We start from the raw sequence: 72,089 nt of genomic DNA, 5'->3' as shown, positions 1-72,089 counted from the left end.
ATCGAATATATGATCACTTGACGCAACTTGGCTGTGGAGGAAACGTTTTATATTATTCTTGTGCGTCTATTATGAAAAAGTTTTTTTTGGACAAAGACGTTGTTACAATCACTTGCCATTTTACCATATCATATTGTAAGCTATGTAGAAAGGTGTTTTTTGTATAGGTCAGGTACATTATTGCATATTTTATTTTAACTTTAAATAGTCCGTTGTATATGTTTACGTCCATACAGACGAGATAGAGTTAAATAATAGTGCATGTCCCTCCATGGAATTAGACAAGGCGATAGCAAAACCTACAACGTAGGGTGATAATTCAATAATAGATTGGGTTACAAACTTTAGTATATGTCTGTTTATCTGTATGTGTTCATATCAGCTGAATATCTCGAGAACGAGCTTCTTAATCATAAAGGATAAAGTTACAGGGATAATTCCTGGTAAGGACTTAACGTTGCATTTAACTTTATTCCTTACTTATTAATAGTGTTTGATGATAGACATTTGGCAGGATACCTTGCTAGTAATATCATCTGTAGACTTTATTTTTTGCAAGTAACGTCATTTGTACCTACACAAGAACGAGTACTATGATAATGAATGCTTTCAAGGATTTTGATGCAGTAACAAGGCTTATCAATCGATATGCTAGTAAGATTTATTTCTACCTGATTAAGGCTGTAAAATATTCTTTGATGAAATAATAACTGTATGAATATAGGAACTTGCAAGGATGAAATGAGATATACACTTTAAATTTCGAAATTAAATTCAAAAAAATCTGTTATGTCACCTGTGATTTTCTCACCTTATATACTTTATGATTTTGATCCTACCTTTTATCTTTGCATACTATTATTTATTATGAGTTTACTATATTATATAAAGCAAAGGTAATGTTGTAGATAATCTTAGTTAAATTATGAAGCTTAATATCAATAGTAATAGCTTTATATATATATATATATATATATATATATATATATATATAAAGGTATATAGCGCTTAACTCTGTAGAATATAATGCAAGAACGTAATAAATTTGGAACTAATCTGATACTTTGTGAAAATATGATATTTGTAAAGGACTATATGGGACATAAAGATGTAAGAATAGTAAATTAATAAAATCTTATACATATAATATTTGCACATTTATTTAATTTAACTACTAACTAAAAGGTTCTCTTAGATATAAAAAATCCCATTTCGTTCGTACATAGTAACATAGTAATATTTTTTAAGAGCCTTGGCAGAACATCACATTCATTTCCATTTATATTGAACGTTCACAGAAGGTGTGGAAACGCAAATCGTGAGCACATGTTTCAGTTCTCATCTCATCTTCCCTTTAGTGATTTTCAGCGTAGTGTTTGCAGTGATAAACTAGGTTTACTGGCTGACTCTCCACTTCAGTTATTTTGTCATTTCTAATTAAATAGCTTATTTAATTACTCGAGTAATTAATTAAGTTATTTAATTACTCGAGTTATATAATTAACTTCTGTTTTAAATAGAAGTTAATTAACTCGTAATATTTACTTTGCACAGTAAAATTAGTTTATATTAAACATTTTAGAAATATATTTTACGCAGTTTTTAATTGTTATGATCGGTCATAACGATTCACAATTACCTAAGCAACGAGATAACGGATTTATTTTCTATTGATACGAATATTATTTTTAAATACATTTACATGCAATATATTTTGGTGGAATTATTAGTAATAAACTAAAATAACATACAATCGTGTGTGTGTGTTTTTTTTTTGTAAGAATTTTGTTATACCACTTAAAGTAATCTGCAACATGTTTATTGAATTCACTAAAACTATATCAGAGTATTGGCAGTGAAAAATCGTGTTAAAATGATTATATTACACGGATACTGATGAAAATAAAGTTTAACAGTAAGACTAGTAGCAAAACTATAACTGCCATTATTGTAAGACGATGGCTTAGAGAAATTATAAGTTAATCGATAAGTAAATTAAAATAACATAAATAAAAATATGTACGAAAATGTACCAAAAACTGCATGCTTCTTATAAGGAAATGACAGTTCATGCAAAATCTTGTCAACACATTAGTTAGTTCTTGCATTAACGTGTGGGCAGATGCAAAAATGAAAATTTTCTCCTCCCCTCCAAGCATATACTCGCTAATATAAAATTTACAATTAGAATGATTTTACATAATTAGATGTCGAATACCTCTCTTACCCGTTAAACTGGTTCCGTGCCCGTCTCTATAATTAAAAATCCGCTGAGCCGTGATCACAACAAAGGGACATGTTTTCTTCCAAGTGTAAAAATAGTAGGTTTCGGAGAAAACGGAACTGGACAAACATCCATAGACTTTCTAACCATAATAATCCAGTTCACCTAAAGAAGAAGGTATTTAAATACAGTTCCAACTAATTAGTAAATATTTACTTATTAAATCTAGCAATAAGCAATATGCAAATTTCGATTATGTAATTATGCCACTATAATCAATAATATGCTATTATTTGAACATTAAGATTACACTTTTTTTAAGAACATAGTGTGGTCCCTTACCAAACATAATTACAATATAATTAAAATTTCCTCTTCAGGAGGGATGTAAGAAGAGTGCAAATAACTATATGAATATTTTAATATTTCCCCGAGGTTTTCACCTCGGATTGTTTATACCTGTATGTAAAAGCCGCGCAGGGTACACTTCAAAAGATATGTCAATAAATTGGGATTAAATGCAAATTTCAAAATATTAAAAAACTATTATACGAACAATACATAGGGCATACTGCAGTTGACGGTAGTTTGAATGTATTGGGTTCCTCTGGTGAAGTAGCCTTTACCAAACCTAAACGCAAATGAAACGTCTCAAGTCATAACATTACGGCCAAGTTGAGCCTCGGGCTGGTTGGTTTGTTCGCGTACTTTTCCTTGGCCAAGACATCTTCTTTGTTACCGGTTACGTCTGGCTGAAATCGACCGCTTTCTTCTTATTTCTGTTATTGAGTTCCAGTCATATATAGGTGGTTCCTGGCGCGAATCTTTAAGATATTTTTCTCACTTGCATAATGGCCTTAGGAATATATATATATATATATATATATATATATATATATATATATATATATATTTATTTATCTAGTTAATATTTGTCGTTTGTGGTAAATTTGTAACGTTTCAATATTATCTGCTGAGCTTATATAGTGATGGTTGTAATGGTACAGGAGCTCAACGAAATTAGACGGGTTATTTTGGAGGTTGAAAAATGTCAATAATAATACACTTGATTTGCCTTTTATGCACTATATAAAAACTAAATTTTCCAATAATATTCAACATTTTATTCAACACATACAAATGAGAAAAAACTTCATATCAATGTATGTCCTAAGATCGGTTTTCCGTATATCTGTCTGTATTTGTTTGTTCTAAAATCTTTATTTTTTGAACGAGTTTAAATAAAGTTATGAAACTTAATAATTGTAATACCATTTTGTAGATCTTTTTGCAGATAAACTATTAGTACAATCCTTTTAACAGTTTAAGAAAGTTTGAACTCAAAGTAAAACACGGTATAGTTATAAAAAATGCATAAAATGCAGACTATTTATTAATTTATCTAACAATTCCATTTGTATCGTTTTCAAAGAATTCAACGCATAAGCGAGAAGATCACTTTATAGGTGTGATTACACAACCTGGGGCCAACTAAGAATTGGTCTTTTGACAGGAATTAGCTATTTTAAATGGCTTATACAAATTTTGCAAGAAACCAAATATTTTGAAATTTGTCTGACAGTTCCAACGAAATCCGTCTGTGCATAAGCGAGCACGGCCACTTTCAAGATACGCTTGCACAAGGTTAGGAGCACCAAACATGACTCAGTTGAGGAGTATCGGTTGTTAGTTGCTAAATATATATTTTTTTTTCTTATGTATCAAATAAGATATTAATATATGTATATATCACTCTCCTAATGTTTTCAAAACGAACATAGAATTTTGAATTTAAATATATTAAATTTTAGTACAGTAATTAATTGCATGTACGGTTATTTGGTCCTGTGACATTTAAAAACACACCAAAAACATTTTACTTAATGTTTGACCTAATTATTCCCTATTGGTACTATAACGAGACTTCAATAAAGATGTTTTATTAACACACACATGTATAATTCATGCTGACCTAATAATAATAAAATTCCTTATGAGATCGGATATACAGATGCAGTAACTCACAAATAGTAAATCGTTATATCGCTTCCTGCTCCCTCTGGTATTGCGCTCAGCAACACTCCCAATTTCACAGATTTATTATTGTGTGATTTATCCTTTGGGATTTATTATTGTGCTTTACTTTCCGTGTGCGTCTTGTTGAATCAACCAATATAACCTGAAACTAACAACAACTATTCTCAAGTGTAACACTTATTGGCATAGTTATGTATGATATAATATAATAACGTTTAGCCTTGAGTAAAAACAACTTATTTCTTTATGTTCTAAACAATGGCTGGATTTAAACTGCAAACTGATTTTTAGTGTGTAAAACTCAGGAATTTGTGTAATAACTGATTTTATTCTCTTCCGTTAATCAGTGCTGTTGTATGATAATGGGGAAACCCTTGCTTTTTTGTGAACAAACGGGACTATTTTAAATTGTTTTAAACCCGGTTTAAGAACAGGAGGTGAGTACAACCACAATTTTGCGAAAAGGATGCGCTTGGGTGTTTATGCTGTTTTATCTTCGGATAAATGATGTAACAACTATCGTACATGATGTATTTTTTAACATCTACTTCTATTTTTAAATATTATGTTTACTATCTTTATTATGAATATAGATCGCATAGATTCGACATTGTAATGCATCCGAAAATGGGGGTAAATGTTCGTACGACATTATTTCTTTCCATACATTAATTATGGCTGAGAGTCATAAAATCCTATCACTCATAGGTCTGGAAAAACTGTACTCCTCTGTCTGGTTGTTTATGTTTCCATTGAAATTTAGGATGAAGCTTTATTTAAATATTTGCAGCACTGAATTAAATTATGTTGCATAACATGATTCAATTTTCCGGCTGGTAAATTCAAAATAAATTCATCTAAATTGAAAATTAATGTGTTATTTTATTATCTTGACATACTGAGTCGTAAACTTTCAGTTTGGTCTGCCATACACATAATTGTTTATATGGTTGTGAATGTGGGTAACATAAAGATCACTGTGTATCTTAGGAACTTGGAAATACATTTAGATAGAAATTTGAAATGTAAATTGGACCCACAAATTTGATGTAATCGGCTAAGAAGGATTAGTTACTCTTTAAATTATGAAAATGTACTCAAAAAGAAGTTTTCTATCAAAATATATTTATCTTGTTTTTAAAATTACTATTGTACAAATATTCATGCATCACGGCAGTGTATATAATACAGAGCAGTCCATGCATTAATGATCTTTAATATTAAGAGAGTGATTTATTGTAGTCATAAATGTTTTAAAAAGTATTTGTGTACAATTAATTATTTTCATATGTATGGTTTGTTAATGTTTATATATACATACTTAGTTAATTTCCTACAAAGGAAGCAAATATTTTAACTCGTTCTGCATAATATATTCAGTTTAAATGACCACACTTACTAAAGGGAAAATTGACACGAGCGCATTGGTGTTTGGGACCAATGCATTTAAATAATTAATTACAGTATTACGGCTATTAAATATTGTACGTCTAGAAAACCTAAATTTAAAAAGAAATAGACATAAGTAAATAAGTAGTAGAAATTACTATTTGATCTCTGTTATATGGCTATATTGATACTTCTAAAAATATTATGAAATGGATGTTGTACTGCATAAAGTTAAATGGTCATAATTTATTTATACCTTTGTTTTTTATTCATTTATTTGTTGTAAACTGTTATATTTTTAAACAAGTTGTTAGAGCCAATAAATGTTTATCTCATATATCTTATTAAATGTTACATATAGTTACATATTTATTGTCACGTGTATGTATTTTTAGTCATTTTAGTTTATAATTTTATAATATTTTACATACCTGTTAAACTGTGTAAGAAGTAAAATTTGGTCAAATGAACTTAAGTTTCAAATTGGTACGATTTGGTGATTTGCATCTTATTAGTTCCCTGTTCACATCTGTGAGGGATTTTACATAAGTAGTTCTTATAGTGAATTAGGATTTTCAGATATGAATTTGGCTGTTTATTATTGGTATCTTTCTTTTACATGGATTGTATATTTTTTATAGAAAATGGAAAATAAGAAGATTTGAATTCACGGTATAATTAACACAAGTTTTCAAGAGAGTAAATGCCGTTGCAAGTATAGTTCAGAGTAGCGATTTCCATTTTAAAATTATTTAAAAGTTGCTGGTAATTAACATTACTAAAAAGTCATGATAAAATATAAACATCAGGATATAAAGCGTTTAACAAATATATTTGGGTGAAACATAGTTTAAATACAGTTTGAACTTTGAGAATTTGTTATTAAGAACCGGTCATGACACAAGTGGTACAAAGAAGTTTTTACAAAGTTTCAATTTTTTAGTTCAGTTTTGTTTAGCTTCGTTTATAATAGTGAAAAGTAAATTTTATTTTGATTTAAATTACAGTAGTTTATTTTATCTACTAAATCTTTAATTTATTTCAGTTTTTAACTTAAATGTTTAGTTCGAATTTATTTTAGGAACAGGAAGTAACTTTCATTATTTTATTTCATTTTAATGAAGAAAATATTTTCTTGAGAAAACCTCTTTTTTAAGTGGCTGTATAAGCTTTTGGAAATTAAATTTACAAATCTGAAAAGTACAAGGATTGGTATTATAAGTCCAAATGAATAAAATGCGTATTATTAAACAGATTGTAAAGTGATTAGAGAAAATATTCTCCTGCCGATATACCCTATCGAATATAATTAATTAATTTTCAAATCAAATCGGTAAGTGTAGTTAACCAAACCTGAAAATTATGAAAAGGGATTTTGTGAAACTTGCGGATCCCTCTACATATAACACGCAATTTTTTGTAGTTTTTGAGACATAACTATTGATGTGAAGTAATATTTTTAAATAAATAAAACTTAACTTGCACTTGATAAACAATAAGCACTCTAATACACAGGAAGTATCTGTGTAATCAGGGTATAGCGAAAAAGATGAGGGCCGTCATCAAAAGAAGTTTACATTTTCTTTAGTTAGCTTGGAAAAATGAAACATGTTTTTCAACAGCAAATATCAAATAAAAAAGTTTGTTAAAACTATAAAATTGAGGTTATTGGAACTTTCCTTAATATAAAAACATCTTGCTATGTAAAACATATAATCTTATTAATCGATTTTTAAACCCTTATAAGATCTGAAAAATATATCAGTTATTTTCAAATATACAACAATAATCCTTATAGAGATTTAAAAAGAAGATAACAGAGATGTACCCACCAGGGTCTTCCTAACATCGTGACATTTTCCACGTGATAACTCTATTTTTATAAATGTCCTGGAAACTAAAACTTTGTACATAGGTTTATTTCGGTCAAACGAAGACAATAATGATGATGATAGAGAAAAGATTAAATTAAATTAAATAGACTACACTTATACTATCAACTAAATGATACACTCGGTTTACTGCTTGATTCTCCACCATAGATTATATTTCATTTCTAACTACATAACTAGAATTATTACGTGGGTTGGTTTTTCCATTTAGAGGTTTATGAACTCATCGACGCAGCTTTTTCTCATTCAGACCGGTCACGATGGTTTCAATAGCCTTAACAATGAATGTAATGAACTTGGTTTCTATTTTTGCTACTATTATTTCTAAACATTTCTACATACAATACCGTTTTTATGGAGTTTCTAAAATAATTATAATAACAATACATGTTTCATGTTTTTTTGCCGAGATTTAGCAAATTTTATTACTTTTAGGGTTATAAATATACCAGTTTTGAGTGTCCGGCTGATTATCTGTCTGTTTGTCCAAACGATATCTCGAAAATGAAGTGACCTATAGAATGGACATTTTCATGTAAATAGATTCATGATAATATTAGAAACACTGCGTTCGGTTTTGGTGCATCTCACTCCATAGAATTGGTAGAGCGTTAGCTAAATAAATATATTTTTAGATAAGTATTATGAGTATGGTAATGACAAATTTCAGAAATAAACATATTTCTTAGTACTAAATATGATAATTTAGCATCTGGGATATAAACAAGTAGATATTATTTCTACAATAAAAATGAAAATCAAGTGGCGTTTAAGGCAAAGTTTTAATTTAATAAGAAGATGCATTCTTGCATTGTAGTTAAATTGCAGTTTAACCACTTATTAAAAACTCAATGAAAAAATGTTTAATATAACATAAAGCTAGACAACTTAGATAAAGATTATCAGTAACCTTTAAAATTGTCTAAAAGCTTCACCTCTACATATACAAGAATGATTTATGTGGTCGTTAATATTCAAACATGGGATATAACTATGCGTCGAATGCAGCTATAGCGTATTACGATGACCAATGTTATCTATTTTACCCTCCAGGGGATGTAAACATTTTTTTTACGATAGTTTTCTATCTGATCGCAGAATCTGGAGACTTAAATGAGTATCAGACTTGTATTTTTGCATGCAGCTATAGTGAAGCTAATCAAGCGACATGTATTGCAGTGTACTTCTACCTAGTAATATGCTAGTTTGAAATAATTTATTGTAATTCTACTTGATTTACAAAAAAGAAGAAGTAAACAAAAGTAAAAATTTTCTAAAGACGACTTTACTACACGCGCTTGTCTATGCAAGCCCTGATAGTATGAAATAACATGACCCAATTGTATTTACTGTTTGGAATGGATTAGATTAATTATACCTTTACTTTATCCTCTTATGACGTCTCCAGCTATATAAAATTGAAATTTCGGGGTAACAACATAAATTATTTAAATATTAATATAATACATTATTCTACGTGTAGGTACGTGAAATACTATGGATAAAGCGTATCTTTAAATATTTTTACATTCTAAATACACAATTAAAATTATTGTTACATTAAAATAATAAATAAGTGTGGTCTGTAATGATGGACAATCGTAATACCTAACCGCAAATATCATAATTATGGAAGCTATTTCGTCTATGAGCGTACCTGTCTTTGAATATTTTATCTCTCCACGACACTAACCTAATAAACAGGTTAAACGCAGTAGATATTACCTGGTCTACATAGTTTATTATAAACTTCAACATAATACTGAATGCGACTGCAGGAAAAACTCAATCTTATCTTGACTCAGTGAGATGATGATGGCGATAATATCACCATGTCACCTTGAAGATGAAGGGACAAATATTTATTTCCTTCTTTAGATTAGTGTTAAGATTTGCTGCTCAAATAGAGATACGGAAGTGAACTGCAGCCGAGACCTTGAGTTGATATAGTATTATTTACAAACTTTTTCCCAGATGAGATCGTCTTTTATAAATGAATTTCTAGGAATTAACTATTAAGAAATTATAAGTAAATCATGTGTACAATCTTAACTAATGGAAATTGGCATGTGATATATATTATAACAATAACAATATCACAAATTAAATATATTGACAGTTCAAAAACTGCTCTGATAATGGATAAGGCATTGAAGGTATGTAACTATATATTCTCGTAGTTTTAGTCATTCTCTTAGCAGGTAGATAAAAGTAGGGGTACGCTACACCACATGTCACGTGTTAGGCTTCACTAAGGTAACAAACATTTCAGGTCTATAGCTCAATACATTATTGACAGATACCCATGGTTCGACATGCATCTTTACCTATGTCAGCTCTTATCTAATTACAAATTAAGTTTAATGCAAATTTCGAAGCGTACAAATGGAATCTTTCTGTAAATATTATGTTGCGTTTTACATTAACATTTTTTTGGTTTAGGATTCATATAGGTTTACCGTAAAAGTTTGCACACCACGTCCCCATAAACTGTTGTTGGATGTGTTACGTTAATTAGTTAATTAAAACCAAAATAAAGTTTCAAGCCAAATTTTAAGTCTATAGGTAAGTATTTTTAATATATATATATATATAAAGTGGACAGTCCACCAATTAGACAAACAGACAGACAAATCTTTCCGGGTCCACGAGTGATGTGCTTTGCTAATACTCGGCCCATAAATTTTGAGGGAATAATGAACCTATTTCTGAATGAAACTATATTGTAATAGAACATAGTCTCATAATTTTCCTAGCAAAGGCACTTAATTCGGAAATAATAAAGATAAAAGTTGGATTAAAATTCTATAGTATTTCAATAATGAGTCATTGGAATACCTAAAAAATTTGAAGGAAGTGTTCATAAATGTGTATTTGAAGTCATGTTATGTACCTCACCTATTTAATTCAATTGGTTGCTGTCACACTGATTCATGAGTAAAAATGATTTTTCACGTCTAAATTTAAACAAGGTAAAAGCTTTATATTTATCGTTCAATTTACCTCATGTTTACAGACTTGTTGATATGTTGTCACCATGGCTAATACCTACTCTTTGATTAAAGGTTGAATTAAAAGCGTGATGCTTAATGTTCAATTTATCTCGTGTTTGCAGAGTTGCTATCATGTTGTCACGGTGGCCAATATCTACTATTTTATTTTATTTAGTCATTGAAATATAAGATAGAAGTTAATTAAATTTTAATTCATAAAATTATCGATTGCCAAGATACCCAGAGTTGATTGAAATAAATACCAGTAACAACACCAAGAATAAAATTACTTTTGGAATGCTCAATTTATGTCTACCTTTGCTATGCTGGTTGTGGCCTGCATTAAAGATTGTCATATAAACATATTATAAATTTTTAATGTTTATTACTGCTAGCGGTTCTATTACTTATCTGTAGGAGTAAACTCGTTACGTTTAAACTCTACATTAGCTTCAGTCAATAGTTTTAAATGTCGAAGTATAGCACTTAAGGTTTGGATCAAATTGGTACATATCAATACTATACTTATGTATAATTATGATTTTCAAGGAGTAACATAGTTTCCTGTAACTGAAAGTTTTATAAAATAAATATAATAAAATAATATAATAAATATAAAATAACCACACCATTTCCTTTGTCAATAAAAAATATCCAATATTCTAAAATAGCCAAAACTTTAATTATGGCAAAGCTCTATTTACAGACAGGGAAAAAATGTTATTATTCCTATCAAACAAAATGTTAAAATTTATATACGACTTTACACACGCGCATAACATTATTGTGGAATGCTAGAGGCTTTAGCTGTGAGATAAGGTGTAAGACGAGGAAAATTGTGAGGCAGCTAAGGAAAATGAGCGCCCTCAGAAGTTATCTTTAACTGAATAATAAGATCTTTTTACGTCACACTGAAAATTTCTCCTCGGTATCTCCATCTGTAGTAAAGCAATTACGTACTACAACACCTATTGCAACATCTGACGCATTTTATTTTACACATGTAATAATTAAGCAAGTATGGGAGCAAGACTATACAAGAATACCTTTACAATATAAGTAGAATTTTTAATCTTCATGTACATTAAGGGGCCTTATTGCTTCGGGTATGAGGTGAGGTAGGTTAAGAAAGGGGCTCTGACTTGGGAACGCTGTGGCCTTTGCGGTTTTTGGCGTATTATTTAATTGTGTTTTTATTTAGTAAGTGTTCAAAATAATTACTGTGAGTGTAATATTCCGTAAGTGGACATTTTATATATGCATACAGATTTTCGTAAAGGAAATTATTTTAATAGGTTTAATTTTCCATTAAATACTGTACTATTTTTATACATTTGAATTATTGAAATTGAAAGATTAACTAAACCATTAACGTAAGATCGCAAGATTGATCCAATTCAAATAATACTTATTTCAATTAGAGTTTTCAATATATATATATATATATATATATATATATATATATATATATATATATATATACACTACTGCAACTATACTATATTCCTTTAAAAATTAAATCAATACCTAAAAATCTTGTTGTATTAGTTTTTATTGATAAATATTAAATTTTAAAAGGCATATAGTATAATTATAGTATAATAACCTTTCTTACTTTAAATCTGTGCCAAATGTAACAGGAAGTTTCCACGAATCACGAAGAAGATTTCAACGGAATTTTTATTTATTTTTATTTAGCTTCACTAGGGTAATAGTTGGATAGCTTTGAATCTATGTCAAATTTAACAGGAAGTTTTTACGAATCAAGAAGAAGATTTCAACGAAATGCTAATTCAGTTTTATTTAGCTTTACTTGTAATAGGGAAATAGTTTATTGGTTTAAATTTAATTTCCTTTTAGTTCTGTGAGAAAGTTGACTTAAGTTTGATTATAAATATTTTTAAGCAATAAATTTATTTCAAATTTGCTTTACGACCTTTCGTGGGAAATCATTTTATATGTCATGGGTTCCTGTAACCAATTAATTGGTGATTGAATCTAAATACTTTAAATACTGGATTACGATTGCTTTATCGAATGCCAATTTTAATTTTGAAGTTATAATGAAAAGTGTTGAAAAAAATATTTTTTAATTAATTTGAGAAAGTATTCTCCTGTCTATCTTCACCATTAGTCAACATTAAATAATTGTAAAACTGGAAACAGAAGTGCAGATCAACTAATAAAACTTTTTGTATTGAGAGAGTAATAACATTTTACTTTGGGGAAATAAAAAAAAATATTTGATAATCTCTCGTTACACTTATACAGATGTTAAAATATTAAGAAGATAAATATAAGAATATTTCATTGACTTACTAGCTATATAGGGAAATAAAACTACTTAAAGAAAACGCTGTAGAATAATCATAAAAAGATCAAATGCAACGAACAAGGTTGGAAAGATGTAATCTTAAATATTAAAGGTGTTTTTTTTCATGTAAGTACATAATGAGAGCGCAATTAGCTCATTAGTGGGGCCCAGATGCTACTTGAAGACAGTGAGGCAACAACAGTAAAATTCCTCCAGACCTTGTCATCCTTCTCACATATTCGCAGATTGTAAATTTTAAATTTCCCTGGAAAAACAAGTATCTGGGATGAATGCTAAGGGTAAGTGTGGGAGAAAATAAACTTTTGCATTTTGAGTAGTTTATCATGTTAAATTGAAGCTTAAACTAATAAATACTTTTGTACTGATAATTTGTTATTTAAAGAAGAAAATTATATTCAACTTAAACAATCAAAAAGGGAAGTTAGCATTACTTATATATTCTTACGTTAAATAAGAGTGAAAAATTAAAATAAACTAAACCTACGATTGAATGAAAAGATATAGGTGTAAACTAAACTTTTAAACTTAGCGTAAAAATTATAGCAATGATAAAATTAAAAACAAATAGCATTTTAATACATAATTTATTGAATAATATAAAATCTTTAAATTTAAAGATATACACTGAAAATAAAATTGATCACTCTTTGATATTTCGACCAAACAGTAATTGCCTTACTAGCTTGAAATATTAGACGTAATTTCTAATTTTGTATTAGTAAGACACGTATAATCATAAACGTACCGGAAACATTGCAACAGTGAATGAAGGAAGTATAGTTTACTCTTGACCGGGTAAGTCTGTGCACGTGACACAACCAAGACCCTGAACTGCAATGAAGTGCTGAAAGCCACGTGATGGGCGCGACTCTACCGAATGGTTTCTGGTCGTGGCATGGAGATGACCTAGGCCTGTCTACAGAATTGTACTCCCTTGGCAATCATAATACATTATTTCATTTTATATTACTCGGGGAAACCAGGTCTCGCCACCGTTTATTTATCCAACTCACTTATCTTTGTTGTTTATCGCACGTCTTCTTTCTTACGTTTAGCAACATGGAACCACATGATATTCGTCTATGCCTATGATATGACTATGATATTGTCTAATCAACTACACCTCGCAATTATAGGTACAGTTCTTATCTTCTTATTATATTGTGTATTTGTAAATATTATCTATGAATCTTCACGAACGCGTCAACAAATTTTAACTCATCTATAAATAGTCGAAAGTCTCATAGTCAATTTTAAGGTAAAGTTCATTATCACATATTATCATGCCAAGGAGATTGGAGTCCAACGATTAAGAAATACCATAGGCGATTTGTAGATAAATTGATAACAAAAATGTGATGTAATGGGCTTGTATATAGAGTCCTTACGTTTTGAAGAATTTGTAGAATGTTGTAGAATTTTGTACCGATCAGGGTTGTTCAATAAGTTTCTTTACACTCAATACTATTTTGGAGGAGGCATCTTTCACGATGATGATATGCAATTCTTTCTTTAAGTAAAGATTTTGAAGCAGAAGACAAAAGTTTACTGGCTTTCCTACTATGAAAAGGTGTGTTCAGAGTTAAACCTATAGGCATTAGGTTTTTAACCTTCATTTAAGCAAAAAAGTTAAATGATTAGTGTAGTTTTTTTAACTTACGTAAATGTAAGCTCTCAAGCTCTTTGATTTGTCTACTGGTTTCGGATTAGTACTGAGAATAAATTCTTTGATTGAAGGTTATTTTTGACGACGGAAGGATTGTGAAGGAATTAGGAGTTTTACGGACATTTTCCATCGTTCAGTGAAATAAGAAATCAGTAACACTACGTTTCGAGATCTGAAATCTGATTTCTTCTTCAAGTAAAAAACTAACCTAATACATAATTACAAACTATGTAAAATAAACAAATCATAACAAAGCGTTGTGACACGCTTATGTCAGGAATCAAAACGACCATGTTGTGTATCAACTTCATTAATATATATACAAAACATTCACTTAATAAAAAACTATACATACACAAACTATAACTATCATTCAAACCGAACTACAGAATACAGGCCACAATCGGTCTGCATTCTTTTACGAACCACCTACGACGTAACATATAGACGAATTTAATTTATCCAACATTCACTTTATAAACAGGAAAGCCTATAAGCAGGAAAAAATGCAGCAGGACAGCACATTAGAGCAAAACACTAAAAAGCAATGTCGTTATTTGAACAGAGTTCTGACGCCATCGTTATATTGTCAATATCTCCCACCACTCTACTACTCTAGAAAGTACACAGTTTTATGTGCAGAGCATATCCATAGAAAATATATTTGTCGTAGTGTATTTCTTGTGTATAAAGTTACTTATAAATATCATGTATGTGTTTAAAAACGCATTAAATTCTTTTATATATTAAGAAAACTACTTTTAGTGAATTATTAATAGTTCGTTGTTTAGAAATATAATATATAAGTTTTACTCGTACCCTAAAATATTTACAAATGCAATATTTTCCAGCATGTTAAATCATATAGGATGAAGAGTTAGAAGTATAAGTTATAGACATGTTTCTGCATTAGATTTGATTTGCAATAACTATTTACATTAACAGGAAATTAATGTACAGAATTAAATATTGCTCTTATAATTTCTATTATGTTACTAAACAAAAATAATTGTGTTTTTAATGTAAAAACAACAACTAAATCATATATTTCCGTAACGTAAAATTTATGATATATTTAGAGATTTGCTCACCAAAATGTGTAGCGTTGTGCTTCGGAACATACATTAAACATTACTAATGTTTGTCCTTAAATAGGTACAGGTATATCGCAAAAATCAGCAAAATTTCTAAAGAATATGTTTTTCTATACTTTGGTATATATATACTTAAGTATAATTTTCACTACGATCTAATATTTCCGAAATAATTATTTGATTTTCATTATCATCCAAAAATTAAATCAAGAAAAATGAAATGGGTATATAATGCGAGTAACTGAAATTATAAATAAAAATTCCGGAATAAGTTCCTGCTAAATATCTTGTAAACGCAGCCCCAGATTAATTTATCTTTTAACAGTCAATCAATGTTTACGACGTTATTTCGGCAACATTTTTATTGAATCCTTTTTACGTGCTTAATTTTGTAAGTGAATGTAATGTAACATCCAATGTAATTCAGTATATCGGATAATCATGATCAACAGATAGACTAATTTTGTAGCAGGATTAAATTAAAATACGAATTTGTTGGCTAGAAAAGATCTAATCAATTTATTTGATTCCTTTTTAGATCCCGTCAGGACAAGGCTTGTAGTGAACTGGAATAGGAATTAGTATTAGCCGTGCTGATATTCACTTAGAAATCCGATGAGCTTTAAATACTGCTATTAAATAATGCAGTAAGTTAAGCAATTTTAGGTTTAATTCATTAATAAATAAATTGGTAGTTCCTAGATTACTCAAACCAGTATGTTGCCATATATTTTAATCTTTTTGCAATGATTCTTTAGCAGTAGAATTATTTTAGCGGGTAAGAGCTAACATAGCTATTAATAGCAGAGTATGAAATAATTTTTTTATCCAATCCTATTTATATATCCTTTGCAGATAAAGAATGCAGTTTCACATAGTTTATATCTTCACTAAAACATTTAGCTATTTTCGAAGCATGGAACTAGCCATAAATAATTGTAGTTTTGCATTAGTACAATGAACACTCTTTAAAACTTTTACTATGATATAATTAAAATGAATAAATCATCAAACACATTTCACAGCAGATCAAACATAGTATTAAATCAGAACACCACACCATACATAAGAGTATAACAGCTTGGGTAGAGAGTAACTGGGTTCTTTGTTACATCTATGAAATGTGCATTTTTTCAATGTTACATGAGAAAGTTAAATATAAACTAAATTATACTAAATAAATAATTTTAGACACATTTTATGTAATATAATATAAAGTGATCTCTTCTACTGACAAACTAATTGTATTGTTTTGCAAAATACCTTTATGTACTCGTATAATGTGAGAACCAATCAGTTCTTTACTAAATACGTATAATTAGTTAATACTCCGAATAAAACGGAGTTTTTTGGAGCCTTAAACCAACCTTTACATAAAAGTCAATTTCATTTCAAATTCCATACTCTAAAAACGCATGATCACAAAATTTCCATTATTGAGCGGTTTTTTTTAAAGGAAACTAAACTAATATTTTATTTACCGTCTATAAGTTCATCCTCAACAAATAAGGATAATAAAGCGTAAGTAATACTAAAGATTATTTGTTTAAACTATTAGGGTTACCAATAAGTCCAGGAACTTGAAACTTTCAAAAGAAACGTCAATAATGATGAAAGTATACAGGAGTGTAGGAGGTTTGTCTTTGTAATGAATCTGTGGGGAGCTTCCTTGAAATCCCCTCTAATAAGTACCCTCCGTGATCTGAATTCACGCGTCAGGGTACTTATTTAACGCAGGGAATTGTTCAAGGTACTGAATTAGGAGCCAAAGAGGGTACTTATAAAGATCATAAACACACCCATGGGAGTAAGGTGGTCTTTCATCCAGGGATTGCTAATTCAGGCGCATAATCTGTATATATACAAAACCCAACGTTCTCTGAATATGTACAATAAACTTGTATTACTACATGTTTTGTTTAACACTCTAAACCGTACGTAAACACTTCTGGGGCTGAATGTGTGCTATGGCAATACGTGACTATCTAAATAATACTCTGTTAACAATCTCAGCTTCACAATATGGTACACTAGCAGTTACCCGTCGTTTCGCACGCAATTTTCTGTTGAAAAAGTAGACAATATATCTATGTATTCTTTTTCACTCAAAGCTATTCAAATCTTCTGATCCAATTTAGATTTAAGTTTAAAGAACAGAGGTTTGGGATCCTGAAGTCGTAAAGTGAAACAGTTTTTATAAGATTAGTATTTCCCTCCCACATTCCATGATATTTTATTGAATTTGTTCGATGGCTTCAGTAACAATATGAGTTATCCTTTTCATCCCAATGACGTAAGTGTGTCGTACAACTAAAAAATTGCTGCGGGCAATATGGGTCTATTCTGGTAGTTTAAATTCGCCTACAGTGTTTTGGCATAATAATTCGCCCGCCATTATCTTTTTATTTTCATTAGCAATGTAAACAGATGTTTCAGAAAGTTTGTTGAATTATAGCTGTCAACAGCTTTTTAGTGCCGGTTTAATTTGAAAAATGAAACATTATTACGTTTCGTTCTTATCATAACATTCGAATGTAAACAAACTAATTTTTCAATTTGAATTCGAGTTTATTTGGTGAACTGAATGTTTTATTGGTGGTAAAAATCACTCTAAATGTTAATTCAGACCAAAAGCTATAACTGTTCCAAATTTCAGCACAATCCGTATAGCAGTTTCTGCGAGATTCGAGGACAAACCACCAAACATCCAAATATCCAAACATTCAAACTTTTGCATTTATAATATTATTGGGATTGTAAGAATATATTGAAGAGTAATAAAGGCTCATGAGGTTTAAAATGAAAGAGATATCTGTTATTAATGTATTCATAATAACTGAATCTGACTTGAATTTTGTCAGATTTCACTTTGCAACTCAGGGAGTTTACAACTGTTATAAGATATCAGATAAGAAATGTGGTATGCCGGTCAGATGGCATCTTTGTGGTGTGTAAGCACCAGTAGTATTACGTGCCTTCTATTACTAAAGAACTCAGAATGACAAAAGCGTAAAATATTTAAGGTTACATAAAAAAGTAAGTTTCGGGCATTTAGAGATTATTCTAGGTAGGAGGTAATTTGAAATGAGACTATTTAAAGTAGTATAGTACTACGTTGGTTACTTTGGCCGTCAACTTAAAGCGGCAAGAAACGAAGTGGTTGTCAATTTCCTATCGGTGTGTCTGAAGAAGGAACAAAATCAAAGATTAATATAATATAACGAATAACTGATGTGTGGTGTTTGTTGCAAGGCTCATAGTGTATGAAGGTTTTACATCTAAATCAGTTTTCAGGACGAAGTACTCATGATTTCATGCAGTATAACTAAAGCTTTGGGGGAGTATGCGATGGCATGAATATGTTTCTTGGTTTGAGGTACACAAAAGCGGTGACATGCTAAATGTAGAACCCAACTTTGTCCGATTAATTGAGGAATTTCAAGCGATTTACAGGTGAATACTTTAGCTAAGGAGGGATGTGCGAACGTGATAAATGGGAAGTCTAACTTGTACAAGTAGATGATGGATGTAATGGAAACACTCAAAGTTGTAGTTATCTAGGAACTAAGTGTGGAAAGTCGGTCCATCCTAGTTGCTCAACTTGAGCCAAATGTGGGTCGAATAACAAGGAGCATTCTAGAGTTACTATGAAGTATTTTCAAGTCGTGAATTGTAACAGACCAAAGATTATCACTCATTTTAAAAAGTTAAAGCAGCATTTACTTTTAAAACTAAATTTATATTAATCTTCAAAGTCCAAAATGTTTACTTTATGGGTGGTGGCCGTGCAGATATTGTAACATATTTCCATATAAAAACATGAAGATAAATTTTATAACTATATAAAAACTTAAAAGTGTTATTCTAATGGTTTGAATAAGGATATCGTTGAAGCCCATACATTTTTATAACGCAATGAATACAACTACTCCTAACTAACCAATAAAACATCTCTTAGGATCACAAAAATAAATAAATAATACCCATACCGTTATAGTATTTTTATAATAAAATCATAGCTTTTTTGTAATCATCTATGTTTAATTTGTTTCAAAAAGATTGATATTTTTTACGAGAAATGCATTTTACGATCTTGGAGTGACAACTGTGTAATGATGTGTCAATGACTACTGTCAGTGTATGATACAGGTTTTGTATAGATATCTGCCCTATATTTGGTATAAAAATGCATTTAATACTCAAATATAACGGTATAGGTTGAAGCTAATGAAAACTGAACGTAATTGTAGGTTCTAAAAGACTCATATTTCAAGGAATGTACACACTAGGACTTTACATGCTAAGAATGTGTCATAAAAAGCTGTTTATCATTATTGTCTATAACGTAAAAGTTTCTACGTTTGATATTATCAATAAATCTTGTATACCTTTACTTGTCTAGGAAACTTTCTACAATTCTAATCCATAACCGTGAAAGAAAATCATCCACTAATGAATTAACTACTATCTAGAAGACAGTTTTATCGGTTAGTTCTCAAACTGTGCTTTATATCCCTTGAGCCATTACACTCCCGTAAATGTCTTGTTGGATACAGAACATTACACACTGCGAACTTTATATTGTTTTCAGTTCATGTAAATTTACTTTTGTATATTTTCAAGTAATAGGATATATTTTACAATCATGTTTGACCTTTGATGGTGGTTTCACCAAAGACTTAGTGTACACACGTAATATTTGTGTACGATTTAATTATTATACAATTTATTTTCCCAAAAAATAATACTAACTACATAACAGCAAAAATGATGAAATTTTTATGGTTTTATTAGGGACACATTATGGGTTTTATGCTTTAATTTAAATTTACTCTACCACTGAACTTATAAAAAGTTTCAACAGCTTCAGAGAAATTACTGTTTCATATCAAGAGAATTATATACATTTACTAAACTTGTGTACAGATATAGAATATATTTAAAACATAGAGTATAACGCCAAAAGAATATTTAAACCAAATAAAAGCCTCATTAGGCCATATGCATTTACTTTATTATTTTATATTATACGTCACATAAACAGTTATACATTCTTGTGCAAACTTTATTATGAACTCTTCAAAAATACAATTTATTTATAAATGAAATTAATTACTTTTACTATTAGAGTATATTATGAACAACAAGCATATGCTGATAAGTCGCAGAACAGCTATGCCAAGTACACATATTAGATGAGTCAAATTGGTTTATGGAAAATAGAAGTAATTTGGAAGAAGGCAACATATTTGATCTACAACCTTAAGTTTACAAAATATTCAAGCTCCATTTACACGAAAACTAATGTTTTCTTAAAAGTATGCAAATATATTTGTATATATATATATATTATATATATATATATATATATATATATATATATATATACATATATTTCTTTTATTTGAAGGGCAAATTCCCACAATTCTAGTGAACTCTCCGGTAGAATTGTCGGAATTTGCCCTTCAAAGAAAATTTAATATTAACATAGGTCAGGAATGGTTGTTTTACCATTGATCTGTCTGTGTGTCTTAGATATTCCTTGTAAGTTTACTTAAGAAACCAAATTGTTACACAACTTTTTTTTTCAAATTAAGATGAAAATTTATTTAAGGTTATCATATCACGTCTCAAGATAGTGGACAATAAATTTAAAGTTTTTACACTTATATATGCTATATTTGAAAAATTTAATATCTAATAAGTTTATAAAAATTATTTGGATCCGATAAATATTATTAAATTTGTCACAAAAAATTGCTAGAAAAATCTATTAGTATATAACTTATATACGCATTAAACCCTCTTAATATATGTTTAATGAATCCACAGGCGCGTGAAGAATCTAAATTTAACCATGCATAACAACAGTTAAAAACTTAAATCTATTATTTCACTATTATTTACTACTATTTGCATGTTTTAAATTTGGCATTATACATTAAGTGCGTAATTCTATTAGAATGATAAATTTAAATTTTACACAAACAAATTGATTCTTTTATTACCGTCAAGCTTTACTGACTTAAGTCAGTGGTAGAATTTTAACTTAATTTAACTTTAAAACATAATTAACAATAGCACTCATTTAACACCGAAAACTCTATCATTTGTCACAACTAAATTTGCTGAATAAAATCTGGTACGAAATACCAAATTTTTAAAAACCTATAACTTCAAAAAGGATAAAAATATATAAAGATAAAATAATTTAGTGATGCAATCATAACAAAGGCTAACAAGCAGAACACTGCAGTTGTCATTGACAAAACAGACTAGGATACAAAGATTTGAAGATTGCATGAACAATAATAATATAAAACTGTTAAATAACGATTACACCACAAAATTCGGTGAAAAAATTATTGGCACCTTTAAAAATTACACTAATAGCTTTAATCCTGAAGTGAGAAACTGGCTGAAAATTTAATCCCAATAACTAAAAGGCCCTTCAAAAACTTTATAAATATGATATAAATCCAACCTACCAGACCCCTAATAAATGCGATGGTATCACTATTAGAGTTCGTATACGAATCGGTAAATAGATTATAGATATTCCAGTTATCTAATAAAAATGTAAAATAATGGAATTGTCTCGTTAAAAATGGAACACTTGGATAACAAGAACTGTATACACGTTAAACATGAGTGTTTCTCTTGAGTACTATAACTTTAATAGTACTCACAAGTTATTTCATCTCGAAATATTTGTAACTATTCATTTCTAGGATATGTAATGTAGAGAGTAACTTACTCTTAGGTTCATACATACTCGACCAAAATTAACCTACTTCAAACATTTCGCAATTTAATTTCGAACAAATTTGAAAACCTATGACACTTTTAAAAACTGCTTTATCACAGTAAGAATTTTAAAACATAAAATGGGTTAATGGTCTCAATTGAGTACCTCTTAGGTTTACGTTAAAGAGGAATTTTTTTAAATTTTACAGAGTCTAAAAAATTCGCAACCTTACAGAATTTCCACAACTATTAGGAGCTGACACTTTAAATCCAAAAATATTTTGAAACTAATGCGTACATACGTTTTATACAAATTATGTAACAGTTGTGATTTAAACCTATTTATCCATGAGAATAATAACCGCAGGTAGTTTTTAGACTTATATTGCTTTTTTATTCATAATTTATGCCTCTAAAATTATAAAGTTCTTAAAATTTGACAAATATTCAACAAAAAATGTAGGACTATGTTTGTTTTAAAGGACCTCTTATTTTGTATACCTCCTATTGAGTTTTTATTTTAAATAATACTAGTTTAATGTGGTCAGCTCTAGTTTACCTCAAAGCCTGAGCAAACTTCATTTGGAAAAAAAAAATCTAGAATACTGTTTACAAGGAACTATTGAAAAAAGTCTATAAGACAATGCTAATATAAATATTGTTACAAATCCAATGTAGAATAATTAAAGAACTACACTAAGGAACACTTTAATATTAGACTACTAGATATTGTATAATAACGCAATGACATTTAACTACTTTTTAACATGGTTCTTTACAGAAGAAATATTCACAGCTTAAACGTGAATGGCGCGTAAACCCCTTATAATAATAACAATTATCCTTAGTCATTAGAATAGGACGTACAAAACACTAAACTCAATAGTTTGTAAGGAATTTCCCTATTATGCCGAGCTTATCTGTTCTAGCGTGGGACGAGTGTAATACTTACTTCTGGGAATCTTGTTAAACGAATAAAAATATACATCAGAAAGAATCTTTTTTACGCTTCCTTCTGCCTACTCCATTCCAACCAATTACATTTTAACACCCATATGTTGTTGACCTATGTAGTCCATGAATGTTCTAACCTTTTTTCTGCTAACGTGATGTCTTTAAATAAAAATAGTTTAAACTATTTGATATAGCTAGCAGAAGTCTAATCAATAGTTTTTTTTTATATATCCGCCTTTTTAATTCTAAAGACTACACCAGCTGTGTTCTAATCAGTTGGAACCATTAGGTCGGCGACTTTTCTCCTTCATAAGTGATTGTTTCGTCTATTCCTAGTATTAATGTATATAACGGACTGTAATTCAGAGGGTAATAAGTAATTCTAGTGAATCGTGTTAGTTAAGTCTTTGAATGGAATTAAAATTAATTAAAAGTGGTTAATACTATGTTAATTAAACGATCATTACCTTTTCGAGGTATTAAAAAATCTAGTTACAAGTATAGCCTACGCTAGTTTGTGATATCAGCTATAATTACATTAATAACACTTTGAACAAATGTAAATGTGAATTTACGATTAAAACTTTTTGTGGTCCACGAGTAAAATGAAAGAAATCTTATTAAGAAGTTACAATTCAAGTATCCCAGAAAACATCTCTAACAGGGTCATAATTCCACCAATGAAATGATAAAACTAAAGTTCATTATTGACTAAATGATTTTTTGTAAAAAATATTTTTTACTACTTAATATTAGCAGAATCACATATTAAGGTTTAGTAACATCTACTAATACATAACATAAGAGAATAACGAACAACGCCTGTCAATTCAGGACCCGATAACTCCTAAAGATAATTATTTCAAATCCCATCGTTGTGGCAAAAACATATTTTTTGCACCTGTCCATATTTAGAATTCATTATCAACCGGTCTATATTCTATGCTCACTTATGTTAGACTGATTTTAGTATGTAATTAGTGTCCATAAAAAAGTCTGACAATTATCCTTACGTGGTATCTTGTATTCTGTAACATATATTTGTCCATACCATGTATGAAATATAAATTATAAACCATTAATATAAGGAGATATTTATAACAATTTAATAGCAATGAGCCAGGACTGCAGAAACCGGTGCTCTGGAATTTTGTCCACATCATCGTAGTGCGCTCAACTGTGGACCAGATGAGATTATGAGAACACCTTAATCTTGATTACACACGATTCGTAGTCTAGGTGTCTCTTAAATCGAAATTATGCAGTCAGTTTTAGCTTCTTAATAACCGAAATATTTGGATCTCTTCAGACGTACAGACCAGATTCCAGGATTAAAACATGTGAAAGCGTCAGATTTCAGACGCTGGAACTAGAGCTAAACAAAAAATTGAGTTCTTCAAAATATTAAGTTTTCAATACTTTATTCTCCCTCCAGAATGCGCAATTATCTGTTGCTTCTTTGAATGGAACAACATAATTTAATTTGCGAAAGTAATAATAATAATAATAATAATAATAATCCTTTATTGCATAAAAACAATTTACAACAATTGCATTGCAAGCGTCAGTAATGGTACAAAAAAATACATCAGTTATTTGATGATTTGTCAACTAAAATTATTATTTAATGAAAGGCAATAATCAGAACCAGGGATTTTTCTCGTTGCTCTTAATTTTCAAAATTTTCATCCCAGCGGCCCATCATGAACTCATCAACAGAATAAAATGCCTTTGATACCAGGAGGTGTTTTAGACGAGCTTTGAATTTTTTTGGATCATCGAGTTGTTTGATAACTTCAGGGAGCCTATTGATTATTCTGACAACAACTTGTGACGGCAAGTGTTCAAAAGCAATTGTTCTGTGTTGGTCGATTCTAAAGTTGTCCCTGCCTCTAGTCTCGTACTGATGGACATCCCTACCCTGCAGCAACTCACATTTGAGTCTGAAGTACAGGGCGACATCGAGAATATAGAGGCAGGGTAAAGTCAGCAATCCAAGCTCCCTAAAGGAATCTTTACACGACTCTCTGGGGTTCAATTTTGAAAGAATTCTGACAGCTTTCTTTTGAGTTCTAAATACTCTTTCGAATTTGTACTTAGAACAGCTGCCCCACAGTCTCAAGCCGTAAGTCAAATGTGGATGTATCAGGCCAAAATATGCCGTTTTCAATACATCCAAAGAACAAAATTTTGCAAGATTGCGCAGGACAAAAATGCCCGAGGCAACCTTGGAGCAAACCTTTTCAATGTGATCGTCCCATGTCAGTCCTCGGTCAAGGTGCATTCCAAGGAACTTAATGGATTCAGCTTCATCAAGAAGAACATCGTCCACCATCACTGCAGGCCGTAGTTCTTGGTCTTGTTGCTGCCGGAGGCAAAAATTCATGACGTTTGATTTCGAGCTGTTTGTTTTCAGATTGAGTTTTGAGAAATGCTCGATGCATGAATTCAACTCAATAAATGCCTTCATTTCGAGATCGTGTTTTGATTTTGATCTGATGCAGAGAGTCGTGTCGTCAGCGTATTGAGTCACCTTTCCATTCTGGATTGATGACGTCAACCTATTGGCGTAAATTATGAAAAGGACTGGCCCTAATATTGATCCCTGAGGGACACCATAGGGCATTTTCACTTTGCTTGACATGGCATTCGCGATCTGTACGCACTGCTCTCTTCCTGAAGATAAGACGAGAGCCAGTCGTGCGGCAGACCCCGAATACCACTTGTCCACAACTGGTGCATCAGTTTTGCATGATGCACACAGTCAAAAGCTTTGGAAAGGTCGAGGAATATGCTTAGCACATGTTCTCTCCTTTCCAGGCCATCGACAACATTGTGAATGAGATCCGTTACAGCATCTATTGTCGATTTGTTTTTCCTGAACCCGAATTGTTCGGGACAAAGAATTTCGTAACGGTTCAAAAATTTTTCGAATTGTTTGAGAAATGCTTTTTCAAACATTTTGCTGAAAACAGGGAGGATGGAAATCGGACGATAATTGCTTGAGATGCAAGGATCGTCTTTCTTGAAAATTGGAATGACTTTGGCTGTTTTCAATGCAGAGGGGAAAACGCCTTGTGCAAAAGAGAGATTAATCAATTTTGTGATTGGTGTCAAAAAGTGCTTGAAGCACCTTTTGATTAACCATACAGACATTCCGTTGATGTCGCAAGACTTTTTTGGTCTCAGATCTTGCACGATACGGGCCACCTCAGCCTCACCTACAGGAAAAAGAACCATAGATGAGACCGGTCCCGTCAATGGCTCTTCGCGAGAGCTGTCCAAGATAAACGAGTTATCTGGTTCAGCTACGGTCGAGAAAAATGTGTTAAATTCACTTGCCACTTTAAAGGGATCGTCAATTGTGTCATTTATTGTTTTTAGTGTCGGAACCGAGAATTTGGAAAATTGTGGTTGATTTTTGCTGCTATTAATGATGTTCCACGCGCTTTTTGAAAAGTTTTCTGACTGTTGTAATTGGTCTTCGACGTCTCGTGCCTTGGCTTTCTTTATTTCTTTTCGATAATTTTGTTTGTAATTGCGAAAAAAGTTTTTGAACTCTTCATTTTCAGTCTTGACATATATCGAATGGTAAAACATGAGCCTTTCTCTTAGTTCAAGAATATCCTGGGTAATCCAGGTATTCTTGCCCTCTTTGATACGCTCTTTGAAATTTTTGAACGGGCAAGTGATGTTTAAAATGAAAATTACTTTGCCAAGAAACGCGTTGAAGGCGTCCTCTACTCGGTCAAAAGAATCCAAGAAAGACCATGATTCTTCTCGAGATATTTTTTGAAAAGATTTACATTTGCAGCTTTTAAATCTCGTTTTGTTTTCATGGCGGGAGGTTCAGATTTTTGTTTGGATTTTGTGAAAATGGCTTCCTGCGCGAAGTGGTCAGAGATGGCCGCGTCCAATACAGAGACCGAAACATCAGGAACATTTGTGATGACGTTGTCGATGGCTGTGCTCGATGTGGCGGTCACTCTTGTTGGTGAGTTCACGGACCAGTTTAAACCGAAAGAAGCAAGAATATCGCGAAACCGCTGGGTCAGGGGGTTGGTGCGATCCATCGCGTCGATATTGAAGTCACCAACGATAATGAACTTCAATGATTTTGAACTGAACAAATTTAGGAGGATTTCAAGGTTTTCAAAAAAGGTTGTGCTGCACCCATTTTGGGATCTGTATAAGCCAATTACTACAATTTTTCCAACGGAATTTTGATCAATTTTTATTCCAGCCACTTCAAAGTTAAGATCACAGCTATAATTCACCCTGAAGGGCTGGAAATTCAATTGAGGATTGACAAATATTGCCACACCACCCCCTTTGAAATTTGTTCGGTGAAAAGAGTTAGCCAATTCGTAATTGTTGATTCTGAACATAGCGACAGTGTCAGCCGTGAAGCCATGTTCAGAAACAACGAATATGTCGGGGTGCAGCTCTTCTGCCATGAGTGTCAGCTCGTCTATTTTATTTGTGGCAGACTGCGCATTCTGGTGCACCACTGAAAAAACAAGGGTTGAATTTTGAATTTTGTGAATTTGATTTTTGTGATTGATTTATTTGTGATTCCCTAGTTCTGATAAATAATTTATGTTATTTGCACAAGACTTGAGGATCGACAGTTTTTTTGTGGACTTTTCACCGGAGACGAGTTTGGCAGGCCGCTTTTAACCGCCTCCGCGAATGAGTCGAAGGGCAAGACGTGGGGCTGGGCTGCGGCTGTCAAGGTTGCAGGGTGGGTGGAGAGTGGTGGCGCAGATGCAGTCTTCTGAGGTCCGGTTGACGGCGTCTCAGTAGCGCTGGCTGCAGGCGGTTGGTATGATGGCGCTCTGAGGACAGAGGGGTTCATCCTCTGCAGACTATCCACCACCAGCTCCGCCAACAGGTGCTTACTACCAGACCGCAGGTGCATGCCGTGTTGTGTGAAAGCACCTCTGCCGATGCGATTGAAGTCCATCACCACTGGCCCCATGGTGCCTCTCGCACAGCTCTTCAATATAGTTGTTGATGAGAGCGGTCTCTTGATGGATTAGGTGAGTGGCTGGCAGATCGTGTCTATGGGGCAGGGTGGAGACGACAACGCTGGCGGTTCTCAGCTTTCTCGTGATACGCTGCTCGAGATGCTTGTAGATGTTGTATTGCTGGCCAGAGGCGACGTCGTTTGTCCCTGCTATGATGACGCAGCAGCTCCCGGGCGCAGGCGAGTCGTCGGCTACCGCCTCCAGCAGTTTACCCCCTGACTTACAGACGCCCTTTACTTTGGTCACCCGAGTGATTTTTCGCCTCACAAGATCAGCTAAGTCACGGGTATGGCTGTCGCCCTCGATGAGAATTGAAGAAAAAGGCAGTGGAGTTCTAGGTTTTCTTCTTCTGGTCGTTTTTTCCTTCTTCTGCTCGCCACTGGGAGTGTTGGGTATGACAGAGGGTTTTAGTTGACGTTTCGACTGTTGTGAGCCAGCCAAAGCCTGATACCTATTCTCCGTTTTGACTGGAAGGTGTTTTCGGCTGTGGTTTACCACTGTCCACTCGGGCGGCTGCCCTCTGTCACATCCGCATTTCTCCATCTTCTTCCCCCTCAAACATCGAATTTCCGCCTCAAGAACCTCAATTGTGATCCTGAGGCTAGCCACGAGGTCCTTGGTTTCGGTGCACCACTGGTCCCTGCAGTCGGCCGGCAGGTCACACTGCACGCCGCAGTCAGCCGCGGAAGCGCGATGAGGTGGGTCACACTGCACGCCGCAGTCCGCCACGGAAGCGCGCACGTATGAATCCACTCTCGACGTATTTGCCACGAAAACCTGATCTGTGTATTGCATTAGACGTGTATCCGACTCGATAGAGTGGTCCAATACACGTTTATATTTATCATTGAGCTGCAGTAGATGGTCTTTAAGCATTTGGTTTTCAGCAACCAAGTCGGCAGCCTCCGTTGCTGGCACGGACTGTGCAGCTTCAAGTGATCCGAGTGGAGTCGTGGTGCCTACGGACGTCGCGGGTGACACGGCAGGAGGCGTCATCGCGACAACCCAAGTCGGCACGCAGGCTGCACGCGTAGAAAGGTTCGGTTTTGCTCAACGACGCGCGAGTCACGGCAGACTGTGCCAACGAAGCAGCAGGGGTCGATGCGCAAGCGAGTGTCGCGGGAGATGCGGCAGGCCGGGTAGGAGTAGGCGAGAAGGAGAGCGTTCCCATGGTGACAAGGTGGGACCCTAGGTGCTTGCCGCTGGACGTCACCACTTGCGTAGCATTAGCGTTGGTCCTCACCTTAGCTCCACACTTCCCCCCGAAACATCGCCAAGCTCTGTCCCCGTTCTTCAAAACATGACTCTCTTTATATTTATGATTGTTGTAGAGGAGTAGAGGTTTGCCATTCTTCTAAGTGGTTTCAAAAAATTATAACCTATAGATTTTGGAGCGGTTAAAGGAGTAAAATTATCATAAACAGTATAAGCAGCGAAAAATGGCTTACGGAAGTAAGAAAAAGGGTAATTAAAATAAAGGCGTGATTATATTTATGTTACCTTATTTTTTACCTGATTTCCATACAAAAGGCACATGATTTATCTACCATGCGAAATAATTTCATCATTTTTACCTCATATAACTTAATTTAGATACTTCTGTGAGCCTATGATGTAATTATCCTTTAGGGATAATATCTACGAACCGTTCTCATAGTTAATTCCGTCCATCACATTAGATTGCATATATCTTGCAGTATCTTGTTACTGTGATTAGACACCTAACCCATATTAAACAATCTTATGAAATACCTTATAATTTTAAGGGATAGCATGTTGTGGACCATAGAAGCCTCGGGGGCCCTCAGTGCACCCAGAAAGTGTATTATGCGTAAAATATACAACTACAACCTACAAAAACCTAACCTACAAAACGCCAAAAATAAATCATCAGTTCTTAATGAGAAAATGCACTATCGTTATAAAAAAATTCCAAATTGATTTTGCAAATCGTACAACTAAGATATACCAGTTTCAGATTATTCTTACGTACAGACTCTCATGATAGGTTCACTACATCTGGTTCTTAAATACAGTTGCCGGTTATAAACAGGACCTAATTTCCCACGAGAATCAGCCTTATCACTCAGTATCTGTCTGTCCTCCTTGGCTGTTCCAAGGCTGCTTCTACAATAACACCTCAGCTTGCATCTAACAAGTCAAGATTACCCCAACGACAATCAGGTGGACAACAAGTCACAGCTTACACAAGGTTCCTCACTGATTAAGGTTTCCCCAACGCTCTGTGTGACACTGGAATAATCAAGTACTATTATATCTCTCTAACAAGGATCGAATAAACTGATCAAGTCAGTTAACCTTTAATTCTCCAATAAAATTACCTTATTCATATTGTAATCGAATTTTTACTTTATTCACGCTAATCATCGTATTTAAAACATAGTTATATGTAAAAGAGTGTTGGTATTCCTTTTTATAAATTAAGAGTCAGTTAATAAAAAACAGCTATATTTAAACAATTATATATATTTCGTGACAACTGAATTATTACTGATTTAATCTCATGAGTTATGTATGTATTAAATAGCTTTACAACAGTTTGAGATACAAAATCATGATTAAAATAAACTTTTATAAAAATTTTATAATATGTACTTCCAGTTTTATAACAGTTATTTTTTCCAGATATTTTAGATTTTTTGTGTGAACTCCTGTTATAACGAAACAAGATAGCGCACTAAGCTGGCGAATGAAATTTGTCAAGACAATTATAAAAGCAATTTTTTCAAGTACAAACTTTTTCAGCTTCATTCTTTAGTTCGTTGTGATAGTAGATTCTTTTGGTATTTACATGTAATTAGTAATAAATGTATGAATGTCGATTTCAATCAAATGAGTTACTTAGTTTACTTTTTATAGTTTCTTACCAACCTCATGCTAAGGCAAATAACGCGTCCAAGATATTTATAGGGAAAATGTCCCAATTTCCCACTGATTTGGGCTTTTTCGTACGTTATCGTTTCCAAAAGAGACCCGTTCGAAGTGGGGTGTGTTTTTGGCTTTGAGTGTCATGTTCGGTGAAGTGATACAGAGCATTTTGGTAAGTACCACGTAAATAAGTATGTGAATATAGCTTTAAAAAAATTATTAATAGATTATATTTTTTAAACTACTACTATTGTATATTGAAAGCCCAGTACCATTTCTTGATTGTAATAAATATAAGACAGATTATAATATGTATATATTAATATAGTAATAATTTATTGTATTAGGTGGCACTGCATTTATTAAATAACCAATACCATACATGACTTAAAGTAACAGCATCTAAATTTATACAAACCCCTAGTTAATGCCATATAGATATTTTTCAGGGCTATTAAATATAATATATATTATTTGTACCTGTTTGATTTTATTATTACGAAATTACTTTGCAACTAGAATTCGATCAACATATAACCATGCAGAATTGATGAAAAATTGTAGATAATTGGCGATTAAACTAGGTTAGATATTAGTTTAGATAAGTAGAGGAACTATTACATATTACCGTAATACGGGTAATGTATGCGCTGGAAGGTGGATAATGATAATCAATATAACTATACAGATATTCTTAACTGGTGACATGGTATACATTACCCTCGGCTATGTGTTTTGAGGCAATACAACATTTAGGTGTTAACGTTTACATGACGTATATTTTACCAACGAATCTCTCAAGATTTATTGTTATATATTGACAAATAAAATAACAATATAATATCAGAATACAAAACTATAATTACTTCATCAGATATCTGTTTTAATGCGTTTGCGAAATAAATACTCTTTCAGCAGATAATTTAGTGATATATTTGTGTGTCAAAACAATATTAATTGAAAATAAAATTTCACTTGGGCAGTTTGGGTTGGAAATATACACGTCGTTAATAGGATTATATTTAAGTTGTTAAAAGTAGGGTTCGTAACTACAACATGTGGAATATTTAGACTTACCAACCGACTCTATAGAGCCTCTGCAGCTATAGTAATCATCTCCTTTTTCAAGGTTCAATAAAAAATTTCGATGTTAAATAAATACTTATAAAACTCAAATGAACATACACTGCACCATTTAGAGTGTATGGCTAGAAAATAAATGTACTGGCCTAGAAATTCCAAATTTAAAAAAAATCTGCTTTAGTAATGACTACATACATAAAAAGGTTTATGATCATTCCATTTGCAGGATTATCGTAGAAACACCAACTTTAGGTTGTCTAATAATAATCAGCTGCAATGGGAATACGCATGAATGCATAGTGTGCAGATCAAAAATATAAATGGTTAAATACAGGATGTGATCAGAGACTCGCTAGTTCTTCATTTTATTAGAATATAGAGAATGTTGTAGTCTATCTGTGTCTCCATTATCATACCATGTCTGACATCTGTGTCTCGATCATAAGTCAGAGAATACGGTTCCGGTTTTAATGATTTTTATTCCATCTTGATCTTAGTGGATTCATTGTTTTGACAGGTCGATTAATAAAATTAAAATATGTGTTTCGGCAAGCCAACCCTTATCCGTCACTTTCAAAAGAATCGAAAAGATTTACTCCCCATCCTCTCAAAGATTTACGCAACATTCAAGAAAGCAACGTAACTGTAACACAACTCTCCTAATGGATCTCAATAGCTACTAACACTTGCGTGAATAAAATATATATACCCCTTTTATGTGCTGAAAAAAGGCCTGATGATATGAATTATTATGCCCATTGGCATAATTTCTATGGATTGAAAGACGGTTGACTGAATTGAGTAACACGATTTATAATGAAACCATCGTAGTACTGAAAAGATTTAAATAAATATTAATAAATTATATACAATATTTCCTCCATGATCTAAGTAGTAACAACATCAATTCCCGTTAGATAAAAGGAAATTACCTTGGACGCTAGAATATAACAATGGCAACTGTATTTAAAAGGAAGGCTACATCCCGCGTTCTAGTGTGAATGTGCTGTTATAGAATACATAAAAGGCAAAGACGATACTCAACCATACCATTTAGTACATACATTTCCACATAATCTAGCCCCTCTATTTCAGCTCAATCCCAGACTTCTCCTAAACTGATTTGAAAACGCATGAACCTTTAAATTTCTAATGTTCCTATTGGTTTTATCAGTTATCTTTATAATTAAAACACTAGATTCCATCCAGGTTCTTCTATCAGGGCCAAAGCATAAGTAGTGCAATATTGCCTTTTGCTTACAATTTTGGTATCTTGGTGCATGGGACTCTGGCACTCATCGAAACTTAGGAAAGATGTCGTGGGCGGAATATCTGGTAATCGACTAGAATTATATAAGTTGACAAGGGATATCAATTATATGTTCTTCCATGTACTCTCTGAAATCTCTGCAACCATAACTGCCACCACATCGTGTTTGGGTAAGGATGTGCCTTAATGAATGTTCGACAAGAAGCAGAAGATTGGATATTAAAACAAAAAGAAATTATAACCGCATTTTAATCGTTTTACAACAATAAAATATTGCATACCAAATTGTCAATGTGTAAAGAATTACCGATTCTCTTTCGCTCTAATAAATCTGTACTAATTGTATTCAATTTCACATTATTTTTAGTTTATAAATTATCTATGTATTCATAGTTTTAGTATCACTTTTCAATATCCATAGCTTTATTTGTAGTAGGAAATATATCAAACGTAAACATATCACACGCTTCTCAAATTTTCATGCCGAATTTTTAGCATGGGTATATGCCATATCTACCCTTAAAACGTATAAGGAGCAATAGCGATAATAGATGTATCTGGTTAGTGGTTAAACATGATAAACCCTCACAATATCAGTAGATTCTAACTACTCCTAGAGAACATAATACCAGCTGTAGAACCTCTCTTCTTTAGTTATCTAGGAATTGTATACCTGTTTGTTCTGATAACGACGTCAGATATATACAGAATATACGAATTTTAACCAATAATTGTTTTACTTCCAATGCGGTTGTAAACACAAGTGGTAAATATATATATATATATATATATATATATATATATATATATATATATATATATAATACTTTCAAGTATTGCACTATGTATTAGCCATTTAATATGTAACTCATAGAAGTTAAGAGATATTAAGTTCCTTTGAGAAACTACTAAGTAATACAAAGAGTTGTTAATGTAATACTAAGTACTGTTAAAATAGCTTGGTGCTAAGTTGGTGTGTAGGTTGAAGGAAACGTGGCTGCGATATGTTTCCAGAATGGTTGCAGTTGCGCCTTTGTTGGGAAGTTGAGGCCAAAAATAAACTAATACAAGTAACGATCAACTCTGGGACAATGGAATTCAATCAGACTGATGTCCAGTAACGCAATAAAGTTTTTAATCTAGTGCTTTATTGCTTTGGATATTTGGTCGGTGTTACCTCACTTGTTAGGCTTCATATCAGTATATATAATAAACATTATTTGCAATTTTATAAATGGTTTAGTTTATTGTATCTTACTGTAATATACAGCGTGTTTTTTTTATTTATTTTTTTTTTCAAGGTTTTTAATTGTTACTTTATTAGAAAATGTTTTAAACTCCAAAAGCTACCCAAAATATTTTAGGATCTAATTGTCCAAAGAATAACTAAGTCATTTCAGTTTCCAGTAGATTCGACATTCAAAAATAATTTTCATTTTGAATATTGTATAATGTTTAAACTTACTACAAGGAAATTCAACCGTAAAGGTGGCAATATAATTTTGGGTTTTTCTAAAAGGTCACAATGAAATGCTTATTAAAGTTTGTAAAATTTTGTCCCATTGTTACGAAAAATTATAAAAAAAACTCCTTTTTATAAACAATAAGATTAATGTATAATGTAAGTATTAAACTAATACGTGCATGTGACTATGAAATAACCAATGCTATCAACAGAAGCCAGCCTTGAGCCCTAATGCATTTATTCGGAGTGAGGCTGCAACTGATACTGTCACAATACTGAGTTTATAATGAGATATTTTTAGAGTTACGTCACATACTTCATAACACTGGCATCGTACATCAAGAAAACAATCAGGCAGAAGAGGGTTCTTTAAAATAAATTATACAAAACGTACACATTTCGGAGTAATTAGTTATAACACATCATTTGTGCATACATTCTACACAATCGTAAGTATGAACCTAATTTGTTAGTTTGAATAGACAAAAACCCCTCTATATAGTTTTATAATTGAATTTTTTTTTTTTAATAGCTCATTTGGATTAGATAAATATAAGCCATTTCTTTACGTTAGTCCATAACAAAATAGTTTTTTTAATTATACGTATAGATGTTATCTATGTTTATGTTACGTTATTGAGAGCACTCTGTTATTACAAAGTTAAAATGATTATAAATAAACTTTTGGTTAGATTTAGCGGGAAATCCTCATAAATATTTCTCCGCAGTTGCCGTTGTTTGACCGCTACACATTTGAAATTAGTCGTTCTGGTTCATAATGTTTCATTTATAAAATATGTTTGTGATTATTCAATGATTTACGTAACAAAATTATCGGAAATTGTAAACTTTTAATGCTTTCGGTTAATTTTTACATTCTCTTAAAATCTTTGTGAAATGGCCATAAATGTATTGTTAGTACGAAAAAGTCCTCAGAACAAAAGTGGTGTATATATATACGTTTCTTGACTTCATTACTACACTATGTGGATTTTACTTAACATTTGGAGGTTTGGTGGATCTCGTAAATTTCAGCTTTCCTCCTAAACTAACAAATAGAAATATAAGGAGTTTAATTTTATTTTGTCTTCTACATAGTTTAGTGGAGGGGAAATATAACAGACCTAAGGTCATTAGATAGTAAAAGTTCCAAAACGTCACCGTTTATCAGTAGACTGATGTACTTACCATCTGAGGTAAATTACTTTAATATATTTTCCTCCTCTCATGTAACAGTCTGAACTCAATCACACAGAACAAATGGCGCTTTAACACTGATTGAGACACCGGCATTCAGCTAATTGGCGTGTGACATCATTATCCTATTTAATGAGATGGATAGTTCTTTGATACTATCCAATCCCGAGTGTGTAGCTTTGATTAAAAGTTAAACTGTTACTGCAGAGTATCGACAGAGAAATGGCGTCACAATTGCATTAATCTTATAAATATTTAGTCTTTATTATTATTTTTTACAAGCAAACATATTGATATAATTTTTACTTATTAAAGGGAAGATTTCTTTTGGCGGGCTATGGACGTATGTTTTGCATGGGAAACATTTTCGTTTCGTATCACGCATATTTATGTATACCACATGCTTTTAAAGGGAAATCAAAGCTTCACCAAAACGTAAACAACCTGTTATATAAACATCTGATCCAAATAACAACATTTTATATTATTTAAAATTCTGTTAGGACAGATTATAAATTAAATATGAACCCCAATGATATACATTATATATGACAAAGAAAATAACGAAACGCTTCTTTAATCTAGTAGTATTATACAATGATTTGTATCCTAACTGATCGATCATCTCTTATTATTATTGACGAAAATTTTCGAAACATCGCATCGTCTAGATCTTTCCCTGCTTCTGCAAACTTTCCCTGATTATGCAATTTTTGTGATTAGATTACTTTGGGCTCTAATTTAAAAGCTGCCAAATTTATAAAATCATTCATACTCTGATTTTAGTAGCTTCGTTGACTTTTAAACTTTAAAAACCTTACAAAGTCCAATAATCTATAGAAAAATATTAAAGTATTAGGTAAAATAGTCGTTTAAATAAATATACAAACTAATAATTTATTTATTCATGAATCCATTAACCTACTGTATCATGTACTAGCAGTATTTAAAGCTCCGATTCTACAATGATTTCCAGCGCGGTTAGTATCAATTCCTATTCCAGTTTACTATAATATTCATCCTAACGATATTTAAAAATAAAATGGATTAAAATTAAATTGATTGGATATTTTTTAGCTAACAAATCCGTAGTGTAATTGAATCCTATAAGAAAATGAGTCTTTTTTTTCATTAAATTCATTTTCAAATAAATGCCCAAAAATGTTTTTATTAGATTAAAGTATTACTATATATTGGCGTTTTTTTGTAATATAAATAAAATGTTTAATAATATTATACAAATCTGTGCTGCATACTAAATGCATTTATCATGCATTTTGTAACATGTATAAGATACACATTTTGTATATAAATATAAATTGTTTAGAATAGTATATCATAAGCATACGACATCGATTTCGAGGGCAAGATAGCCCTGCCTTCTGAACTGAAGCTTTCTAGACTAATAACTAAGTGTAAGTCTAATAAAAATAAAGTGCTAACATAGCCGAATTAGTATTATACTCTCATTACATAGTAAAAAATGATTTATTTTATACTGTTTTTATATCCTGATACGCGTTTTATAATTAATACGCACTCTATTTAAGAATTCACTATGCGTTAATTGGTCAGTCTAAACAATGACGTATTCAAGTTTTATTATTTATAGATTCTTATAGTATTAAATGTTGTGTCCTAAAAGTGATGAATACCATTCAGAGGAAGGAAACAATAGTCCAATTTAAATGCAATAAATTCTTATTTCTAAGACAAAAAATATTTTTAAAGTAATACGTCATTCTTACCTAAACCCTTGATTATATATCCTAAATAAGGCCTAAACACTAATAAATAACTTAATAAAAATTTAATAAATTTATAAAAATTTATTATTTATTTTTATGTAATAAAAAACTCTAAACTTGGAACTAAAATGTATTTTCTGAGGCCTGCAAAGGAGTTTGATTTCATATTTATCTTAAAAAAGACTTATAAATGCATCTTTCAGCACACATCATATGTCGATAAATAATAGTGCTCAAGACACCGGCACATTGTAATCTATAATTTGTAATAATATAACAAACTATGGAAAGTTTTTTCATAAATAATATGGAAACTGAATTTAACTTTCATAACTAAACTATATAGCTTACGGAGCGTTTATTATGGTAACTCAGAGCAATATAAATAAACATGTTAGTTACTGACATAGTTCAATCGGTAACCCCTGCCATGACCTTTCGTACACAATAAACTAATTAAGTAACCACCTGCACATGGCTTATACACCGAAACACACGTTTATGCATTACTTGCATAATTTGCTTATATTGCATATTTATAAAAGAAAACTATTACATTTACTAACGTAATCCAAAGAAATTTAAGAAGTACCTACTTTTCAAAGGTCCATGGTGAAACCAGCAATATTTTTATTATGATTTACAAATAATAAACTAAAATTATTATAGTTTTAATTTCAGTAATGTATTGACTCCATCTATTTGAACTGGGAATTTAATGTATTCAATATAAAATTTGAAACCTACTAAATAAATATCATTGATTTATCCTTGTAAAAATGCCCACCTAAAACCAAGATTTAACAGTTGGTAATGCATAATAATGCAGGTGTATTGTCCTTAACTGGAGATAGTTACATTTAATTGCTTATACAACTCTACTAACAAATGTAATATTGTTTGGTGTATCTCAGCGGTCTCATCACGTATTCCTTAATGTGTTTAGTTATCTCCAAAAGTTGGCCAGATGTTAGTCAACAGTTGTTAAACAGCATAACGCAATACTACTTCTCTTATTATCCTAGGAACTGTTTTAAAACTAGGTGATGTAGTTAGAGGATCACATTATCTTTAATAAAAAAGGAATTATAATTTTTTATTGTATAAAAACTTTTAACAATAATTGCATGTTGTTAAATAATTTAAAACTGGGAATAATATAACTTATCACTTATACTATTTTCGACATAAATTGATACAACTGAGTATCGAAGGAACCAACACAATGTAATAAATGAGGTATTGAAAAGAATGAAAAAGAAAAGGATATAACAGCCCTTTTTTGATCTTAACATCAACAGAGTTCTTCCATGAGGAACAGAGAGGGATCTACATAAAAAGCTTCAGGTATATAAAACCTTTCAATAAATGTTCTCACACATATGGACCGACGACGGACGGAACAAACTGACCGTTGATCTTAAAATTAATAAGGTTAAAGAATATATTTCTTTCTTGGAGCAAAAGAGGATGTGGATAGCAAGTTTCAAGTACATAGTAGTGCATTTCTATCGAATTATCTCACAGACAGGCGGACTGTTCAAATCAATAAAGTTCTTACTTTAACCGCAAGGTGGATCAAGTTTCTAACCTCATTTTTAGTTTTATCGTACACATGATCAGGGCACATGGGAGACGGTCTACCTTATTCCCCTTCGACCTCGAAATAAAGAGCTGTCTTTCTTTTGTATAAAGTGGCTTATGTAAAAGTTTCAAGTCTTAAGAACCTTTCTATCAAGAGTTATCACACAGAGGACGTACATGTGTACGATTTAAAGGAGCTCAAATTGGATAAATTATATCAATTAATTACTTTTTTCTTTTTTGTTCCTGTTCATTTATTATGGTATAAATAAACTTTATGAATATTAAATTAATAATAGAGAGAGCTTTTAAATTAAAATAAACTTCAGGTATTATACATTAGTGAATTTTTTCATTAGTTTCAGCTTGCTTTGTGTTACAATTTCCGGGTGCTTATCTAAAGCAAATGTTATGTGTTTCACTGCTCATGAGATTTATCTCAAATATAAATACTGTTATCCCTATGAGCCCTCACTTACTACATAAATTAGTCGTCTGAGGTGATCATAAATGTTACTACTCTAAGCTATCACTATATTAAAAGCATGAGTTTATTAAAACTGACTTTTGCCTAACGCACAATGTACCTTGTTTAATATTTCATTTTACGGCATTAAGATGCACAGCTTTTAATTTTTTATTTATTTTTCTTTAACCTATAGATTACAGAATCAATGAAAAAGAAGCTAATTTTCATGCAATAAGACATTCACAAAAACTGTGTATAGATTCTTGGAATTTTACTGAGTAATACTGAAATTCCAATTGTAGCATTTTGGGTACACCTGAGATGAACACTGCTGGCAAGTGAATGTATTATTGCAGACGAAGTTACCTTTAACTTTAGAATGTTAAAATATGATCTATTAAATAATTTTATATAATTAGATGACTATCAATTCATTTAAATAAATAATTAAAATTACACCCATAATGTAATTTTAAACGTTTTGGCAATATATATCTCTCTTGATCCATACAAGATTTTCAATACGGTTTTTACCTAACCTTAAAATTTTATAAGTTTATAAGGTAATGTAATATTACTAAGATATTTCGTTCTTAAAACCACGTTTGTGTCAGGTTTTACTGTATAATAAACTAATTTAAGGCTATTCTAAAATGTTAGTAATTAGAATTGGTTAGAAAGAATAAGTAAGCCACTTGTAAGTGTTTACCAATCCTATAATACAATACATCGGTTGATATAAAATCCTAAAATGCTACAGAGGAATATCTGTTATTTTTTACACTAAAAGGTAAGTCTATATATTACCATTTCAGCTCCTTACTTTGGTTACGTCAGCGTTGACCACACGTTAATGAACAAAAATAAAATCCAGTTTACTCCAATTGGATTTGGTTGAACATGCTGTGCTGAACTCAGTGGTACAGTTAGGAACAAACCTGTATACATACATCAGTCCTTTGTACTCGTTAACTAGTTTAAGGCGCGTCGCAATTGTGATGTCCTTAGTGACAAATATTTATGAAATTTAATATTGGTAGGTTTGTTACGAAGTCGGGTTCTAACTAGTATTATTAAAAACGTATTTTATCGCAGATTTCACACTGTGGTGGCTTTGTATAAAATTTGCAACATTGTTCCGTTTTTCATAATATTAAGAATACGGTTTTTAAGCAAATATTAATAATTGGTTACTTGTGTTGTTTTGTATACAATTTAAAAAGTTACATATTCTGCCGGTATAAAGATATATCTGGTATTATTTCTGATTTTTCGGAGGTCACTGCATTCAAATATACCTCTGACGGCTAAGTATCATGGTGTGTCGTCAATCGGCGAAGCGACATTTCGACTATTTTGTTGAGTATTTTTCTCAGGATTGTGGCGTTACTTGGGCCGATCACTTCGTGCATTCTCGCTGTCCCCCTCATAATGGTTAACTGCATCGGATACTTCCTGAGGTGTGTGATGTTAACCCTCTCTCCCTCGGTTAAACGCAGTAACTGTTGTCTGCTTTCATCCATTTACGCTGCCATGTGACTCTGTACTAATCGATTTGTTATTTATTCGCAAGTGCCCTTTCAATGTAAAGAACCTGTGACAATTTCTTTGTGTAGAGGTGAACCAAATTTGTTTTTCATGAGCAATTTATTTATAATTATAATATTTATTTGGTCCCTCATTGCGTTTAGGGCTGGAGATATTTAGGTATTACACTGTCATTATTCTGACTTAACCAGTAATTTAGTAGTAGTGTTTCTTCACTGTTGGCTGAGTGTTAGCCAAGCTTATGACTCGAGGGACCAGAAAAAGTTTACTTATGATATGATGCCAGTTTGCAAATTATCTCAATAACAAAATGATCTGTAAAAAAATTACATGATACTTCATTTTTATAAAGGCAACATCGGGTTTGACGATGGTGCTTGTCATTTCATTGGGTTTAGCTGAGCGTAAGCTAACGTTTTGACATTGGACTTCCACATAACCGTGATGGTAACAAGGAAATAGTAAATTAAATAAATGTATAAACATGCAGAGCATGGTCATGTGACATTTCAACATGTGACGCAATAACAATGTATATTAACTAACAGAATGAAATGCGGTATAAATTTGTTTTACACATTATATCTAATCTCAGAAAAGTCTTTTATGGAAAATTTTGTCCTACGTATTCCTAAATGTGTATAATTTCTGACTAAATCCGAAATATATATTCTATTTTAAATAACATATCATTTTAATTAATCCTGTGCTAGGCCTAATGCTTATACAGTTGGACATTTTTTATTGACTGAAAATATTTAAAAAATATTATACATGATTGTATTTCAGAAATATTTGTTGGTTATCAGTTACGAATAATAAATTAGTACTTGTTACAGAGGGCTTGATATGTCATTTAAAACCGCAGTCATATGCAATTTTAACTCAAGATCATATGCATAATTTAAAAAATATGTTTTGTAATGCAGAAGCTGTAACTAAAATGAAGCTGGTGTAACATGAGAGATGCACTCTTTAGATTGAGATGAAAGCTTTAATCCAATAAGCCATTAGACGTTAAACAACGAGCACGATCTTGCACTATCTTTCGATCGCGTACCATTGAGTAGCAGATAATATCACTCGCTCAGCTTTCATTGGACGCTGTTTTAGCTATTTTAAGACGTATATAGTGAGTGCAAGAAGTTGAAACATACATTTAGTGTGAATTATTAAAATCAATATTCCTTTATTCATTATAGTAAATAGGTATTCACTTATTAAAATTGGTACATTATATATGTTACATTTATTTATCGTTCATATAAGTAAACTTGATATGGACTTATTCAATCTTTTAACTACATAGTAAATACTTGTGAAGTTGTTACAGTCTGACATAAGTTGTGGACTAGTTATTCAACCTATGTATATAATTATATGAAAAATATAAAACTAAAATATTGAATATTGACGTTATATCCAAACGCATGTCTACACTCGTAAATTTACTGCTTAAAATGGGATTGATTAATTAAGTAAATTTACTATATCAAAGTATTTCACTTGTAAGTACAGTTAACAGACCATGGCGCGTACTCTATGGGGGGGGTGGGGGGGGGGGGGGGTGGGGGGGGGGGGGGGTGGGGGGGGGGGGGGGTGGGGGGGGGGGGGGGTGGGGGGGGGGGGGGGTGGGGGGGGGGAAGATATGTTTTAATAATTTAAACCTACCTTAAATCAAAAAGCAATACAATGTGTATAGTTCCACGTGAATTTCTTGAAGTATCTTCGTCAAATAGACTGTATGCTCATACATTTTTGTTGAAATTAGCAAGTTATAGTGCCCGTGTAAATAAATGTTAAAAATATGTTTCATTAACTTTAAATACGCCCCCCATCTGTAAATATTATACATACAAATTTTTATATTGTGTATATATTTCCACATAACTCATGAACCAAAATTTTCGTTGGTATTTGAAAAATTTAAAAATAAAAGTGTATTTTTGGGAAATAAGCACTATAAAGCAAGATAGTTTTTTAGGTAGCTGAGTATCTTTTAGTTAGATAGTGAGTTTGGAAGATTTGCATTAAATTGGAAGTGACGCAAGGTCAGGGGTAAAAACAGTACTGTCCGCATTTCCAAATTTTCCTGTAAAAAAAAACAACGTAAATCATTTCTACTGATCTATGTAGAAACTGCAAAACTCATGTCATCAAATGGTTTAACTTACTTTAATTTGCTCGCCAGTGAGTTTAAATGGGAAAATCTCTTCACATGCAGTAAATTAAATCATTTTCAAAAATCGGTTTAAGAACGTGTAACACGGTTAAATATCAAAATGATTAGGATACAGTTTGAAACCAAAATTAAAATTTTGTTACAAAATTTAGCAATTTAACCCCGGGTAAACAATAGCTTGCATGCAATCCGAGATAATGGTATAGTTTTTCATTTCATTTTTTATCGGCGGAATCTATTTATAACGTTTACAAAAATAATGCCTAAGTAATATGAAACGGAGTTTTAAAGTATAATAAGGGTAAATTTATTTGATTCCTATGAAGTAATTTGATATCAAGATTTTAAATAAAATCGGTAATTATGCAAATTAAACCGATGTTAATGCAACTATTATTGTTAGAAATCTCAAACCAACCAAATTAAATAATAATTGTTCCGAACAACAGTTTTATAAACACCCAGGTCAGTGAGAACAGTAACAGAGAAGGATAATTTAAAATCAAAGTTTCTACAACTATTAAAAAGTATCTTTTGTTTAATATGATATGCAATGTAAATATTGGAATATCTCTTACACTTTGTATAATAAGGTTTGATTACTGATGATGAAATATTCTCAATCAGAACCGTTCTCTAATTAGTAAGTTTGTTAATTTTAATATTAATTCATGTGATCGCATATTTTTATCAGCAGTATATTAATTTGGAATCAAGTTGATTGTTGATCCATTGAATGTATTAAAGAAACGGAAAACATATATTGGAAAATAAAATTGCTTTATACATGTGTGCCAGCGAATGACTAAGTGAGCATTCCGCCAACACATAACATACATATTAAAAAACAAACAATGCAGTACTTCACATCTTAACTACATACTACACTGTTTTGGAGAATGTTTCTGGTATAAGGTAAAGAATGGCATTACCAAATACTGCATGGTTATTTATACTTTCTGAAAACTCAATTAGTATTTTTGTTTCCTAGGAGTGTATTTTAGCTACATAAAAAATATAAACAAAGATTAATGATAGTCCTCAACCTATATGATCACAACAGGCACCAAACACCCAAAAGCTTTCCTCAAACTGTCCTCTACATCACTTCCAACTCAGTGCGTCATTTTTGCCAGCAACTCCTTGTTTTCCACATCACCTGACATCCTCCGCTCCAGTGGTAACCGCCGTGTGTTGTAACTGCAGATACACACATTCATGGTTGAAATGAAGTTGCCACCCTTAGGAAAACCGCATTATGTGTCTTAACTTCTCGATATCAAAAAAAGTTTAAAACGACACACCCGTGTCCTATGCTTTCTACAGATAAATGTAATGTATATCATGAAGAACATTGACTCTTATGAGGAAATGTTAAAATGGCGTTTGCAATCCCTAAAAGGACCGTATTTTTATTTTTAAACTAGCCTAACTTTTACAGCGATCATACTGTAAACAGAAAAATAAATTCATTTGACTTAGTATCAACCTCTCAAGTCGGCTGAAAAAGTAGTGCTATTAAAAGACTTTTTGTATTTTAATCATCCATGTAGGAATATGGATGATCTAGGAAGAAAGGCGAAATTTACACATGCTCTAAAATACCGGCACCGGCAAACGCCATGTTAAAATGGCGTTTGCAATCCCTAAAAGGACTGTATTTTTGTTTTTAAACTAGTTTTACAGCGATAAAATTGTAAAATACTTCTGAATCATACTGTAAACAGAAAAATAAATTCATTTGACATAGTATCAACCTCTTAAGTTGGCTGAAAAAGTAGTGCCATTAAAACACTTTTTGTATTTTAATCATCCATATTCCTAGAAAGGTTAAATTTACACATGCTCTAAACTACCGGCACCGGAAATCCATTAGACAAGATGTAGATCGCTATGGAGTAGACCGTTTTCGACTGAACATGACTTTTAGAAGTAGAGGCTTTTAGCCAAAGTAGTCATTTCAGACTTATATAAAGTGAATTGAATTGAGCTGTTTTTATTCTAGAATTCATACATTGCAGAGCGGAAACCATTATCACTATAGTATATTACTGTTAAATAGATAGATTAAAAGTGATTGAAAAATATATTTAAATATCACATATAACGTTTTCTTAACACTGCATAATGTTAAACATTTAAATTAATTAAGTTTTAAAATAAACCTGAAAAGTTTAAAAATTAACAAAACTTATTACTGTGCAAAAAGACAAACGCTAATACGGCACTGGAATGGCCAAAAGTAGACGCTTTTTGAGAAAATAAGAATTTCAGACTATGTACGTATATATTCTTTACCAGGCTGCTATTTAAAACGTTTCAAAGAGACCGGAAAACTTAAGACCAGAAGTACATATGACTGAGTGTGGACGCGTTTAGTACGAAGTTTACTTACTAGTCCGACGTTTGTATTTTTTTTATTGAGACATAACTACGACGATGTTATGACACTGGGACTTTTTAGGCTGGAAAAATAATGAAAAGGAAGGAGGTTGGTACTTTGTGACTAAAGTAAACATCCCAGATCAAGTTTGTACATACATATTTTATCGTGGTAACCATATACATTCTACTATGAAATGTTAAATGTAAGTGATTTTAACCAGACATTTTTCTTCACACACTGGACCAGAAATAAGAGTCAGAATCCATTTTTGTCATCACTGCATTGTAAATTAATACTCTCTGCGAATTTATGGCCTGGCATACATGGAAAAAGGATGTTACTGCTACGTACTTGTTATTCAATATGTTATCGCGTGATCTATAGATACATTAATAATTATAATTAAATAAGTTCACAGTCACCTACAAACATTACTAATACTTGCCTATCTCCACTAAGTTCCGGTAAGATAGATTATCATTTCGCTCCTTGTAGGATATGTTTATTACTACTAAGATTAAACTTACTAGAAAATCTTAATAATTACGTTAGATGTAAGTTCGTAAACATATAAACGCCCTGAGATATAAAAACATTATTCTACGTTATTGTACGCGATGGAATAGACAATGATTTATTAAAATAATTAACAATTGCTCTATCGAAGACGGAGCCAGCAACACATACATTCGACAATTTATGTCAAAACGGACGTGGAAACGGGACATTTTATTGCCGACTTCCATTTGAAGAATTGTAAATGTAAAAATTTGTTTTGATCACCACACCGACCTCATATTTTCCTTATGATGTAGTTTAGAGTGATGTTTATCAAACTTTTATTTAGATGTGAATACAATCATGAACTATTTAGTATTGTACAGAATATTTTTTTTGATGTTATTTATTTCCATAGACATAAATGGTGAATTAAACAAACGTTTTTCAATATTAAAAGTTAAATTTCATGAATAACTTTTTAACTGTAATATTTAATATGAAATTTTAACAGGTTACTACAAGAAGGCACGTTAGTTACGATGTTCACGTTCAGCACAGAATATGCTGAATAAGTTCTACGTTGAAACTGTTTTATTTTTAATTTCATTTGATATCTCAAGAAGAATATTATACGAAACAATCACGATTTAAAAGCTGTAAAGATGGTTATGAATCCATATTTTATGTTATTATAATTATAATATCAAGGCTATTGCTAAGATTAAGTGCCCCCACCCCCCCCCCCCCCGGTCGTCTCACAACATGTGCAACGAAACTTCCCAGTATTGCGCAATAGGAAATTTGGTTTTGCATACATTTATCAGTAAGGAGACGAGGAATGTAGGTAAGAACAAGATCACTAACCTCTGTTTTTTGTTATCAATCAATCAATCAATCAATCCAATTCATTTATTGTTTTTCCCAAAACATAAACTATGCATAGGCATTCGTCAAGAAAATTATAATATCCTATACTTAAAGTACAGATTACTGACAGATCAAACACAACAAGACCAAATCAATATAACAGGCGTGATCTACAATTTATTTTATTCATCAAACGTATTACCGGACACCGGTAATATTCTCTCCGAAATAAGAAATTTTTTCTAAGACCGATTTTGAAATTTCCTTATCGTCCCACATAAATTTTCAAGCAGGATGGCAAAGAGTTAAAAAGGCGGTTGCAGGAGTAAAGACTTTGTTTTTCAAAAAAGAGTTTTTATGGCAGGGATAATGGATTAGGTTGTTTCATTTTCTTAAGGGAGTTAATTATGGGCTGGATTAACGTTGACTGAAAAAAGGTGGGGATACTTTTTGTAAAAAAGGAAATGGGGGGGACACCAAATGAAAGGAATATAAATGGTTGGGAACGTTAAGGATATTTATTACTAGCGAAAAGTAACCCTCTACAAGACTGGGAACGACTCAACTTGAAAATAATCCGGTATAGCTCCATTTTCTGGAGACGAAAAACATAATTGAGTTTTCTTACTCTCGTATCCCCATATAGAAGAACTCCCATTAGCAGAAGGTAAGGATTAAAAACAGCCATAGTAAGTAAGCAAAAGAATTTCCTCACTAGCAAAACAGGATAGGTCTATACATCAAAAATATGCAGCTGCTTAGGTTTTTTCCGTGACTTTATTCAATGTGACTAAAAAAGTTTTTTAGGCTGATTCATCCAAAACAATTCCAATATAATTAAACATACAAAGAAGGACAGACCATTTCTGACTCTCCAATCATATTGTTTTGAGATTCAATCAAGCGTTTTTAGCAGACTTTCTAATTCCAAAATCCAAGAAATATTGGTTTTAGATGTAGTTTACAAACAGAGAGTTTTTCCACCCAACCACTGCAGCAAATTAACTGGCCCCTGAACAAAGGTTTGGGAATTTCAAGCTCGGCTCGATTGCAACCTAAGAGATGACCAAAGAGGTAATCATCAGCAAAACAAAAACCAAACTTGGAACCTTTCACGCTTTCGATGGATGTCATTTATGAATAGTAAAAATAATAAAGGACCAAGTACGGAGCCTTGGGGAACTCCAGTGCGTACTTCTCTCGGCTCTCTCAGAAAATTGTTTTTCTTAAGCACCCTGTGATCATCAATAAAGGAATTTCCAACAATCTGTCTACGGTTTCAGGAGAATAAGGAAAGCAATCCAATCAAAAGCTTTTCCCTCTAATACCCAATGTTTTCAAGTTTTCCCTGAGCAACAAACCCGTGAATCCACAACGTCGACAAAAGCCTTCCGTAAGATCCAAAAATAGGCCAACAACACGTGATTCCTGTTATTCCAAATGGAGTTTGATACCTCCAGTTAGAAGACTAAAAATTGCATTGACTGTAGACAACCCCTCACGAAAGCCATATTGATGGTCCATGTAAAAATTCCATTGACAGAACCATGGTAATTGGAAAGTCTGGTCAGTCACATAGCCTTTCAAGAACTTTTGAAAATGATAGAGGAAAGGATCGAAATGGGGCGGTAATTGCTAAGTTCATTTGGACTTCCTTTTTTCTTAAATATAGGTTTTTACAATTGAGAGCTTCAAGTGTGATGGGAACTTCCCCAGATTTCAAATGACGATGTTCTCGCAATCTGTGCAAGGAGGATTCAGCCAATATATCTATACAGACTCCAACAAAAAATCCTGGATGAACACTCCAATCAAATCCCTGCTGAAAATTGCTTGTTTTCAAGGACTATTTACGACTGAGATAGATTTTCATTCTTATCAGTTGGAGCAAAAAAATTATAGAGGGAAAAACTCATTACTTGATGAAGACAATGATCTACGGAGGTAAACAAATGAAGAAATTACCTCATCGAATCTCTCAAAACTCTGGCTATATTTCTGGCAAATATGGATGTTGAATTTCTCTGAAATCCATCCTAGGATTGTTCATATCAGATCGCCCATTCTCGTCATTAGAGCCGTAATATGTGTGAAGGCATTAGCTTTCTTATCAGGACATGAGATCCTTAAACCACATTCCAAGCAGCTCGCTGTTTATTTCTGAATCTGGCCCCGCTGATGTAGGTCAATTACTTTTTGTCGCTTTGGCGGAATGGATGCGATTCCTAAACTCCATTTCTTGGTTTGTAATAAAAGAAATATACTCATCAACAAGGATGTGAAGAGTCCAAGTATGCCTTAGACATAGCGAGTAGAGAAACATAAAAGGCGATTTAGTTAAGTTTTTTTAGATCTTCATCCAAAGGAATCCTCATCTGAGTGCCCCATGTAACCGAACTTAGTTCTTTTTTTGTAGGAAAAACACAATCAATATAAAATGTACAAAATTTGCAGAAGGAAATGAGTCAAACATTTCATCAACATCAGCAGGCTCCCAAAAAGCATCATGCCATGATTCACCCCTCCAGAAGACTCCTCAAGACTCGGAATGCCGGTCCGGGGTGAAGCACGCGCTTGGAATGTAAAACTTTAATAATATTGTCGGGGTTGTAGGGAACAAATTGAGGCAATGGTCCTCCAATTTGCGCATGATGATCGGAAATTCCAGTAATTAGGAACCTGAGGTGAAAACATAATTCTTCTGGAATTATTGCTTAAATATGTTTGTCAATGAGTGACACTGGAACCATTAAATATTTCCTTCGAGTGGAGTGAAAGTGTCTATTGTGCTCACCAAGCCGAACGAATTACATCAGATTCGATAAAAATTTTAGCATGACTGACTAATGGTGGGATAAAAATCTATATTGAAATCACCAGAACAAAACCAATCCATCTCGTTCAAGATGGGATTACAGGTTTTCCAAGCAATGGCTGAATCGATAGAAAAAAAATCATATACTTTCAGAAATGCTCTGATTAGGTGGTCTATAGAAAAAAACCCCACATTATAAAAATAATAATATTTTGCCTTCATTTTACTCAACTCTGATACACCCACACAACTCAGCAAACAGCCCTCAATCGAGAACTCAGACATATCAAATTTTTCATAAAACTTAAGTAGTTTCCTTAACTAAAAAATACAAAACTTCCTTCCTCTTTTTAATGATAGATACGACCAGTACCCCCCGAAGCAATACAGTAGCCAGGTCATGCTGAAAGAGTCTAGGTCCGCTTTATTAAAAAAATGCTCAGAGATACAAAAGCAAATCTGGGGAGTACAAGATCAAGTAAATACTTCAATTTGAGGGCATTTTTGCCTTGGCAACCCTGCACATTCTGATGGATAACTCCGGGCGAAGACTTCGTAATAGAGGCCTGGCACCACCAAAGAACAATAACCATTCATTAAAAACACTAATCCACTCTCGGCAAACAGTCCCTCATATAAAACAGTCATTCTTAAGGAGGATAGGTGTCTTTCGGCACTTGTATCCCCCCCCCCGGGACATAACTGGGAGTGATTTCGGACATATAGTTATATGAGAGTTATATGAGTTTATAAGTAAGAAGTAAAATATAAAAGTATTTAGGGAATCCAAAATAGACTAATTACTTAATGACGTACTGGGTATCAATGATGGCTATAATAGTTGATGGTCAATTGGAGAAAATTGGATATCTATTTTGTTGAAAATTATTCGTTGATATAGTCAACATTTTTAAATTTGGTAATGACACATTTTTAAAATGTTGCTTCTAATGGGAAGCAAAAGTATCCCTCGCACCGACGAAAATCGTTGAATTGGAGGTTTATGATAGAAGCCAATTTCAGTGTGCTTATGAATTAAATGTTCTTCTGTTGAACATATATTGAATAATGAATTATGGTTTTTTGAATAAACATTGTGTTACAGGATTTTAAAGTTTAACGTCGAGTTTAAATTAAGAATATAGCTCCTTTACAGAGTTTATTTGAAAATATTGAGTTACTTAATTCAAAATCAAAATGTAATTCCTTTTTAAGAAGAGTCAATGAAAACTATAAAAAATGGTTCTATATCCAAACTTCACAGAGCCACGTGGATATAAATGACGTCAGAGAGTTTCATTTTCTTTTTTACTTTCACACAGAAACTACAATTTTTCTATTGGACCTGTATCTTCATATTAATGATGGGAATATCATCACTGCGTTATTCAGTTATTCCTTTATACCATGTTAATCTTCGTTTTTAAATGACAGAATTTGTATATTCTTTCATGGGTGGCTGTGTAAAATGTAATACTGTATGAGTAGGGACAATAAGTTATAAACAAAGTATTGTGGAATTATCAAATAGTTCAAAACAATGTTACATATTGTTTAGTGTTGAGATAAAGTTGACATTAAAAAGCAAACACAGAAATACTTATAGTATTTATGATTGTTAATTATTTCTAAAATAACTGTCAAAATATTATACATGTAGCTATAGTATTTTATAATATTACCTTATACTTTCTAACTCTATGACCTAGTTTTTATGTTTATCATTAAAAAAGTTTATATATATCTTTTATATTTGACTAATATTAACCAGCAAAAAAAACGTTACTCCTTGTGAAATTCTATTTATGATAGTAATTCTTTCAGGATTATATTTGAATTATACACTTTGTTCAAGGTTTTAAAAACAATTATACCCATTTATAAACAAATATTTGTTATCATTAAATTTACCACGTTATATTAGGGGTGTCAATGGGAAACGTGTTGTGTCTCGACACAAGTATTTGTTCTTGTCTGTAGATCATAAATAGATATTTTTTTAAACGTGATGTTTGAAATCTAAGACTTTAATATATCGATTAATGTAGACCATTTTGCAGTAACTTGGAGGAAATTAGGGCTTTACAAATATTACACACAAAAACGTGTGTTATTTAGAAAGATTTAATAAAAAGATACCACAAACGTAAATCTTGTAATACTCTGAATTGACTCATTAAACTTAGTCCTATTTTCAAGTTCTATTTTTACGTGAGTTTAAATATTTGCTATTTTCAATAAATAGGGTTATATAGTATTTTGACACTATTTGGATACTAAAAAACGGCTTATGTTAACGAATAATCCTTTTTAGTTTGTTAGGTTTGGTGACTTATTCATATCACATACGTTAGATTAAATCTTCTGTAAGCGAAAATCTAGTATTTATTTTTTGTATAAATTATGTATGCAATTTAGTATTAAAATTTAAATTATTTTTATATAAATAGCTTTTGAAAGAAAAATGTATAAAACTTGAGTGAATATAGTATCTATAATACATTTTATAAACATGATATTTTAACAAATCTGACTGAGGGAGATACCTTAAGCATGGCAGGAAGTCGTTAGTTTGGGGGGGGGGGGGGGTGGGGGGGGGGGGGGGTGGGGGGGGGGGGGGGTGGGGGGGGGGGGGGGTGGGGGGGGGGGGGGGTGGGGGGGGGGGGGGGTGGGTTTTCCTCAATGTTTCCAGCCCCTGGTTCCACCAACATGCTTTTTCCTTGAGTGTTTTTCTATCACGGGGCAGGCTTTGTGGTACGATTATTTCATGGCGTTTTGCAAAGAGTTCGCCATGTCCTCGACCCCTTGCCTCTGATACCCATTTTCCCTTGCTAGATTGCTTTTTAGCTCTGCACTGAAAGCTACCCAATCTGTTTTCTTTGGGTTTCTATACGTTTCATTTATTTTGTACGACCTCATGTCAAAGGTGATATACCTATGATCTGAAGCAGATGCTTCATCTGCCACACTCCAGTTTAAAACTTTAGTTGCAATATAGTTGCTAGCCAGAGTTATATCTAAGACCTCTTCTCTTACCCCTGTACCTCTTCTTTTGTACATAAGTTGGTTTACGGCCTTGATCCATAATAACTAAGTTAGATTCTACTATAAAATTCAAGAGGCACTCTCCCAGATTGTTGATGTTGCTGCTCCCCCAAGCGGTGTGGTGGGCATTCGCATCACAACCGACAATCAGGTGCCTCCGCGTAAGGGTTCCGAAACTCCACAATCCGCCTCATCTCCGCAGTTGGCGGAGGTTCTGGAGAAATCGAATGGGAGGTAAACCGCTGCAAACAGGATTCTGATGTTGCTATCACCTGTCTGCAAGTGAACCTCTATCACGGCTGTGTCTCTAGAACACATTTGTGCCATTTTTAGTGATTTTATTTTGTTACTGACATATATACATGCTCTAGGGTTGTTACTGCCAGAATCGTATATCAAATTTACCTTTAGCGGTGCTCCATCCGCATCACACGGACTGCCAACGGTCCATGGTTCTTGGATCAGGAAACCACGCCTATGTCGTCAGCCAGGATCTTCTGGCAGAGTTTTTTGCCGTAGCTGCTCTGCTGTGGTGTCGGTTTATCTGGAATCACGGCTGTCATCCTCTATTGGTCGTTACCTCCCTGCGAGGTGGTACGGAATGAGTTTTCCCTTGCTCTGGGGCCCCGACACCAACCAAGTTCCCTTTTGAGGAACCAGCTTCGTTGTGTGGTTTTATCAGAGCTCGGTTTTCCTCTTTCCCACCTCTTATTTTTTGGCTCTTCCGGCCGAACTTCGCCTTCTGACAAGATAAGTCTCTCTTCCTCCATTGGGGGTCATCTCAGACACTCTTAATTGCTCAATCGGTAGCTTTTCTGGTCGAGTTTCGCTTACCCCTTGTGTTTCAGTTTTGTTTTTATTTTCTTTTTCGTTCTCTATTCTGTTCCCACGAGAACCGGGTGTTTGCAGTCCATCTTTCCAGTGACCCGATTAGGAAGATAAGGGTAATTACGAACTGGGGTGTCCCCTGGTTCCCAGAAGGCTCCGTTGAAGACACTGAATATACCCCCAGTGCCACGAGACTCTTAGCACGGGTCGCATAGCACCTTAGTCTGGGGTTGTTGGTTAAAGTAGAGGTGGGAACATCAGGAAAGGAAGGGATAGGTAACTGCTCCTCAATTTCAGGGCCAAAACCAAGAGGGGGGAAAGGTTTTATACCCTTGTCACTGGATTATAGTGATAAGGGAAGGTGGCTTCCTCCCCTTGCCCGTGCAGCACAAGACGAGGATGGTACATCACCCACGATCCCATCTGGGACAGTGGCTGATGCCGATGAGGATGCCAGTCCGCCACGGGTGTTTGCATTAAGCTTACTGAATCGTCCAAAATTGACTTCAATGAGTATAAAATTAATTAATAAGTTGTAGAGATGACGTGTAGAAGTCAACCCTATGTAATATGCTCATAGAAATATGATAACAATAAATGGGAACATAATTGAATTACACCTTTAAGTCGATTCTAATTTCGTATTCGCTTTTCGAATATTAAATAGCTAATTACGAGTATATCACCGTAATAATAGGAACAACATGAATTGTGGTTGTTATTCAAGAAAATAGAATAATAAGCATTAACCAACAAGCGTTTTAAAATTCTTTCATAATGATATTTGTAAAAACACATTTACTAATTATTAACTATTTCTTAAAATTCCTTATAAAAATCTAAAACTGAGTAGTATTATAAGCCATGGAGGAATTATTAAAATGTGTTTAGACTCTTTGTGGCGGATCTGAGATGAAGATATATAGGCCGGATGATCGTGGCGGTCGGCTAGGCTACTCTTTGAATCGTGACACAATAGGGCGACAATAGTTACAGATTTAGTTAGATAAGCTTCATGTTGTACTTTTAAGATTATTTTTTTGTTTAAGAGTTTAAAACGTAAGAAAAGGACCATATAGTCCTATTTTTTGCCTCAATAAAGGAATGTTTTCTATTCTATTTCTAAACTGTGTTCTTGAAAGCTAAAGACTAAAGATACCATTAAAGATTGTTTTATCTATCATGAACAAAACATGTGTTTGACCATATCATTTTGCGGAAAAGCTGGATGTAAATACAACGTTTACAATCTTATAAAAAGGTATGTAATAAAAGTGCCGAACAAATAGATTTATTTACGAAAACTGCGAAACGTTATAGTTTTACAACTATGGTCCTGCGTTTTTAATCGATCTTGTACAAAAACATGGCATTTGCAAAGTAGTTTTTTAATTCGAGTTTTATATTCAAGCATTTCAAAAATAACTAATAAACATTTTATATCAAAGATATTGTTTATGTGTAATATTTTACGTTTCATAAAAATGATTGATGTAATTTTTTTAATGAAATGGACAAATGATAGATTTACGAGTAACCTATATTTACCAAAACTCCAGTAATTTAAGTTTTTCTCGTGTAATGACAGAAACTGGAGTTATTATTAATTAAATCTTAACAGTCCAATTGCTTGTTCTAAAGGTTAGTCGGTCGGAAACGAATTGAGTTATTCCAAAAAGTTCACGTGGTATAAGTTTGACTTGCCAATAACAAAGAATATTAAATTTAGATTTTAATTGAAAGATTAAATCTAACTGATGATGACAGAAATGCATTTCTGCACGAGACATCTATACCGTATACTATTTGAGGAGGCAACGTTGGTATTCGAAGTTGGCCAAGAATTTATTTTTTCTATCATTATGAATAAAAATGTTAGTCTATCCACCTTTTTGGATTCCATATGTGATAAATTTATAGCTTTCAATTGAAGTTATTGCTATTATGATCAAAATTCAGCTATGTAAAGTAAGTAACTCAGAATAGTTGATTTCAAAAATTATGAAATCACGTTTTATTGTAATAAAATGTAAGAATATGTAGGGAAAAAAACCATTCATAGTAAACATTACATAAAAGCAGAGATAGTAACTTGTTTTTGAGATATAATACTAAAGAGAATTAACAGATTAGCGCGCATATAAGTAAAATAACAAAATGTTTGACTTTTATAACATTAAAAAAGAACGTGGATTACGAAATAGATTTAGCGTAATAAACGAGACGAATAGACTTTTTGTCTTTCTCTCTCTCTGTCTCTCCGCTGACTGATTGAACAGAAGGTTAAATGGGTATTCTTCGAGTTCTTGGTTATCATATATAAACATATTTACATTTATTGTCTTAAAAATATACAGTAAACTTGATAGTACCAAAGATTATATTGCAACCTTTTCTTCAATGGCTTTTTAGAACAGAGTAAGAAAATATCAAGTGTAGAGTATAACAAGTTTTCATTCAAAAAGTTTTAACTGACCATTTTTGTAAATAGTGAATGTACAGTGCTTGTTCAATACAATAATGCAGATCCTAAAACAAAGTAACTAAGACTGTTTATTTAAAAACTCTATAAAAAGCCATCTTAGTTGCTTCTTGTTAAAAGTAGGCTTCTCAGACATGTATATGTATATGTAATATATTTTCGTGATCGGGATTAGAAAGTAAAAAATCATCTATGGCGCAAAAAATTATTAAGACCGTAATGCAATTAAAGGGCATTAAATATACACTTTTGAAATTATTTAATTGATTGTGGCAACAAACCAAACTCAAAACTTAATGTAGTCGAAATAGAAGTGCTCATAAACGTGAAAGCCTACAATACTGTGTGTGAATCAGCGAGTAACTGAAAAATTACTTTATATAATGTCTCGTGAGACATATAGAACTGCAACTATACCGTGATAGTAATAATGTGATTTGGTGCAAAAAAGGATATCAAGTTATTGCTATGAGTGTAAATTGCCCTTTATGATATTGCATATAAAATGTGTTGAACAAATTATGATTTTCGGAAAGAATAAGAAAACCATGAGAAATATTGACGCTTTTACTCAACGTAGTAAAATTATATAAAACTGTGTAATATACTCTCATTAGGCAGTCATAGTTGCCATTGCAGCGGTCCCCATTGACCTGTACATTCACGAAATATTGAAGATCTCGAAAAAATGAGGTAGGAAGGGATAGTGAGATTAAGGTTACCAGGAGAAACAATGAAAAAATGGCATAGAAAAAAGGAAAACAGTAAAAAGGAAGAGAGCCATGTCACTACATGCCCATAGTGAGGAAGAGGCCAGAAGGGGAATGGGTTTTAGATCATTAATCTAAGCAGTATCTGACTGGACATGGAATATTTCAAAGTGATCCCGAGACGATTCAATTTCGTAACGAAAGATTTCGTATATGGGAATGAGGAGAATCGGAGGAAACTATGTGCTGATGGAATTATGATATTGAGGAAGGATTGAAGGAAACTTAAGGAGCTGATAGAAATTGAAGATAGGAAGAACGAGAAATTTGAATTTGATTTATATAAACAATAATAGAACAAAAGAAATATTGTTGAAGAAAGAGATAAAAATGAATAATGTAGATGAATTATTAGAAGGACACGTAATAAGGGAAATAAAAGAGAAAACAACATTTAACCGAAGATTTCTAGATGAACAGAAATAATGGGGTATAGGAGACGTGATGATAGGTTGAAGATACAGAAGGTATCCAGAAGAGGAATAGTGAGAATGGGGAATAATAAAATAAAAAAAAATTGTATGTAATTTAAATTTGTTACTTCGTTATTTTGTTCAACATGAGTGCTCAACGTATTGTAAGGAAACTGTAAATTTTTTCAGGTCACTTGAACAGGAAGTATAAATAACCATACAAAGTGAAACATCTGCCAAGAATCAAAATTTCCAGGATTAACATTTTATTGTCACACTGTAGTAACGATATCTGGGGTTTTATTTACAAATAGAATTATTGATTCATTGTCTGAATTGATAGTTTTTTACCTTTAGTAATATCGTATAAAATATAATGTATTTGACTGAATAAATTGTGTATGAAGGTAATTCTTTGTAATCACATTAAGTACTCGTATATTTTAAAAAACGTTATTGTTTTATTATGACTTGCTAAAACATTTTTACAGTTTCGTAATTAAGCAGGTTTACCGTTCCACTACTAAAATAGTCACGTTCTGTTTATTTAAAAAAAAAAACCATGTTTCGTAGTAGAAAGGGATTGCTATTTTCTGATTAAAATAGCTAATAGGGTCTCAATAGCACGGTAAAAACTTCCTTTTTATATATCTATGTCACGTAGTAAAAATGTTATAGCAATTTATTTTTCTTTTACAATGTCTATTCTGCGATATTCCCATCGCCATCACATAACTATCTCAAAAAACATTGATCTCTATGATAGGGTAAAGTTTGCTATGATAATTACCAGATAATAATAGCGGTCTACGAGTTTTAATAAAATTCCGTTATTAAAATAAGATAATGGTTTCTGACTGATATATTGTGATAGCATTAACAACGGGAAATATTTAATGTAAAATACAGTCCTCCAAATATTGTGAATATAATTGTTTGCTTTCATTAAAAGACAGAAATATACACGTTGAGTGAACTTTTTTTTGTATCTGTTATTGCTTACAGGAAACTTTACTACACCACAAACTTTACTGAAGTAACGAACAAAATTGTGTATAATATACACTGTTAATACACTGTTAAAATTAATAACACATATATACTGAAAATATTGAAATAAGAATAAAACTCTGTTAAAAATAAAGTTGATGTTTTAGATTAAATTTACATGTCACTCACTCAATACTTGCTCAGGTCCAACATTATTTTAGTTGTTATATAAACACAGAGACTACGATATCACCAAACCTAATGCAACGGATCCTTGTAATCTACATATCTCGTATATTATCAACAGATTACCTGGATATTGTGGGTGATAAATGGTGATTAAAACATTAACCTAAGCCATGTTTAAATTTTAAGTAATGATTTAAAATTGCCTGTGATTCAGATGAGGAGGAAAAGCTCTTCATTCTAATACCTAGAAGGCTGCTGCGTAAATTAGATACAGTTCTTATGTAGTTTTGTGTCTCTGAGGTTGAAAAGATCATTTTGAACGTCTTCATAACTGAATTTTTCAGACCCGTTCATTTAGCATTATTTGCAATCTAATGCACAAATATGCTAACGTCAGAAAAATAGTATTACAAGTAGCTTTATTTTATTATGAAACAAATGGTCAACCTTTAAACGGACAGTTATATTATACATATCACTGAATATATAATCTTTCATATATATATATATATATATATATATATATATATATTTTTAGAAGTTAATAAAACTGTATTATATAGATGGGCTTTAAAACAGTCAACCTACATTGGTTAAGCTTATTTGTATATATGTATGTTTTCCAACAGAATTTTCCAACAGACATTTACTATCTTTCAGATTTACAAAAAGTGAAACATTAACACTACGTTTCGAAATCTGATATCTTCCTAAGGTGGTTAATTAATGTTACACATGTAACACAGCTAGAATCTAGGTTAATGTAAACCAATCATACCAGAGCGTTGTGACACGCACTTTAAGCAGGAATTAAAACGACCATGTTGCGATTCATCTTTATCCACACTATCTCTTAAACAAGCACTTAATAAAACCAAAACGTCTTTATTAAAAATTAATAAAAAATACAGGAGAAAAGGAATCTGCACTGATTAACCAACCACAAAGAACAAAACAGAGGCCAATAGTAAATGGCGATTATTATGCCCGAAACTAAATGACGGCAAAAATGAAAACAGGACAGGTATTTTATATTATTAGTTCATTTTAGATGAAGTTATAAAACTGTGGCACGGCATTGGTGTATCACAAGTTTGTAATCTGTTTGATACCATACATAGCGGTCAAAAAAGGGTGTCACAAACTTCAATGTCTGATATTTCTCATTATTCCAAACAAAACATTTTCTGTAAACATAGTTCGGTGAAATGTGTTTTAGGCGCTACCTGCCAATTTGTATTTTTTAATACTATTTCTAGAACCGGTAAAGCTACTCATAATATATTTGGCTCACAAGTATAAGTGAGTTATACAAAACTTAAAATTAAACTGGTGTGATTTGCTTTAAACTTAAAAAAATGCGCCTGTTAAACATTTTTAGTCACATATAAAAAACTAATATAGTTTATCAAACTTTTTATATAAATTCCAACGGTACTTTTCTAAATGAAATCCGTAAGCTTTATTTTAGCTTTAAAAAACTGTTATAGTGTTGAAAACAAAAATTGCTTATTATATTTATAAATTGATTTAATTGTCTCCAAATAAGGGGTGAAGTTTTGACTTTGGTATAGCTTTTGCCTTTGAGGACGATGCGGTGATGCCAATAAGCTTAACTTTTGTGGTTTCAGAGGAATATTTTATATTGGTTGAAATCCTCTTTATAGACTAGGTGATATTATGTGACATTTAGGTGCATTTGAGAATGAGGATTTCTAGAAAGAAAAGGAATGATTTGCAAACACCTGCATACAATAAAACATCAAACTTGCCACTTAGAAATTTTTTCTAAAAACTCTAACATTTAATCATAATCTGTCGTATTAAAATTTGCTAGTATTACAATTGATGCTTGTATGTTCTATGTGGCCTCATAGAAAAATCCTGAAACTCTATTTGTTACATAATTTTTCCTAGTCCAAGAAAGAAATCTTTTAAGAAATTTGTCAAGATAGGGTTACTAAAAATTTTATTAGTGTTTTAGAGGAAATCTCATCCGTCTGTTCTCATGTTTATTAACTCGTTATATACGTTATATTACGTTCATCGATACTCCTTTGAACTCTTGAATTTTTTAGATGAATGCTTATAAAGTACGATTCTTCATGAAAAAAATTATATTTAGATAATTTCATGAAAATGAATTCTCAATTCTGAAATGAATAAACACATTCTGATTATAGCACGTTCTATTACAAGAAACCAATAAGAGAAATAAATATGGAGTTCAGGTAAAAATAAATTTGTTTGAGAGCATTAAAAGAAATATGAAATGAAATGAAATGAAACGTTTATTCTCTCTTCACAATCAATTAATTGTAACAAAACAACACAACAATATTATACTTCTATACTTAGTGTTTGATCAAATAACGTGTTAACTACTTAGGATGTGTTTTTCTATTATTGAAAAATAAATGTTATAATAGAAATTATTAAACAAAACAGAAATATAAGCTGATGCAGAACTGCTGAGAGAATAAATACACACGCAAGAGAAGATAAACTCTTCTGATTTTGCGTGGGGAGTTACCAGTATTTTATATTTTCAATTTGGAATTTTACTGTTGTCTCCTGTTAACCAAACACACACACACACACACACACACACACACACACACACACACACACACACACACACACACACACACAAAACACACATATCCACACATCCAATATGAAAACATAAGCTATCACATGCAATATCATTACTGTATCTATTATCTGTCTTGAGGCAACTACTGTACATTTGAGGCAAAAATAATTTACCCAAAAGTAAATTTGTTTATAACTTTATTTTTTTAAATAGATTTTTTACTTATTCCTTTAGAGGGACATATTATCTTACCTGTTTGGTTATTATAGTATTGTTTAAGAAAAGTGTAGTTATTAACTAGTTTAATACAACAAACAATTGTTCCAATTGATTAGTATCATGATTCAAGAGCCAATCCTTGACACGGATTTTTAAGGTATTCATTGTGGGTGAGTTTTTAATATAAACAGGTAAACTGTTGTAAAACTTGGGTCCGAGGTATATAAAAGACTTCTGTAGCAAAGAGCTATTAACTCTCGGTGGCCTGATCATGCCGATCTGCCTGGTAATATAACCTCCAAGAGTTGTTTGCAGATCAACAGTGACTCCTGGATTACCACTAATTTGGAAAAATAACCATAGCACTTTAAAAACATATAGATGCCGCAGTGGAAGTATTCTTAGCCTAAAAAACAATGGAAAAGCATGTTCACATCTATTTTTCCGAAAAATAATTCTAATGAATGATTTTTGAATACTTGTAATTTTCTTTAAATGTGATTTAAATGTACTGCCCCAGCATGACAGACCATAGTTTAATTTAGAATGAACAAATGCAAAATACATTTTTATTAATACATTGTCATGACAAAGTTGTCTAATAAAATAAAACTTTCTAAGAAATACAAAGTAAATATGTTCTAATTGTTTTTATATGTACTTTCCAAAGAAGGTTTTCATCAATGTGGAGTCCCAAGTACTTCACAGTGTTGCCCTGAGTAAGGGTGACACAATCACATTGATTCTGTTGACAACTCAAATTATGGTACTTCAAAGGTTCATCATAATTGAAAGTTTGAGTTAATGAAAAATTTATATATAGTGATTTCTGAGCATTTAATGCAAGTCCATTGTTACTAAACCATAATCGAAGATAGTATAGATCTTGTTGTATATAATTCCATAGAAGTAGTTCAGTTGGGGCACTATAAGATAAAAGCTGTATCATCAGCGAACCCAGTTAGTTTACCATAAAAGGGGCCTCTATAAAGATCATTAATAAAAATTAAAAACAATATGGGACCCAAAACAGATCCTTGTGGCACACCGCACATAACTGTGCTAGTCGAGCTTTCATAGCCACCAATACAAACAAACTGTTTCCGCTCACGGAGGTATGATCTGAACCACTCATGGGCTACACCACGCACTCCCGCCCTATCCAGCTTTTTTAGTAACAGCTCATGGTTGACTGTGTCAAAGGCCTTGCTGATATCCAAAAACAAACCCGATGCTTTGGAACTTTTTGGATTATTCAAATTTAATTGAATTTGCGATATAAAATTTTGTTAGAGCCATTTCCGTGTTCATTCCCTCTCTAAAACCAAATTGTGTTGAAGCTATAAAGTTATAATGGTCTAAAAATGGCATAAGTCTTGATTTAACGATTTTTTCTAATAATTTTGAGAAAACTGAAAGTAATGATATTGGCCTATAGTTTTCGATGGACGTACTTTGTCCTTTCTTAAACACAGGCACAATTTTGGCAATTTTTAGTTTTTCAGGGAAACACCCCCTCACTCAAACTCTTATTAAAAATATATGTTAGAACTGGAACTATATGTGATGAGATATTTTTTACTATGAAACTAGAGATAGAATCAGCACCAGGCGCCTTATTTCCAGATATCGAGTTTATCAATTTTACTAATTCATTTTCTGCTACAGGAAGCCAAAAAATGGAATGAGGAGGCGAGTAAGTCCTGAAACAACCTCTCATGATCAAGTCTTTGGTGCTCATTTGGTTGCTCAAGTGAGGCAGCTAGATCAATAGGTCCACTAATAAAAAATTTGTTAAATTCATCCACAATTTGTTGCTGATTACTCGTCAATTTCATTGCCTATCTCTAGTGTTAATGTTTTGTCAACACATTTTCATCGCTGGGACTAGACCACTCAATTTATTAATTATATTCCACTGCTGACGTGGGTTATTTGAACATTTATCAAACAACCCCTTCGTAATATCGCTTTTTAGCGTCTTTGATCCACTTTTCAATTTTCCTTCTAAAAATGTCAAATTTAATTTTTAATCGCTCATTGGTTGGCTGGCGTTTTAATAATTTAAGCAGTCTATCCCGATTAGCCATAGCTCTGAGAAGACCATTTGTCATCCATGGTTTCAATTTTTTAGATTTATTTACGTTGAATTTATTTTTTATCTCAATTTTAGAGAGGGCGATCGCCTTGTTTATAATATCAATAAACTTATTAAACGAGCTGTTTACATCACTGCTCATAAATACACTATCCCAAGATTCAAGCTCTAACAGATTGTTTAGCAGTTTTAAGTCAGTGGAATATCTACGCTTATTAAGCAAATTATTTTTTTCAGTATTGTCTACACATACAGACAGGCAGATAGTGCGATGATCCGTAATTAACGAGTCTATGACAGCAGGAATAGCCACGGTAGGCCGCTGAGTTCTAAACAGGACGTGATCTATACAGCTAGTGGTAGTGTCAGTAACTCTAGTATCGACGTCAATTAACTGCTCAAACCCGAAACTACTCACAATCTCTACATAGTTATCAATATGATTGTTATCAAGTTTAGTATTAATGTTCATATCTCCCAGACAAAAAACATTACTTCCGCCTATTGCATCCAAACATATCTTAAAATGTTCTAAAAAATCAGATATTGACATTTCATGCCACCTATAGATTGCTAAGATAAAAAATGTATAATTATTACTAAGGGTAAAACTTGCCAACAACGAATCAGCTCCTCGCAAACTAACTTCTCGGCGCTGACATCTTACGTTAGATTTATAATAAACTATTATTCCGCCACATCTGTTTGTACTGCCAACAGCTATCATATTGTATCCGTCAAGTGAAAACACTGAGGCGTCATTCTCAGTGGATAGCCATGCTTCAGTCAATATAATGATATCAGGCTGGACAGTAAACCCATTGGCGACCGCCGCAAACAAATCAAAGTTCTTTCTTACACTTCTAATGTTCTGATGAAGCACGAATAAATTTTGTTGTTGATTAAAGTCGGCATTAAATGATTCAACACTAGAGTAAACTTTTGTTTTTTGAGACATGGCATTGAGGTAAGATTCAACGTTATTCTGATTTAAAAGGTTAATTGCTTGTCAATGTCAATACACTATCCCCTATCAACACTCAATTAATTACCTGCTAGTTAATAAATTTTCTCATCTCATGTTTGCTTATAAATTTAGAACTTAGCGCCTAATTTCTAAAATATCAAAATAATCATGACAAACAGTTAATAAAACACGGCCAATAAGAGATGATCGAGAAAATAACTAATGTGAATAAACTAAACTGAAACATTTACACAGAGCACCCAGACAATCAGACACAAAACATAACAGGAAAAAAAAAACAAGAATTCATACACATGAGACAACCAAGATGGTCATATATAATGGATAATTAGTTTGTTTTTGTATCCAATATGTTTTACCTTCTTTTAGCATTGTAAAAAATTTAAATCTGAATACTCCAGCTAATCTATTATTAATATTAAAGAAGTTGTGTTTTAATATCTGCCAACTCACATAATTTAGTCGTTATACAGATTTTATATTTCTCAGCATTTCTCTTACATAAATGAACAGATCCAACACTGTAACAAAACATGTATATTACAGTAATCTAAATATGTTGACGTACTTCAGTGGGTGATATAAAACTAACAAATAACAATTATGAGTATAGATTTCTAATCATTACTGATGAAAACTAATATTAATACTGCCAGAATACTAAAAAAATGTAGTAACAGATCACACTCAAAAATAACAATAACAAAAGTTTAATCCATTTATCAATATATATTTACAATGGCTGTACATTTATTAAACACATACAGACAGACGCATATCTACACATGCGTATGAATGTGTGATATTCTGCCACAACGTACCAGACTAGTATTAATTAAAAGTCTGAGATTAACTATTATAATGTTTTATATAATAATATTTACTATATTTACTAATATTTTACTCTTGTAATAATACCAAATATATGTTAGGCTATTACGATACCCAAAAGTAATAAACAGTTCCACTGGCATTTAACTTTTGCCTGAATATAAAATAAAACATTCATTCTTCGAAAAAGTTGACAAGGAAAATAAAATTTATAAAATAAAACACCAAATTATTCCACCAAGAGTATTATAACTAATCAATCTATCACAATATACCCACGGATATTTTATTGTTTTATGGTTCCCATTATTAAATAAACTCTCCCACTGATACTTTACGTTTAACTGATTATAAAAACAAATATAAATTTCTTTAAAACAGTTAATATAGAAAATTTAAAGTAAAATACATTAAGCATAACTTACAGTTCATTGTTAGGGTCATACAGAGGTCCTCAAATCAGCAAAAAAGAGAAAAACTACTTCAGTTCTCAATTTGCGTATGCTGAAGTACAGTTTGGGTCTGCTGCTGCTCCTCTTCCTTCGACAGCTGGCTGGGCGGAGACGTTGATCTCTGTCCTTCCGATGTGTTACTGCCAAGTCTATGAAGGTCCTCGTACGATTCGATGTTGAGTACCTGGGCTTTTTCATGCTTCCTGACGAAAATGCGTCCATTTCTTACCCATACAAACTGGTATTGTGTTTCTCTGGCAAAAACGTTTTGTCTCCCACAAAAGTCCCTTGAAGTAAGGCGAGAGATTTTCAGAGATAAAAATTTTTGTTGACATCCTCCCCACGATGTCCTTGGACAGGATGGAAGTCCTCTTCTTTCGCGCCGCCTCCAGCAGTGTCATTGCAGTACTCCTGCTCTTGTACTGGACGATTTATCATGTTCGGCCGGCCATTACGACCCGTCGGCACACGATGCGCAGCCTCTATATCATTCTGAGAAAAACTTACACCCAATATGTCCGTCACCTTCCTAATCAGATCCTCAATGTTCTCCCCTCTTGTTTCTTCAAATACCATGAATTTCAATATTTTGTTTCCGTCCGTATTGTTCCAAAGTGTTAAAGCGGCGAGACAGTCCCATCAAATCTTTTCTAGTACCACTTTCATTATTTTTGACACAAACAAGTTCTCTTTTTAGTTCTTTATTTTCCTCGCGCAATTTATTTACTTCCTTTATCATGTCATCGTACTGTTGAGAATGAAAAATCACGGCCTTTCCTAATTCATCCACTTGTTTTTTTAAATCATCCAAAACATTCATTTTTAGATTTAACTTCATCCAACACGTTAAGTTTTTTATTTATGGCACGAAACATGTTCTTCACCGATTCTTCATCATCTACGTTAGAGTCCGTGTCACTACTCTCAATTGTGTTTCCAAGAACTGTACCGGCTTCAACTTTACACGATGCACAGACCCACTTCCTTTTTCTTTCTAGAGTCATATTATTCCATTTTTTTGCCCGCACGCTACAATCGATATGAAAAGACTTTTTACACCTACAGCACGTTGCTGTCAAATTTTCATTGTCAATATTCGCTCTACACACTGCGCAGCAAACCATTTCACTCATATATCGACGGAACAAAAAAATAAATAAATAAAAAAATCAGACGAATAATCAATTACAATAAATTAAGTATTCAATTAAAGTACGTTAATTAAAGCGTACAGCACTCGCACACAATCAAACACGATGTATCACGCAATCAATAGGCTTACTCGTTATCACAGGGCACAGTACAAACGTCCTTCTTCTACCGAGTCTAACTGATAACTGAACTGATATGTATTGTAGATTAAACTATTTATCGTTTTTACCTACTAATATAGTACTATAATTCATAAACAATAATAATATAATACTAATTTTCATCCCTATATTACAAAAAGATAAAATATTAATAAGGGATTGTTATTTGCAAATAGGGTACAGCGATAAAAGTGAGAGTCTCTCTCTATGGACCTGTAAATTTTCTTGAATTGCCTTGGAAACTTTATTATGTTCTTCCACAGTAAATATTAAATAAATATATTTATAATGCTATCAAATTTGTGCTTTAATGCAAATTTCCTAATTATATAAAATTTCTTCTTTTGATAAATATTTTATATTAATAATTTAGTGTTAAATACTTGTAACACCAGATATATTTATAATTTATACTTGCTAACCTATTAAATAGAGAATGTAATATGTTATAAACAGGAAATAAATGTATACGACTGTTATGAGAAACCTACAAGGGCCTTCCAAAAATCATAAGAGTTATAAAAACATGCGTCAGTGCATCTGTGCAATAAATATTTTTTTTATAAACATCCTGGAGATCCTAAATTTGGTAAACAGTTTTTACTCGGCCCAAGGAAGACATTAGGGTACTCTAATGGTGTTTGGGTTAAGAGGTCAAATGACAGTACGTTTGTATGTACGCCTGTGTGATAAATATTGTTAGACTAATCTTAGACACTTGAATATTGGAACGTATGGTCCTCTTAGTTCATGGAAGAAGTTTCTATTTTGTGGTTCAAACAGGAAAAGGAATTTAGTCCGGCTCTATTTTTGTAAATAAAATTATTTCTTTAACAATTTAATAAACTTTTTAATAAGGAAAGCTATGATTGTTTTTCTTTATAGTCAACAAACACTGACTAACAACATATCTAAGATACAATGTAATGATTAGTGATGTACAAATCATGACAGTGATGTACAGTCTAATTTCAGTGGTGATTTTGATAACTATGTAACTGTTGAAGAACTATTTGAAGAAGATTCAGATTATATTGAAACATAATGATGAATTAGACCAGACAGGCAATGCAAATATAGTAGGCCTAGATGAGACAGACAATGGAAATATAGTAGGCCTAAACGTGGCTAGAGAATGGAAAGAATGGTCTGAAGGTGATGGAAACTTTTACAAATTTATTTGGACACAGGTTAGTGGTTTTCAACTTGCAGGTAATGAGAAACCTTCAACCCCTTTAGAGTTTTTTCAGCTTTTCTTTACTGATAGCCTATTGATAGAAATCGTAAAAGAAAACAAACAGATATGCTATTGAAAATATTCAGAAAAACACACCTTTACAAAAGAAATCAGTATGGTGGTCATGGGTAGAACTAACACTTTCAGAATTGAAAGCTTTCCTTGGAGTTATTATAAATATGGGAAATGAACGGCAAACCAGAAATGACTGACTACTTTTCCACAAATTGGGTAGACTACCAACCATTTTTTAAGGATGTTTTAAGTAAGGAAAGATTCTTACAAATATTCTGGAATTTGCACATATGCCCACCTCCTTCTGTTCCTGTCGCTGGGACATTGACTCGTTCCGGTAAGGTAAGAAATGTTTCTGCGTATCTGGATAAAAAGTTCAGAGAATATTATGTCCCACAAAAAGAAGTCAGTGTTGATGAAAGCACCATAGGCTTCAAAGGACATATAGTCTTTAAAGTCTACAATAAAGACAAGCCGATTAAAATGGGGGATTAAGGTGTTTGTGTTGTCTGAGTCCTCAACTGGATATATCTGCGCTATTGAGCCATACTTTGGTAAAACAACAACTGACCGCTTGAATAGGCCAGATTTAGGAGTTACAAGCCGCATTGTCCTACATCTTGTAGCTAAGCTTAAGGAATCTTATGGCAACATTGAGGGCCTCCACGTCTTCACTGACAGGTGGTATACAAATAATGATCTGGCAGCAGAACTTCTAGAGTGGAATGTTTATCTAACAGGTACTGTAATGTTAAACAGAAATGGCCTACCCGCAATTATGAAACCACAAAGAAAAAAAATGCCAAAAAACAGACTCAAAAGCTTAAACTGAAACAAGGGGACATAAAAACCTTCAGGAAAGATGAAAAGTTTTCTCTGTTACTGTGGAAAGACAAAAAGGTAGTGTCAATGCTAAGTACACTGTATGGTGATAACTTTACCGTGGCAGTTAGGCGACAGCAAAAAGATAACGTAGTACAAGAGGTGAAAAAACCGACTGTAGTTTGCAATTATAACGAGTACATGGGGGGAGTTGATCTTGCGGACCACTACATATCATTATACTCTTTTACCAGGAAGTCGATCAAGTGGTGGAGGGAAAGTTTTCTTCTGGTTGTTGGAAACCGCCATCGTCAACTCATTTGTACTTTACAATGCCAATCAAGACCAACAACATCAAGTTAAACAGAGAAGTTACAGAAAAATGTTGATCACAGAATTAGTCGGGGAATTGCGGAATATGAAGAAAAGAGGAAGACCGTCTAACAGTGTAGATGATGAAAGACTTAACGGAAAATTACATTTACCCTATCCTTTACAGACTGGCAAAACCAAGGACCTGCTCTGTTTGCAGTGACAGAAGGCCGGGGATGCAAAGAAAACGAACAAATTTCTTTTGCAAAAACATGCTCCAAACAATCCAGGGCTCCATATCGGCGAGTGTTTTTGAGAAATACCACTCAAGCAAAAAGTTAAAAGAACAATGAAACTAAAGTCAGCCACAGTGATAGCATAAGTAGCAATATAAATTTTTTAATTTCTTTCATTATTCAATAAGTATCTAATTCCAATTTCAAATTAATGTAAACCGAATTTATATTATAATTCCATTAATGTGTGTCTGTATAAGCAATAAAACAATTTCAGTAAAGTAATATTAGTTTTTAAAAGAACAATGAAATCAAAGTCGGCCATAGTGATTGTATAAGTAGCAATATAAAGTTTTAATTTCTTTCATTATTCAATAAGTATCTAATTCCAATTTTCAAATTACTGTAAACTAAATGTATATTATAATTCCATTAATGTGTGTCTGTATAAGCAATAAAACAATTGCAGTAAAGTAATATTAGTTTTTAAAAGTACAATGAAATCAAAGTCGGCCACAGTGATTGTATAAGTAGCAATATAAGGTTTTAATTCTATTATTCTATAAGTATGTAATTTATTGCACTTTCAAATGTATATTATAATTCTATTATTGTGTGTCTGTATAAGCAATAAAACAATTGCTATAAAGTAGTTGGTTTTTAAATATTTAAATTTTAAATCCCACATGTAAACATTGCAGGTTTTACTACGAAATAATTCCGAGTTGGAGGAGGAAGGCCGCTACGATGAATAACAGCTGACGCAGAGATCGCCGTGGGCAGTGACACTGGCCACCCGAGCGGCGAGGACAACTCATGTAGTAGTCATTCTGAGCTGTCTTAGAGTAAAACTTGGCCAGTCTGACTGGCTATCCGATCGCAAAGGGTTAATGCTTTCTATTGTCCCAAAATGAGTTCCCTTCAGGTGATTTTTCAATTTCAGGAAGAGTAAAAGTGTCACAAGGACTCAAGTCAGGCGAATAAGGAGGTTGAGGAATCACAGGAACGTTTTTTCTGGCAAAAAAGTTTATGGAAATTGCTGTGTGACAAGGAGCATTATCGTAATGCAACAGCCACTTGTCCTTGATGTTTGCTCTTACACGAATGACCTTTTCGATGTCTTTCAAGAACCTCCTGGTAAAACTGTTGACTCACCGTTTGGCACTTGGGTTGAAACTCTTTGTGGATAAACACTGTGAGTATAAAGAAAACAAATCAGCATGCATTTGGTTTTAGATTTCGCCATCCTTGCTGTTTTGGACCTTGGAGAGGTTGAGATATGCCGCTCAATGCTCTGGCACTTGATTTATGAGTCGGACTCAAACACCCAAGACTGGGGATCATTTTCAATCGAATACAAAAATTCAAGGCAACTTACCTTTCTGATGGTCTTCTGGTGTTGTGAGAGAATTTTGGATCGGTTTTTGAGCATACTTTTGCTTCCCCAATTCATTGGTTAAAAACTTTATGAACGGTGGTATGAGTCAAATTTAACTCTTCTCCGATCTGACTGGCAACCGACGATCTGAACGCACAAGATCCCGGATTCTCTCAACATTCTCATCGGTTCTTGAAGATGAAGAAAGCTTTTGCGGTTCCGATTTGTGGTTCATCTTCAAACGAATCTCTTACTTCTGAAAATGCTGTAAAACTTTGAAAATCTGGGCTCTTGAAAAAACGCTATCTCTGTAGGCCTACTGAAATTTAGCAAGAGTTTACGTTGCACTGTCCCCAAGTCTGATGCAAAACATGATATAAAAACCATTCAAGCTTCAAATTGATGTCACTCATTTTTAGAACACAAAACAAAAACAGTTTCAAAACAATCGCTACGCACAACAAAATGACGTGAGTGAGGTCAAAATTGTACTGAAGATGGATCACATGC

The sequence above is a fragment of the Homalodisca vitripennis genome, chromosome 5 (assembly GCF_021130785.1).
Source record: "Homalodisca vitripennis isolate AUS2020 chromosome 5, UT_GWSS_2.1, whole genome shotgun sequence".
In the NCBI taxonomy this organism is placed as follows: domain Eukaryota; kingdom Metazoa; phylum Arthropoda; class Insecta; order Hemiptera; family Cicadellidae; genus Homalodisca; species Homalodisca vitripennis.
This window is presented reverse-complemented; position numbering follows the sequence as displayed.